The sequence below is a fragment of the Neofelis nebulosa genome, chromosome 1, assembly GCF_028018385.1.
Source record: "Neofelis nebulosa isolate mNeoNeb1 chromosome 1, mNeoNeb1.pri, whole genome shotgun sequence".
Lineage (NCBI taxonomy): Eukaryota > Metazoa > Chordata > Mammalia > Carnivora > Felidae > Neofelis > Neofelis nebulosa.
In genome coordinates, this window is record NC_080782.1 from 1,159,590 (window position 1) to 1,228,022 (window position 68,433).

Sequence of the window (68,433 nt, forward strand, 5' to 3'; positions counted from 1 at the left end):
CCAGCTGGCACATTCCAGAGGCTCCGGTGACCCGGGGGATGACAGGCGCCACCCCGCCCCTCCCGGAGGCCGTCCCTCCCTCTGAGAGCAGGAGAGCCGGGCCGAGCTGGCCTGGAACATTCATTCATCAGCCGGACCGGCTGGATCTTGGAAAAGCCTAACGTTTTCCCCGCATGCCTGTCAACGAGGGGCAGGAATGTGAGGCGGGCGGCCGGCCTGTCTGGGCCTGCTGGCCTCCGCCTCCTTCGCACCTGGCTCACGTGCCTCTGGGGACCTCTTGGGGCCCCACCGGCCTCAGAACTCAACCCCCCACAGCCTGCCCTCGGCCCTGACGTGCGCCCTGGAGCGCGGGCGAGCAGGCGACGGCTGGGACCGGCCGGGAAGGCTCGGCAGGAAGCTGCCTCAAAGCGCCGGGAGGCCTCGCCTCTGCCGGGCGTCCAGGACTCTCACTGCCCGAGTCCCGTGTTTCTTAGCTTTTCATGCAACACACATACTTCTTAGTAACCTTAGCGAAACAACAGAAACTCTGAAATACGATGAAAAATAATTTTAAGGTAGCTTCATTGCAGGAAGAATGAAATGATGGGTTTCATCAGGGGACTCCCTTACCACACTCTTGATTTCTTATTGTTTTTATTAATTCACAACTATTTTTTTCACAGCAGTTTTAGGTTCACAGGAACCCGAAGGGAAGTACGTCGCTCCACGTCCTGCCCCTCCCGGTCTCCCCTCCCGCTGACGTGCCACGCTGGCTGGGCGCACCTGTGCCCCAGGTGAGCCAGGTGAGACACCGTGATCCAGTCCCTCCCGTCTACATGGGTGGCTCTTGGTGCTGCACCTTTGCGAGTCTGGACAGACGTACCCTGGCGGGCGCCCCCCGTTCCGGTGTCACCCGGGAGCGTCTCACTGCCCCAAACCTCCTCTGTGCTCCACCTGTTCGTCCCGCCCTCCCCACTGGCACCCCTGGAGACCATTCAACTTCCTGCCGCCTCCACCGTGTCCTTGACGCGTGCTGTGCACAGCCTTCAGCCTGGGTTCATCACTTAGCAGGTGCGCACTGGCAAGTCCTCCACGTCGGCTGTTTTCGTCCCCCACTGCGCGGCCTTCTCACAGGAGACACGGTTCCGTCCGAAGCCTGCCCACGGGGCTCCAAGCTTCCTCTGCAGCGTGTGCCCACGGCGGGTCCCACATCTCCTTCGCCTGGCGGTTCAGGGTGGCCTCTTCCGCGGCGTCTAGCCGAGGCCTCGTGGGGTCCCTGCACCTGGGTCACCGCGGGGCCGGGAAACGAGCTGTGCAGTTAGGAACCAGCGCAGGTGAGCCTGGGGCTGGCCTATCACCTGTCTCCCATCTCCTCCCTTCCTCCCCTGGCCGGCAGGAGGCTCCTTCCAGAATCATCCACCCCTGTCGCCTCACAGGTAAGTTGGGAGTCGCGAGGACCCTAGCCTTGGCGCACTGCGAAAATGGGTGCACCGACCGTGGGGGTGACTTTTCTGTTGTGTTCTTGGTGGGAGCCAGGTGGCCAGTCCTCATGGGGGGCTTTGGCGCCCACATGGCTGTGGGTCTTGTGGGGCCATTTGTCCCCGAACCCACGGCCGCTTTAAGCTGAATTCATGCCCGGCCAGAAAGTGAGAGGTAGCTCCAGACGGCATCGTCTCACGGCTCCCAACATCCCCAAAGCCCTCTGTGTGAAACCCGCCGTACCTGGGCTCAAACAAAACCTGGCCCCTGTCCTCAAGGAGCCAGAGCCCCGCAGCAGAGGGGACCCAGCCCAGAGCCACCTGGGGGCCAGTGCGGGCAGGCATGCGAGGGTCACAGAGGAAGCCACCTCGCGGCTGCAGGGCTGGTGGGCGTGTGGGGCCCAGGCTGAGAATCAGGGTGGTCCCGGGCCGAGAATCGGGGTGGTGTCGGGACGGGGGGTGCACCTTGTCATCCATCCTGGGCCTGTGCTCCAGCTTCGATGTGGCCAGCGGGGGTGGGATGTTCACTCTCTTAGAGCTGACCTTCAACCTGCATCCCCAGCACCCACTGGGCAGAGACAGGAGAAGGAGAGTGATGGGCAGTTTGTGGGGACCACGGGGCCTCTGGAGGAGGTGGGGGGGGTCCGGGATGGGGCTGTAGCCAAAGTGCCCGATAGCCCAGCAAAGAGCAGCTGGGGAGCCTTTTTCCACCCCTACACCGTGGACGGGATGACACCAGGCGGGGGTCGTGGGAACGCACACGCCGTGAAGAGCTGCCCGAGGCCGTGTCGACCAGGGTGACAACGGCCTGGGCCTGGGGCCTGACTCTGCGGGGCGGTCAGCTCTGCCGTGTAACAAGCACCCCTGAATCTCAGGGCGCTTCCGCCTTGGCCGTGGGCTGGCGCCTCTCTGCGCCTCTCTTCACCCTGGCCATGAGGCCATGAGGAGTGAGCAGCCCCACTGGGACGTGGCTTCCTCACGGCGGCCGCAGAAACTGGAGGCCGGGTGGGAGCTCTTCGCGGCCCTCCGACCTCCAGTCTCACGTGGCTCACGGGGCACCTGCCCGAATCCAGTTGGCTGAGGTGGGTCACACGGCAGGGCCCCGAGTCTGGAAGGCAGAGATTCACGTCCCCCCACAGATGACTGAGGGGAACGTCACGGTTGGCTGTGCTCTCCTACAGTACGGTCGCGGTGTTCCTGCAGATTCACGTGAGGGCTCGGTGGGGCCACGTGCATGTTACGCCCAGTAGTGTGGCCGCAGTGGACAGGTGGCCGTGTGAAGGCAGCTCCACGTGGCACCTTCAGAGGCCGAAGAGTCCCACTTATATATTCTCTTCAATAAAGAATGTGATTTAAGGGCACCTGGGTGGCCCGACTTCGGCTCGGGTCATGATCTCCTGGTTCGTGAGTTCGAGCCCCGTGTCAGGCTCTGTGCCGACAGCTCGGAGCCTGGAACCTGCTTCGGATTCTGTGTCTCCCTCTCTCTCTGCCCCTCCCCTGTTCACACTCTGTCTCTCTCTCTCTCTCTCTCTCTCTCTCTCTCAAAAGTAAGCAAACTTAAAAAAAATTTAAAACAAAATGTGATTTAAATGTGGAGTAGACACCACGCTTGTTCACTAGACTAATAGCAAATCTTTTTTAATAGGCACTTGGCTGGCAGTAACTTGCAGTGAGTTTCAATGGGTGGATTTAAAAAGGCAGGCGGTGTGCGTTCAGCGTTGACCAAATACTTTACGTTGCATGATTAGCTCTAAGTGGATTTCAGAGCTCAGCTGGTGGGGGTGACGGGGTGGGGGTGGCCCCACAGCCTGAGTGGGCGAGGCCAGGCTCGGACCGCACCCGGCCTCCTGCCAGCCAGGACACAGAGCCAGAACCTTCCGCTCGGGCCTTGCCCGCTGCAGCTCCGTCCCTAGCGGCCTTGGAGACACCCGCTTGCGCTGAGGGATCCGGAAAGCGCTCCTTCAGAAACACACTACCGGGGTGTTTCGTCTGTGAAGTGAGCCTTTACGGGAGGGGTGGTGGCATCACAGTCACCCTCCAGAACGGGGTTGAGGTTTTCTGCACTGAGGCGCAGCCTGGGCTCCTGGTTCTGCTCGGTGGGGCCCGGAGGCGCTCACCGGTGGGCCCATTACGCTTTCCTCCTGGAGATTCTTAGCTGTCTTTCTTGTTCCGCGTGGAGGGAGAGGCCCCAGGCTGTGGCACGGACAGGGGGCATGCTCAACGCCCTACCCGTGGAGACTCCCCCACGTCTGCGGGCTGACCTGACCCTCGGGCTGTGGCCCTGCCGTGGTGTCCGGCCCTCGGCATCCACGGAGGCAGAGGCTGAGCACACGCGTGCGTCTCGTCTGCAGCTGTGGCACTGGCTGTGTCCCGTGGATGCGGTGGACTGTCACCCTGGGGACAGACTGGCTTTCCGGTCATCTCGCTAATCCTGTGCTGCCCAGCTCTGTGGTTCTGTGACTTCACTTCCGGACGTAAGTTGTCCGGTCCCTCATTTATTCGAGTTGACCTGAGACCCGCGTCCATTCGCGGGTGCGGGAGACTCTCCAGTCCACCCGCCAGAGCACCGTCCCTCAGCTGCTCCCACCTCTGCTGTTTCCACCATTTTCTTGCCCGGTTTCCTCCGCCTCTGTTCATTCTCGCCTCACAGCGGTGACCCTCAGGGAGAGGACCGTGTCAGGAACCTTCAGGAGCGATCACGATGTGCACATTCCCTGCACAGGAGACAACCGCATCAGGAACCTTCTGGAGCCATGGGGATGTGCACACTCCCTGCACAGGAGAGGACTGCGTCAGGAACCTTCTGGAGCCATTGGGATGTGCACACTCCCTGCACAGGAGACGACTGCATCAGGGACCTTCTGGAGCCAGTGGGATGTGCACATTCCCTGCACAGGAGAGGACCGCGTCAGGAGCCTTCTGGAGCCATCAGGACGTGCACCAGGAGGCCTGCACCAGGAGGCCTCCTCAGAAGGGGCCACGGACAGCTGGAGGGACAGGGCACCCTGCTGACCATCCCCTGGTCACACCCTTCGGGAGGGGCAGGGTGATTACCAGCTGAAGCTTGTTGGGGACCCGTGGCTTTAGGATGTTTCTGGAGAGAAGATGTGCACCGTCCTGCTGGGACCCTCCTCAGGGCAGCAGCACCAGGCCCCCCATCTGTGTGGCCACGTGCAGGGCATGCCCAGACCCCAGGGCGTGAGGCCACCTGCCGCCGGCACCCTAGTCACGGAGCCTGTAAATCGCCGCTCCGAGAGCCCTGCCTCCCCGGACGTGCAGCCACCATGTAGCTAAACGGCGCTGACTATTATTGCAGAGCAAATAAATGGCTATTTCACTTTGCAGATCACCTGTAATTGTGCGTGCACTGTGTCAACCTCAGGTTTAATTGGTGTGTAGGCTGCGAGGCATGAATTACGGCATGTGTAATTTATTTATGCAATAAAATTTACCGTTAACTGAGAGGAAAAATAAAGAGAAAAATCATATGTTTCACACTATAATTACACAATAAAGTTTGAATTAGAAATGTGGTGTGGGCCGCACACTTGCTCTGGACCCGGAAAGGCTGGAGCACAGCCGTTGCTTCCTTCCTGCCGAGACGTACAGGAGGCCGCGGTTCTGAGGCCGAGAGCCCGTTTTAAGACGGAACCATCTGGAAGGCTGAGGCCGCAGGGAGCCGGACCGCTCTGAGATGGGGAGGGGCGCCCAGCCCAGGCTGGCAGAAGGGAGATGGAGAATGGGAAGACTACTTTCCCATGTAACAAGGAATCTTTGTGAAAATGGCTTCTTAGGGGCATCAGGGCTTCCACTCAGAAACGGGAAGGAAAGACCGACCAGTGGAGCAGTGTCTTCTGCGTTCGTTCTGAAGGTCTGCCGTTACACCAGAATTGACAATAATCCTCACGCTAAGTGCCGAACGACACGAGTCTGGCTTCCACCAGACATTTCCAGCAAAGAGAAGCTGTCCGTGGTCACTCCTAATCTGTAGGAGTCCTTAAAGGACTAACACCCAGAGCGCTGCTCCTGGGGCCCAGGTGTGGGGGCGACAGCAGCTCCAGGGACCCCCCGGGCCCTCCTGGCTCTGCCAGGACCCCGTCCTGTGGAAGCCTGTCCTGTGGCTCTTCCCGATCCCTTAATAATGGAGAAGGAGGCTGTTCATGGAAGGACACACTGGCACTGGAAGTCGAAAGGGACATTTTGAGGTGTACTGTCTAGGGGTTGATGGCCAGGGAGGCGGCCACGGGCTACGGGGAGACAAGGTGGGCGAGGCTCTGGGGACGAGGCCCCTGCTGGGGGGTGCCCAGAGCGGCCCAGGACTCCAGGGATGCCAGCTTGGCGGGCTCGCTGGCTCACAGCCCAGGTCAAGGTCCTCCCACTGGCTGGACACCATCGTCCTCAGTGTCGTGGGCACCACTGTGAGGGTACTTGGGACAGCAGTGCCCAGGGCCCTGAGAAGGGCAGGACGGTGGGGCCTGGGCCCCCACACGGGGAGAAGAATCTAGATCCCCGAGGAGGACAGCCTATGGGGAAGTCCAACGCCTACTGTGGTCCTGTGGCCCCAGGAGGTCTCTGAGAATTTGCCTTGGAGCTGCCCGGCCCTGACCGGGGTGGGAGGATGGCTTGGTTTTATTCTTCCTGGTTTTAAGCTGCCTGGACCTGTTAAGATCTGCTCCTTTCTCCTCTGCGTGGCCTTGATCTTCCCCGGCTGAACCTAGCTTCCCTGAGCAGACCTAACCACCACCTTGACCTTTACAGGGACGCATCTGTCCCAGGGAAACAACAGCAAGCATGAACTACATCAGAGTAGGAAGCTTTTGCACAGCAAAGGAAACAGTCAACAAAACGACAAGGCAACCTAGTGAAGGTATTTGCAAATCATGTACCTGATAGAGGATCAATGTCCACGGTACGTAAAGAACTTACGCACCATAAAACAAATAATCCAATGAAAATATTGGCAGAGGACCTGAAAAGACGTTTCCCAAAGACGTGCAGATGATAACAGACCCATGAAGAGATGCTCACCATCATCATCATCAGGGAGATGCAAATCTAAACCACGATGAGACACCGGCTCGTACCGTCCAAGTGGCTAAAATCAAAACACAAGAAACAGCGGGTGTTGGCGAGGATGTGGAGAAAAGGGGCCCCTCGTGCACTGTTGGTGAGAGTGAAAACTGGCGCAGCCACTCCGGAGAACAGTGTGGAGGGTCCTCAGAAAGTCGAAAATAGAACCGCCCTACGGCCCAGCCCTTGCACTACTGGGTACTTACCTGAAGAAAATGAAAACCCGGATGTGAAAAGACACCTGCCCCCTGACGTCTGCGGCAGCGTTACCTGCGACGGCCACGGTAGGGTGGCAGCCTGTGTCCTTCGACTGATGGATGGACGAGGAAGGGGCGGTGTGCACACACGGCGGAATATCACTCAGCCGTGAAAAAGAACGAGATCTTGCCATTTGCAAGGACACGAAAGGAGCCAGAGAGTACTATGCTGAGCAAAACAGTCAGAGGACAAATACCGCACGACGTCCCTCCTGCGTGGAATCTATGAAACACGTGAAGAAACACCCAAAAAGCAGAAACGGACCTGTCAATGCAGAGCACAAACTGATGGCTGCCAGAGGGGACAGGGGTTCCGCAAGATGGGCGCAGGGGAGGGGGAGGTACGGGCCTCCGGTTCCGGAAGGAGTAAGTCACGGCGACGAAGGGCCCGGTGGCCGGAGCGGTCGTGCGGATGGGGGCAGGTGCCAACACACCCGTGAGCCCCGTGCAGCACAGAGAGCTGGGTGGCGTTGCCAGTGTGGCGTCAGCTGTGTTTCCATTTAAACAATAAAATACTGCAGTGACAAAATTTTGCAGAGACTTAAATACAGATTTATCTATGTCGACGTTAACACGCCTACGTTAGAGTAAGGCAAAAACACACGAACACAAAGCAAGGATCGTCCGTCCCGCACGTCCCTAGGGCTCCTCGTCCTCTCCGGCGGGAAAGGTGGCCCAGACATCCTTCCAGGTCAGCTCACGCCCCAGACACAGGCCCTGCAGGGTCCAGGGCTGTGGAACGACCCCTTACTTCCCGCAGTCTGCCTTGTTCCAGAACACCTGAGGCCCAGGGGTGCGCTCCGTGCAGGGTGCTGACTGCCCGTGGGCGCCTGCCCTCAAGGAGCCCAGACCCCTCAGAGATGGCAGGCGGGCAGCGGGCGAGGGGCACTGATGGTGTCAGGATTCACCCTGGGCTCCGTGGTAGATGCTTGGAAGCCCACTGGTGGCCCTGCCTCTGTGGCTTGGCAACCACTCGAAGGTGTTGTCGGGAAGCTCTGTCGGTGGCTGGCTCGGGCAGACTGGCCACTGAGACGCCCGTGTGCCCAGCAGCCCCCGCCGGTCTCCCGCGGCCCCGGCACCGAAAGGTGCCTCGCGTGGTCTGGACCCGAGGGGTAAGGCCCCGTGGTGCCCCGCTGGGCCCCCGGGAGCGGCGGGGTGAGGCCAGCGGCGACCGCCGCCCCCGTGCGATGCTTCACCCTCTCCACCCAGACTCTGGAAAGATCTACTTCAAAAGGCATCATGAGTTCCGTGCTCCTGGTAAAGGTCCGTGGCCAGCTGTTTCCCTGGGGCCAATTACCTGAAAAGACTTGTCAGTGTCATTGGCGCAGTAATTGCAGAGATGTGCGTACAGACAGCAACTGGAAAAAATTCATCAACATTACGTACGCTCCGAGTGAGGGCGTCACACGTGACTTATTTTTCCTCAAACTCCTTTGTGTTTTCCAAATTTTCTGTTCCAGCGTCTATAGCAACAATCAGAAGAACGGTCTGAGCAAAGGGCAGGAATTGCAGCCCCCCCAAGGACATGGGACTCAGCGTGCATTGACTGTTGGACATTTGTCACAACTGGGCCTGTGGATGCTTCCCCTACAGCGAGAAACCCGGAGAAACACAGGGAAACGGCGGGGCGGGAGGCGAGGGCGATTTATGCGCCATTTCTCTGCAACACGGAAGAGTAATGCGGAGGTCATGTGGGCAAGGTCAAAGGACAATTTGACTTTTGCAGGATGACCCGGGGCCATCTGTCCTTCGTGCAGTTGATGAGCTGTCAGTGCGGGGCGAAGGGAGGAAGGGGGGCCGCCTTACTGAGGAGAGCGCCCCGCCCCCCCGGACGGGACAGCGCTGCCGCTCCCGCGCCCGCCAGGAGGTGCGGGGGAGCAGGGCCCTGGAAGGGGTCCACCCTGGGGACCAGCCTCAGAGGGAGGAAGGCCCCTCTGCCTGCCTGCGGAACCAGGGCAAAGCCCCAGTGCCCACTCCTCCTGTCGCTGGAGGCCGTTCGCGGATGGCTGTCGTTCCAAAGACACTTCCTCCACCAGAACCCTGTTTCCCTCCCTCGCAGGTTTCTGGGACCTCGGAGACCCCACCCTGGGTTCTCTGACCCCCAACCTCTGCTTTGCTCTGGTGGGACAGTGATGTGCCCTGGACCAGAGCTGCGGGGGCCGCTGGCCCTGACCGAGGGACTTCCTAGCCCCGTGGTCTCCTGTCCACGGGTCACAGTCACCTCCTGCCATAGTAACCCTCCTGCCTGTGACCTGTCCTCATTGTCCCGTGTCACCACCTGACATCTTCCCAGTGTTTTTTCTGGAACCAGAGATTTGCTGGCCCCTCTGGGTTTGGTTCAGATAACTTAGAAGCCAGGGGTTCTGTGTGCCCAGCCGCCCGGCAGGGAGGTCCCTCGCCCTGTGTGTCTGTGGTTCTGCGGTCCCTGGCGAGGCAGAGCCTCCTGACAGGACAGCCCCAGCAAGATGGGCTGAGGGACTCAGGAGCACCCGCTTTCTTTCTGGTAGACGGCTTTGACCGTGCACAGACTTGTGACCCGTCCACGGTCCTGCAGACATGGGCTGGGCTACTTGGGGCCTCAGCTGCTGTAGAGAGAAGATGCCGTGCCCGTGCAGCCCCCGCCCTTTCTGTGTCCTGCAAGGACACCGCCCCGGGTGTGGGGAGTGCCAGGAAAGGGGACCGAGCCCGAGGCCCCTGGGGACGCACAGGCATCGCTGGTCCAGCTCGTGCCGCAGAGGCGGTTCAGCACAGGCCCGCTCTGCCCGACTGCCCGCACTGTTCTCTCCCGGTTGTTTCATTTACGAGGGTGTCACTGGGCAGTAACATGTGCGTCGGGGATGCTGCCCCCTACCCCGAGGCCCCGTGAGTGCAGATGGGTTCGAGTGGAGCAGGCAAGACCGCCGGAAGCGGGGCTTTAAACCATGCGGGTCCAGGTGACACCAACAGCCACAGCGTGCGGTGACGTGAGAGGTGCTGTCTCTGTGCCAGGACGGCCCCGGAGATCCCGTCGCGATGCCACAGGGCGCGGGCCTCGCGAAGCTCGCGGGACGCGGTCTCGCTGCGGGGTCCACCATCGAACCTGCAATGAAAAGCCCGTTGTCGTCTCGCGAAAGTCGAGGTCTCTGCCCGCGTACCGAGGGCGCATCGCTCTTCGCAGAAACCCAGCAGACACGCGCGCAAACGGGATATCCCCACTTGGGAGCATTCGCAAAGCTCGGGGCCGTGTTAGCGGAAGCCCGCAGCAAATCCAAAGGTCTGCACAAGATGCCTGACCACTTGCTAACAGGAAAGGCTGCGGGCCCGGCGTTTCACAGGTTTTGAGCCAGGCTGTCAGCCTCGACTCTGCCCGCGTCTGGGCGTCCAGCTTCTCCCACCGCCCCCCGTCAGTGCCCGGGGGCTGCTGGGGCGACGGCCGTACCTAGACCCGGTGACTTCGAGCAAGGGAAGCCTGCCGGTGGGAAGCCCGAGGGCCGGGTGGACAGGCTGCTCTCTCCTCGGCCCGTGGACGGGCACCTCCCCCTGTGTCTGTGTCCTGATCTCCCTTCCTCAGGACACCGGTCGGATTGGATTAGGGCCCACGCTAGTGACCTCACTTTATTTGATCACCTCTTTGAAGACTCTGTCTCCAATCAAAAAGATGTCCCCTCCCTCGTGTCAGATTACAGCAACTTTTCTTTACCCACAGGACGGGAGTATCTGAAAAGCCCAGAGAACCTTCTGGATTGCAGGCATTCTCCTCCCTGCCCCCGTGTGGAGTGGTGACCACTCTCCGTTTTGTGATCAAGGCCACTCACTCAGCGTGCCCGGTCACGCCCAGGGGCCAGGGAGCACAGTGGGGCTTCAGGGAACACAGTGGGGCTTTAGCACAGCCTTCTTTGCGGGTGAAACCGTATGTGTGGTGGTGTTTACTGACCGCCATAGAGAAAAATGCGCTCGCACATCGTTAGCCACTCGTTGGTGAGAAGGGACGCGTTGATCTTTTCCCACTAAAGAAGCCACGTTTGGAGAGTCAGCCCCAGCGGGGGTCACCACCCTCCTGAGTTTATGGTGATTCGATGACGTCCTACGAGGTCCAGCTGTCCCCTGTATAGGTCACGGGGAGGTCGGTGGGTGTCTGACTGTTGTCACCACCCCCGAATCTCTCAAGGTTTTGAGCCCCAGCTCCATGCACCTGCCTGCATGGGTTCCTGTCCTGACTGTGGCCACTGCGGCCCTCCTGATTTCCAGAAATTAGTGTCCATCCTGAGCCACTGTGCAGAAATCCCCGGGATGTGTCCCTCACACGGCACACGGTCACGCTGGCCCTCTCGGGAAGGTCAGGAAGGAGACTTGCACACGCACCTCTGGTGGTGCAGAGGTGTCAGCCCAGGGGACACGGCCTCCCTTCCGCACGGGGCCTCGGAACCGGCGCAAGCTGGGCGTTGGTCAGCAGGCCATGGTTCAGGTCGAATCTTGTCCGCCAGGCTTGGAGGTTTGACCCGGTTTTTGCTCGTTTCCAGGCTTTTTGTCTTTGTCTCCCTTATTGTACAAGTCAAGTAGGATTTGAGCGGGCTGACTACTGGGGTTCATGAATGGGGTCCCGCGCCCACCTTGTCTCTGGCGGTCGAGACCTAGCCGTTGGCCCTGGCGCTCTGGGACGCCATTCCCGTGAAATCGGGGTCTCTCGTGTTCAGCCCACAGGGAAGAGCCTCGCAGGGCCTTCGAGAATGTAGGCTCTCTCTTCGACCGCTTCCTTCCCGGGGCCGGGGGAGGGGATGCGCTGGGGCCTGTGGCAGGAATGGGTGGGGCTGGGCGGGGCAGGCATGGTGAGCCCACCTGATGCCACAGTCCTGTCTCCCGAGATTTGGTGTCCTCCCCTTCAGATTTAATTCCACGTGGCGGCGAGAGAGCCCACATCTCCATCAGCCACTGAAACACTGGGGGCCCCTCTCGGCCGCCCCAGCCAATGCCACGGAGCCAGAGCGCAGGGTGGGGGATGCCACGCCCTCCAGCCTGGCCTGTTGCCCTCGGGGCCACTGCCCTCCAGACTCCCTGTGGTTCTGTCCATAAAAATTGTACAATCTTCTTGCGTGCACGGCCCGTCCTCCTGGTCAGTTTGTAGCTGAGCCCTGGACCCCCGGGATTTCAGGTGGGTTTCGGGTTTTGAAGCACCGAGGGGTGATGGGGATCCAGGTGCTCCCGGACAAGGAGAGGGTGGCTGGGGGCAGGGCAGCGAGAAGTGCCCAGACTAGGCAGGGGCTCACACCCTCCCCTTGCTGGACTCCGTCCCTGTCCTCTCATGGTGCCGCCCCGGTCACTGGCTCAGGCCCTCCAGGGCTGGGACCCCAGGTGCCCTGCCAGGCGGCCCGAGAATCCGGTTTCCAGCCTGTGACCCTCAGGCTACCGGAGAGAAGGGCTTCCTTTAGGACAGCCCCGTAGCTCTCTGGTCCTGACGGGTCCAGGATGGGGATTCCGAGCCCTGGGGTTCTTCATGCCTGGGCCCTCGCTCTGCAAGTTTCTACCCTGGTGCACGTGGTGGCCGCCTGGTCACCAGAGCCTCCTGTGAACAGGCGGCTGTCTGGAGCCGGCCACAGGTGATGGCTTGCGTCATGGTTCTGTGGCTGTAGGTGCTTCAGACCACGGGCAGCACGGATGCCTCTGGATCCCATCCGACCAGCAAACTCCATCTAGATTTCTATCCTGAGGTTCTGTTTCCCGGAAGTGCACCTGCACTCAAGGCTTGGTCAGTGGAGAGACGGCCCTGTGTGGATGATTAAGGGGATGCAGGGAGTGGGGAGGCTGGGGTAAGGGTCTTCTGGAAGGAAACGCCGGGTGTCAGCCTGTGGTCCCAGGTGGGCAGGACAGCCCCCAGTGCAGATCCTCGAATGCCAGCCCAGGCGTGGCTCATCCGGACGTCCTGCGGCCTGTCCGCTCTGTCCCTGTCTCTCCTGGACAGCGAGGCTCCCTTGTTTCCGATCCCCCAGCGTCTCACGAGCCGCTCGTGATAGCACAATTACTAACCCTGTGGGGGCCGGAGGGCGGGTGGTGGCGCGGGAGCCCCGGGCCCGGGCAGACGACATGGCTGCTGCAGCCTGGTTCCCGTCCCCCGGTGACGTGCGAGCGGCGGACCGTCGCATCCGACTGCCGCCCCGCGCGTGGTCTGGACGGAGCCGTGTCCTGCGAGCGCGCACCATCCTGAACAACCCAGCCAGCGCGGCACCCCCGGAGCCCGGCCCCCTGTGCTGGGGGAGGTGGGTGTTACTCAGCTGGGTGCTCAGCGGCCCCGGGTGGCCATCACCGTGCCCCTTCCTCTGTTGAGCATAACGATCCCTGAGCGGGGATCACCTGGTCCTGTAAACCGCTGCTGTCCCTTTGCAGCAAGTGCCTGAATTACGTCCGTTTTCTGGGTGAACTCGAGGAGAGGGGTCAGCGCAGGCCGGAGAGGGGCACAGAGACACTGCAGGATCAGGCACCAGCACTGCTGGGCCGAGCAGGGACCCGCGAGGGCCCCACGTGCTTCAGGGCCACAGTCTCATTCTCCGAACCGCGTGAGAAGTCAGGTGATTGTGTGAAACAAAAGCAAAGCCGTGATGAAAACCCTAAACTTGATCTTCAAGGAACCACCTAGAAAAGGCAGGAGACACTGCCTCTCCCGCATCTAACGTGTCCCTTGTGTGCACGTGTCACGTTGCTTTTTAAGTCTGTGCATGTATCTGTGTCTCCCCCTTCCCTGCGATGCGATCCCACAGCCCTGTAACTTCTCCACACAAGGGGTGCCCTTGGTTTCGAGAGCCCAAAGCAGGCCGGGGTCTTGGGGCGTTCCCCCCGCGAACCCACGCCTGCCAAGGGCGGGTGGCGGCCCGCGAGACGCGGCCTGGGACTTCGGTGACCCAGGCTCGGACGACGCAGTCAATGTTCACCGCAGGGACAGCGCTGTTACGGCAGGTGAGGACCAGGGAGGCCGCCTGGTCGCCGATCTCCCCGGGGGGGTGGAACCGGGCACGTCTGGAAAAGACGTCCGAGAGGGGTGCTGCGGCAGTGCGGGCCCAGCAGCTCAGTGCGCCACGTGATCTAGTCTGTACTCGAACCGGAGGAATAAAAAGTGACCTCTGGTTTCCAGAAGCTTGGGAACAAAACCAAAATAACAATGTGGTTTGTGTCTGTAGGGGGGTTGCCGGGGGCTCTGGAACCCACCATCTGGGGTCCAGAGGGCCCTTCCACTGCTTCCTGGGGGGACTTCCCTGCAGCCCCAGCCCGCTGAGCTGGAAATGGGTGAAAAGTTGCAAATGCGCTGAAAATTCACCCTAATGAGCCGCGTGTGCTGCACCATGGGGGAAGCTGGGGTTCTGGAATGAAATCTAGAGGAGGGCAACCAACCAGGCTGTCGGGGCGGGCGGGGAGGCACGAAGGTGCCTGAGCGCTGGCTGCTTCGTCCCCAGGGCTCTGGGGCCCCTTCCTGCGGGACACCCTCGGCCAACTGTGTGGTCCCTGCACCTGTGTCTTCCCCAAGGGGCTCCTTGCCCTCCTGCGGTGGAACGTTCTAGGCTACTCTGTTACTGAAGACACAGGCGAGGTGGAGAAGGAGTGTGAGCCTTTTCTAAAGCGCTGTCTCCTCCATTCCCACCATGTGCGCCTCACCCCTGCAGCGCCCGAGTTAGAAGTGAGCTCTGTACGGGGTGGCCGGATCCCGCAGGCCCCGGGTCTCCCCTGGGGTCAGCGGTGCCCCTTGGTGAGGCCACACTCACCGGATTTTCCTCCCGCCTCGCTTCCAGCGCCCCACCCCCGGCGAGGCATCGAGCTGAGCTGGGGAGGGAAGGGGAGGAGGAAAGCGGGGCGGGGGCGCCCCTCCCCGCCAGGCCTGCCGCTGCCTTTCTGAACCCTGGGTGCCTCCCCTGCACGGCAGGCGTGTGTGCCCCTGCGGCTCCCCTCCCCCCCGGAACTGCTGTGGGACGCCCTCCCCCCACGCCGGCCCAGCCTGGAGCATCCTCGGGGTGCTGCCCCCACCCCCGCAGCCCCCAGGATCCCACACAGGTAGCCACAACCACGCACGTGACCGGTTTTCACTACTGAAGTGCCAGCGGGAAAGGCCAGCTGTGGCCCCTAAATCCTGGGGTTCTCCGGCCTCAGTGCCCCACCCCCCGTCAGGGCCGCCCCGTCCACAGAGATGGGGCCACCTTGGAAAACCTTCATCCTGTTCTCACGGACACACAGGGGCATCCGTCACATACCCACAGACCAGCGGAAGCAGGGCCGCGTGCAATGGGCTCTGATGACCCCGAGAGGTGCCCATGACAGCCTGTGTGTGCGCCGTGCCACAGAAGGGTCTGTCCCCAGCTCCTGGACGGTCCTGTGCCTGGAGGTGAGCCCCCTGCCCGGAAGCCGCGCGCCCACCCACTTGCCGGACGTAAATTATGTTCCTGCCCCCGGCGAGTGTTGTTGCGAAGCTGGAGTTTGTGTTCAGGCTGATTATCTTGAACTTGGGCTAATGTTCCATGAAAAGAGTCTCTATCATCAAATTCATTAATTAAGGTCCCATTTGCAGGCTGATTGTGAATGGGCGTCACTTGTGTGATGGGGCAGACCCTGTTCCTGGCTGGTGAGGCTGCTGTGGGCATGTGAGTCAGTCTCTGAGGGGCGGGGACACGCTCCCCGATTCCAGGTCAGCCTGGGGGTGGGGTGGGGCGGGGCTGCACTTCGAGCTCAGGCTGGGGCCCGGGGTGGGGGTCCTGTGACCAGTGGCGCCAGTGGGCCGTCGCTTCCCCGCAGGACCGCGTGCCCAGTGCATTGCCCTCTGGTGCGCAGGAGGGGTCGTGGGGCGGGTCCTCCCCGGCCTGTGAGGGAGCGGGGCTCCTGGGGGCCTGGGGCTGCTTGCCCTCTGGCCCGTGACACTGGGTCCTGCCCCCCTGCTCCATTCCCTCACCCCTGCGCAGAGGGTGAGCTCCCCCTCCTCCTCCAGCCGACTCAGCGAGGTCTCTCCTTCGGCGTCCCCCCACCCCCAAACCCTCCGTAGGTGCAGGCGGGCTTGCTCACCTCATTCTAGGCAGGCTCTCTCAGTGGCAGCTCCTCAGCCAAAGGTGCTGGCACCCTTCCCTCTCCCTGCCCTGCCCCTGCACTGGGGAGGCCACAGCTGGACCAAGCTATACGTCTGCCAGGCGTTTCCGATGGAGCGGCCTCACCTGACCCTGCGGGTCCCCCAGGGCAGGTGCCCTTGGTAAGGCCAGGATGCCCACGAGGCGCCAGTCAAAGCCCGGCAGGGACGTGGCCATGCCGCTGTGCGGCTGTTCTCCTGGCCCGTGGCACCCGCATGCTTACACGCACCCATCAGTTTCCTGCTGTCCCCAGAGATGCCCCTAATCTTACTAGGCCACTAGCAAATGTCAGAGCGTCACACGGAAACCACATTTCCTTTGTCCTGGGGTTTGTCTCTGCTGACTGCACTCTGGTCGATGATTGGGTGGTTTTCTTCTGTCCTTGGCCGCCCCATGTCAGGTGAGCCGGACACACTTTGGTGAACAGCCCCCACCTGCCTACACCCACCTGACTACGCCCACCTGTCTACACCCACCTCTCTCCACCCGCCTGCCTACACCGACCTGCCTACACCCACCTGTCTACACCCGCCTGTCTACACTCACCTGCCTACACTGGCCTGCCTACACCCGCCTGTCTACACCTAGCCACTGCATCCCAGCCCTGCCCTGGGAACTGGGTGACTTCCTGCCCCTAGGGGGCTGTGGCAGGTGACCTGAAGCTACCCCCCTGCTCACTGTCCCACCTACACTTTCCTCAGTCCGGCTGCACTGGTGTTGCTGTCCCTGTCTCCCCTACACTCACCCGTGTGAGTCCTGTCACTTCCGGTGCCCTGGCCTCTGGACTGGCCCCTCCCCCCCCCCGTGAATGCTCTCCCTCCTCCTGCTCCGTCTGTCACAAAGGCCCTCTCCAGGCCAGCTGTGGGCCCTCCCAGCTCACCACGGCCGGCCCGGGGCATCATCCCAGCAGGACAGGTGCAAGCAGCGACGACATACACACGTATGCCCGACCTGCTGAATAGCTTCTGGGGCCTGGCGTGGGCCCCTCCTGCTCTCCCAGCCTCTCCTGGCCAGGCCTGCTTGCACCTGCTGGGGCCGGGCAGGCCGACACTCAGTGCCTCTCCCTCAGCACGGCATCTGCAGACCCCGGGCCGGTGGAAATGGGGTTCACACAAGTGTTGTGCACCTGACCCCATCAGCTCCTTCCACCGGCTCGATCGGACGAACGTAAGGGTTATGCCTTTAAGATAGCACAGTGTCTGGAGAAGCAAAGGCAGGGAGGACCAGGCTGGTGCACCCCCCACATTGATGCCCCCATTAGTTCTACTCCCATCATGACTGTTTCCCGGCCAGATGACAGAGTCCCTAAGCACACAGGCGGCCCCGCTCAGTCTCGTCTGCATCGACACCAGAAATGGAGGTCGGATGCTGCTACAGACATTCAGCTCCTTTTCTGGGAGCTCCTCCCTGGAGTGACCACACCACTGTAACGGACACAGAATTCTGGTTGGATTGCTGAAAGGGAGGCATCAGCCACCCCGAGTGGGCCAGGGTTCACGCCAAGCCTGCATGAGCCCCTTCTCACTCTAATTCCCGCTTTGGGCGCTCATTCGGTGGGCTTAGTTCAAGACATTAAGGCTCTTAGTGGGTGGGGCTTCTGGCTCCTGAACTCCACCCTTCGTGTTTAGATCTCCTTGGAAGTGGCAATGAGCCCCGGGGTGGGGAGGGGGCCTGGGGCCAGGGAAGACCCCCCCCCCCCCCCCCCGCCCAGGCCGGTGAGACGGGTGCCTCGCCTCGTACAGTCCTGCCCCAGTGCCTTCCGGGCGGCGTCGGCCCCCTGCACCCCAGCAGCCACTGCACCCCAGCAGCAAAGTGGGGGCGCTGCCCGCTCAGGGATCCCCCAGTGTGCAGGGGCCTGACTGGTCCCGGGGCTTCAGTAAACCCCTCTTCACCCCAGGGCCAGAGTCCTCCGGGGAAAAGGCAGTTTCTTCACAATTTTATGAAGTTGATGCCAGACATGCTGGAAGGCAGTCCTCCCTCCTTCTTCCTGCCCCCCTCCTCCCTGAAGGCCCCCCCCCCGCCTTCTCTTCCTCCAGGACCCCACTGTTCCAGACAGGGTCAGATGGAAAGGTCACGGTGTTTCCTTCCCAGGGCTTCACTGCCTTCCCACGCCGTGATCCTGGCCGAGGGGCTTTCCAGGTTCTCCCGCTTAGTGGCACCAATGGGGCAAATACCCTGGCCAGTGTCACCGTCACTGTGAGGGAGGGAACGGCATCTTCCTGGTGCCCTGGCGCAGAGGACAGCAGCTCTGGGCAGGGGACTCCCTCTGCCTCAATTGTACCAGCTGGAAGGAGGCACTTCAGAGCGCTCCCCTGGTACCAAGTGCCACCCGCCCCAACCTGGGTTGTCCCTTCACCAGACGGCCTGCCCGCTGTGAGCAAGGCTGACCTCACGGCCTGCAGCCTGGGCGCCCACACCCCACTGGAGAGGCCTCGTCTGGGCCCCGGGGCACCGGGGACACCACGTGGCCAGCTGGATGTCCGCAGGGGGAGCCAGGCTCAGTGTCCCTCAACCCGCTACTATGTGCCTTAGGAGACAGGCGGTCCCAAGAATCCTCCCACTGGGGAGGACTGGAGCACGGAAAGATCTTTTCTCTGTCTCTTGTTTTATGCGAGAGAAAGACACAGACAGAATGGAGAGGGGAACACACGGCGGCGGGTAGGCCAGGGAGAGGGAGAGGGAGAGAGGGAGGGGCGGGCAGGCCGTGTGCAGCCACCGGCAGGCAGGCCGGCAGGCCCGGGGAGAGGTGGTGGGGCATGAATCGGGCAGTCTCAGGAGACCATCACTTTAAATCTTAATTGGTTGCCTTTTAAATATCATTTAAGGGCCGGTGTCCCTGCCTCTCTCTCTAGTTAAGAAGGTGTCGTGTCAAACTCTATTACCTCGCTGGACGAGTCTCCCTTAAGTTAAAAAAAAAAAAAGTGTGGGGGGGGGGGGTAGAAAGAGAAAAAAAAAAGAAATGGAGGCATCAGCGGCTGTTTGAGGGTCGATAAAGCTCTTAGATTTGGAGACGTTTTCCGGGAGCCCATTTCCCGCGGCTAAGAGTTGTTAATGGAGCTTAAGGAATTATCTTAGACCGGGCCGGCCGCCGCCGTATATTTCCCTGTCGGGTCTGGATATGCTGCTGTCAGACTCGCTTAATGAAAAGTAACGCGCGGCTGATTACAGTTTTATTTGGGCGCTATGTAAAGAGCGCCGTTAATTTAGCAGCCCTTCCTTGGTGTGTCTGAATTGGCCACGCCTGAGTGGCTGAGAGCGCGGTCCCCAGCGCCGCTGCCCTGACAGCCTCCCGGGAGGGAAGCGGGGCCCCGCCCCCCACCACGACCTTTCTCCCCAGCACCACAGACCCTTAAAATACACGTCTCCACGCTCCCCACCCCGGCAGCGTCCCGTCCCCTCCCCCTCACTGAGGGGATCCGCCTCCTGACCCCCACCCCGGGGCACACGGGCCACTTGGGGGTAAGGGTGCCTACGGCCAGTCTTCCAGAGCATTCCCCCCAAAGGTAGGGGGAGGTCCAAAGGACAGCCCCTGGTGGGGGGGGGGGGAAGGGTGCGCGGCTGACTCCCCGCCCCCACCTGATGTCTTTATCCCCACAATTTTGCAGATTAATCAAACAAGTCTCTTCCAGTCGGCGCCACCAAGGTCTGGGGGCTCCTGCGGTGCGGGATTCTGACCTCCAGTCTGCGGGGACCGGCCGGGCTTCCTGCCCCACAGACCCTGCCCAGAGTGTGAGGTCTCCAGGGCCAAGGCGTGGTCGGCAGCGGGAGCCCTCTGGGCAACCCCCCGCCCCCGGACTGGCTGCGGGGGGTCGGGAGGGGGGGGGCGGGGGTCCAGACCCGGCCGCGGCCCCCACAGCCCCTGCCACCCGCACCGGGGCCCGGGCCGCGGCCCCCACAGCCCCTACCCCGCCCGCCGCGCCGCCTGCGTCAGCGAAGCCTCATTTTTGCTGAAAATGTCTGGCTTTGTCTGGGGCTGGGGTGGGGGCGCGGGGGCAGCCGCCCTCGGCCGCATTAAAATTCCTGGCGCCCCAGCCGCGGCCGCAACGCGTCTCCCCCGAGACTCCACTTTCGCTATTACTGTCAAGTACCCTTGACTCTTTATTTTTGCCCTTTTATCTATTACAACTAATTCGAGTTCTTTTGCCCTTTTCAGTCTAAGACGTGGGCTTTCTGCAAAGCCTCCCCCTGCCAGCGAGCTCTCGGAGCGCGGAGCCTTTAGAAATTGAGGGGTTTACTGTCAAAATGAAAATTTCACTTCAAATTATCTTGGCTGATGCTCGCTCGCCGGGCCGGGGGCCCCCGCCCAGCCTTTGACAGGCGCATCAGCGGCGAGCCTCCGAGTCCCGATGATATCATCCACGGGAGCGAAAGTCAATACGGTGACAGCGCGCGGATACAATCCAATTACCGCGCGGCCCGGACAGGCCTGGGGCGCGGCGCCCGCCCGGCCACCGGGGTCCGGGACCGCCCCCTTCTCTCAGGCGCCGGGGGTCGAGGTCCGGTCGCTCTGGGGCGCGCACCCCGACACCGGCCTCTGGCCACCAGCGCTCGAGGCCCGCCCCGGAGCGGCTCCCCGGCGGCCCGGGACCCCCGCGGGGGCGGGCCCCTGTCCAGTCCCAACCCTCGCAGGGAGGGACCCCGCCTCGCGGGCGCCTCCAAGGCCCCCCGCCCCCCGGCAGGTTCGCCGACTTGCCGATCCGTCCTTCCTCGGGACGCCTGGGACTGCGACGAGGCCCCCGCAGCCGAGCGCTGGCCGGCGAGGGGACCCCGAGTGCAGAGCGCAGCGCTCCCCGCCGCCCTCCAGGGGCCCGCGCCACCGGAGAGAGCGCCCCGAGAGCTTCCTGGGCTCGGAGGTGCGGGCCGGGCTCCGCGGGGGTGGGGGTGGGGGCCGGAGGGAAGCGGGAACCCAGGGCTGGAAGCGCGCGGGAACAGGGGCCAAGCGGGGCTCGCCCCCGCCCCCGCCCCGGGGCCTCCACTCCCAGCCCCGCCTTCTATCCGCAGCCGACTAAGCGCTCGCCCACCCCCCCACCCCCGGGGCGTGGCCCCGGGCTTTCGGAGCGCGGGCGGGGCGGCCGGTCCCGGGAGGGAGGGGAGGCGGGGCCAGGGGCGGGAAGGCCGCGCCACTTCGGCTCAGGGCGGTCGGAACGCAGTCCACGCCACCACCCCCTCCTCCCCGCCCCCCCCCCCCCCCCCCCCCGTTCCAGGGAATTTAGCAAGTTTAAAAGTTACTCTAATCTTGCAAGGGAAACCCCCACTTTCTCAGCATTGTGGAGTGTGGTAACGGGGGAGAGTTTGAAGTTTAGGGCCTGTGCACTTCTCTCACAGACTCCAAAATTCCTGGAAGTTCCTGTAACCGTTGCTACAAACGGGGCTTTGAAGCAGGACGTCTGGGCTCCGCGGGTTAACTTCGCCACTCGGGCAGGCCGCCGCCCCCTCCTCCCCTGGGCGATTAGCACCTTTCCTGGGCAAGACCTCAACCCCCTGGGTGTGAAGCGTGTTCATTTTGCAATGCAAACACCATCACTCGGTTTATTGGTTTGTTATATCAGCCTCTGAAGCAGGCAATTATTGGTGTGAACATACACGTAAAAAAACGTAATTTTATCGAGTTACGAGTGTGCAACAGTGTAAACAGGTGGGAGTTTGGTTGCTGGAAGATGTGCTGAGGACAACGCGGGTCAGCAGGCTGAGGGGTCTTCGGAAGGAGCAAGGATGCCTCAAACCCGGGAGGAGGCAGCAAAACTAAGCCTCAGAGCTGAAATGTCTGGTCCGTGTAAACTTTGGGACGTAAACTTTAGGCTCCGGGGCGGCTCCCTTCTGCTCTGGGAGCGTCCCTACCCGGCTGGGGCCCGGGGCGGAGGTCGGAAATGGCCCGGACCAATGCTTGTCCAGGCGGGGTCTGTGGCCGGGAGGGCCGAGTTCGGCCGGTCCCCCCACGGCGGGTGGGCTGCCTGCACTTGGACGCGCTCCCGTCCTGCTTTGGAAACTCCGTAGAAACAGAGTCTGCGACGCGCAGCAGGCGGGCTCCCCGTTTGCTCCTCCTCCGCGCGGGGCGGGGCCCGTTAGGCGCAAAAGGGCTTGCCCCCGGCCTTGGGCGCCGCCAGCAGCTCCTTGGCTGAGCCTGCGGTCGGGGCGTCGTGGGGCGCGGCGGGCGGGAAAGCGCGCGCCAGGGGCGTCGTCAGCACGTTGGCACCTGCCCCCAGAGAGCGTCCCAGCGGTCCTGGGTCCAGGAGGGCGCCCTTGGCGGTGGCCCAGGCCTGGTTCAAAGTGCTGTGCCTGAGGATAGGGTCGTGAAAGACCCCATCCACCCAGTTTCTGAGACTGGTTACCGGGGAGTCCTGGTGCCTGTCCAGGGCACCAGTGGGGGCCGGGGCCGCAGGCGAGGACGACGCAGGAGCCAAGGAAGCGGCCGCAGGGGCAGCGGAGCCTTGGCGCTTCAGCATGCACGAGGGGAACTCAGTCTGGCTCAGGGCTGTGGCGGCCGCGGTAGCCGTGTGAGCCAGCGACCAGATGCGCGGCTTGGCCTCGAGGCCCGCCGTCGCCCCAGCCGGCGCAAAGCCCAGCTTGGCCTCGCACGCCTGCGAGCCGCCCCCAGAGCCAGGCTGCTGCTCGGGCGCAGCGGCCGCGCTCCGGAGGCAGCTTCTGGCCCTCTCCAGGTCCTGGTCCAGGGCGGCCGCGGGCATCCGGAGGGTGCCGGAAGCCTCCTTTCCCGGGGCGCTTGGACCGTCAGGCGCCGCGGGGATGCGCTCCAGACCGCCGTCCAGGGGCTGGAAGGGCGGTTTCAGCTCGCACTCAGGGGGCTCCGCCTCCAGCGGGTCGAAATCCTCCAAGTCTGTGAGTTCTAGATCCTTCTCCCCTTTGCCCACCGTCTCTGCGCGGGGTAGAAAGAGGGGCCGGTGCAGGAAGAGAGGAAGGCGCTAATCTGGACCTCACTCTTCCTTCCTAGCTCTGCGCACATGGTTATGGGCCCGCCCCCCCCCCCCGCCCCCAAGCTAGGAGAAGCACCTGTACCTCCCACATGCTCCAGAACCCCAAGTGGTAACAAAGAAGCCTAGCGATTTCCTGCTCAAATCAATGGGGTGGGGGCAGGGGGCGGAGGGGGAGTGTGTCTATTGTTTTAAGCGTTATTTTGGAATTCTTTAAGCCTGTTCCCAGTTACTCCCGCAGGCCCCCTGGTCAGGGCCCCCATGGGTCAGCTCATTCATTTGTTGCCCGTGCCCTGACAGTTTGCTCTTACTACCCCAGGTTCAATGTCTTCAGAGGTCCCAGAACCCAAGAAGAAGGCACAGGGAGTCCCGGCCTCGGTGCCCCAGCCTTAGCATTGCAGGTCCCACCCACCTTCATTCTTGGTGCTCTTGAGGGGCTCCTCCCTGGCTTCCTCTTCGCCCCCTTCTTCCTCCTCGCCCTCCGCGTAGGCTCGCTTCTCATCCGCGCATTTGTTCCTCGGGGGCCACGTCATCTTGTTCTCCTTCTTGAGGCGCCGGCGCGCGTTGGCGAACCAGGTGGACACCTGCGTGAGGGTCATCTTGGTGATGATGGCCAGCATGATCTTCTCGCCCTTGGTGGGGTACGGGTTCTTGCGGTGCTCCTGCAGCCAGGCCTTGAGCGTGCTGGTGGTCTCGCGCGTGGCGTTCTTCCGCCGCGTGCCGCTGTCCATGGTCCCGTACCTGGAGACAGGCTGGGCAATGGGGCGCTGGGCCGAGACCCTTGCGTCGCGGGCGGCGGGCCAAGGCCCAGGCAGGCTTTCAGTCCCCGTCGTGTGGGAGTGTTTTTATGGTGGTAAGACCTGGGTCAAACCCAGGCCCCTGGTTCCTCGCCACGGCCCACAGGCACAGCCTTTTGTGGCCCAAGATGTTTATATTTGATTCAACTTACAGGGAGCCTGGGCTCCTTCCTAGCCGGAGTGGAATGTGGGCTCAAGGCCTGGCCAGGTCTCTGTCACCCTACATAGACATCTATTTCTTCAGGTTACTTTATGGGGCCCCTCGCCTACCCTTTTGATCCCCGAACCACACAAATGTGAACCCGACTATATAACAGCCGTGGGCAGGGGTGGTCATTAGTGTCCGTGGGGAGAAAGCGTCCAGACGGCTTATGTGGACTTCCTGCAGTTAAATTTATAATTGTCACCCTCCTCCCCCCCAAGATGGGCCACGCGTCTCTGGATGAGCAGACTGGACTCCCCCTTCTGGTTCCCACCAAAGGGAAAGGTGGGCTGGGCTCTTGGGCAGAGGGAGGCGTCTGAAGCCTGGGCAGGGAGACTTGACAGCCGCCCAGAACCACAGTGCAGCGAGGGCTGTGAGGGTCCAGACAGCGAAGGGAGCGAGAGGGAGAGGCTGGGGACGCATTTGCCCAGTGGGGCAAGGCTTGCCAAGGGGGCGGGGCTCGGGAGTAACGCAAGGTCAGCTGAAACCTGACCCGAAATCCCTCCCCTAGCCGCCCAAACATTCACAGGGGGCGTGGGGCTGGTGGTGCGGAGTTTGACGACTGAATGGAGCGCAGGGGCCCGGGCGGGGGCAGTGAGGAGGGATTCTGTCCGCCGGTCCCTCACCTGTCGTAGGGGTACTGGCCCAGCGCCGGCTCGTAGGGGTAGTAGGCGGCGGCCGCAGCAGGCGCGAGGCCCGCATGCGCAGATCCCGGCGCGTCCTTGGAGTCGAAGCCATTCTGTAGGATCCCACGCGCCTGGGGTCGCAGCTTCCGGGAGGCGACCCAGCTCAACCCCAGCTCCCCAGGCCCCTTGGCTCTTGCACGCTTTGCACAGACCCCTGGGCAGCCTCATAAGCCACCCCCACCCCCGGACTCTCTCTTGGGCCCAGGGAGCAAAGAAGCCTCAAGATGGGGAGAGAGGACGCACAGAATTGGGGGGGGGGAGGGTGGTCGGGGAGTAGGAGAGAGAAGAATGAGGTTGGAGGGAGAGGGGGGCAGAGGAGACAGGTGGGGGTTGGGAGACAGCAGGAGGGAGGACCCGGACCCAAGAAGAGGACCGACCGACCGCCCGCAGGGAGGAAGGAGGAGCGAGGGGGGAGACGAGCTGGGGGAGGAGGGGGAAGGGAGCAGGGGAGGGCCAAGCGGTGGGGCACTGGGAGGGAGGAGGAGGGAGACCGGGAGGAGTGAAGGTAGGGAGCTCAGAGGAGGAAAGCGCGGGACAAGGGGCGGGCGCCGAGCTCGAGCTCTGGGGGCGGGCGGTGCTGGGAGGAACCCGGCCAGGAGGCTCCCCCTGCAGCGTGGGGTCCTGGGCACTTGCGCCCGCGCCTCGGGCTCCCTGGGAGGTGGGCTGGGCAAATCGGGGGCAGGGGCGTGGCGTGGCGGAGGAAGGCTTCAGACAATCCCCTCCCCTTACCAGCGAGTAGAAGGCGGACGCCTCGGAGCCGTAGGTCACGTAGTTGCCGTAGCCCTGCGAGCCGCCGTACGGGCCCCCGTACACCCCAAGCGCCGCGGCCGAGTTGAGCTCGTGGCGCGCGGTGGCCAGCAGCCGGCTCTCGTAGACCGGGCAGTAGACGGGCGCCTGGGCCGAGGCGGCGGGCCCCGAGTCGGCCAGCGTGCGGCCGCCGGACTCGCAGCACGTGCTCAGGGAGTTGGTGGTCATCAGGAACTGGGGGAGAGAGGGGCCGCGAGGAAGCGCCGGCGCCCGCGGGTGAGGGGGGCGCGCCGCCCAGGGGACCCTGCCCCACTGCCCGGGGCGTACTGCCGTCCACGCCGCGCGTTCCCTCCTGCCGCGAGTGCGCTCGGCCCGGCCTCCACCAGCCACTGAGGGACCAGCCCTACCAGGCCCCGGAGTTTTCACACGCACCCCGGGAGTGTGGGTGTGTGTGTGTGGGGGGTCCCAAGGCCGCGCACGCCCTCCTGTGCCACGACGTCTCTCCTGGGGTGATGGTGAGGGTCAAAGAAAGCGGGAGACAAGGGGGGCCCGCACGTCAGAGTCTCTCGGTGCCCCTGCCCTCCCCGGGGCTGGGTGCAAGGAGCGCCTGGCACAGGCCCCGCTCTCTGGGAAGCGACCCGGGTCGCTGGACAGCCTGCCAGCCGGCGTGTCCGGCCGCGTTCCCCGCACCCTCGCGGGGCCCCCTTACCTGGGGTGCGGAGGAATACGGGTATCCAAACTGCGGGTAGGACATGGCGGGGCCGGCGGGGTCCTGCGCGTGGTCGCCCGCGTGGCGCGGCCACTGCTCCGGGGCCGCCGGCTCCTAGGCGCTGGGAGGGCGAAGCGGAAGAGCGGGTTAATTCATCCACGCGCCCCGCAAACTTTTCTAACCCGGTGGGAAAGTGAGCCGCGGCGGCCGCACCGAGCCTTTTAGCCTCACGTTCCCGAGCCTCGAGGGGGCTCTGGGACCAGCCCGCCTCGCAGCGGCGACACAAATACATATTTTGCAAAAATGGGGAAAAAAAAAAACCAACACTGAGTTGCGCGAACCCGTCAAGTCAAATGTGCTTGGCTTTCAGCGGCTGGGGCGCTGACGTCAGCCCACGCCGCGCAGCTCGGCCGGGCCGCAGACGTGCGGGTCACTGGTGGCGGCCGGGCTGCGGGGCTGCGGGGCTGCGGGGCTGCGGGGCTGCGGGGCTGCGGGGCTGCGGGGCTGCGGGGCGGGGGCGCCGCGCGGGGCGAAGAGGCCACAACAGGCTCTGACAAATGAATGCCGTCCGTGGAGTCAATATCGCCCCCACGAATGCCGTTTCTCCTTAGTCACCGAGGATGGGAAGCACTTTTAATTAGAAATTAATTAATGAGCACCTGCGCCTGCCCGCCCCACTGTAATCATTAGTCTCAATTACAAATGAGACATGTGAAGGGACACACGAGCGAGTCTCCACCGAAGATGTAATCAACAGTTAAAATTAGCCGGGCGCTGGCGCAGGCGGCCGGGCCTCCGCGCCCCGCTCGGCGGCAGGTGCAGGAGGGCCGCTCCGCAGGCCCGCGCGCGACCCCGACTATTGTTTAACTGGCTCTCTGCTCGGCCTCCCGCCGGTTCGAACCCTGCTCCGGGGCGGGGAGTTCCAGAACCAGATGCGGCTGCCAGTGTGCGCGTCCGAAGGGCAACCTGCTCTCAGGTGTGTGGGTCCCGCGTCCTCCCCAGAGCCATCCACTCCGGGCCTCGGTGGTCCAATTGCCGTGGGGCTCTGCGTCTGCCCGCCAGCCTGTCCCCCGGGAACGCCCCCCCCCCCCGCCCCCGCGCGTCCCACCCCCGCGCGTCCCACCCCCGGTCCTGTGAGTTCCCGCACAGCGAGCGGCCCTCCCTTTCCTCCTCCACCCCCTTCCGCGGCCGCCCTCCCAGCCTCCCCCTGCCCCTCGCGGCTGAACCCGGGGCCGCCAGACAGCCCTGCGCGGTGTGCTTGCTCCGCCCGGCGCCCCTCCGGGTTAGGTGCAGGGGAGGGAGCGCCGGGACGCCTTCCCCTGCCCGTTTTGCATAGCTCTGGGCCCGGGGCGTTCGGGGCAGTCTGGGGGCTGGGGGACAGCCGCGCGCCCTCTCCAGGACTTTCCATCGGGTCCCGGTCCTGGGACCCAGCTCGAATGCAAAGCGGAGGCCAGCACGCAGGCTGCAAATGGGCGCCCGGGCACCCCGAACTCGCTCCCCGCCTTTTATGCAGCCGCCCTCCGGGGACCTCCCGGCTCGCCCCTGCCGCTCTGCCCCGCTCGGCCTCCCGCGGTCGGCCGGCCGGGAGGGGAGCTGTGCGCGGCGGCGCTGTGCAGACTTGCTCGGAAAGATTCCTGGGTTCAGACCTGTGAATCGCCCCAGGGTCACCCTCTAATTAATGATGACGTTCTCGCCCTCTCCCCAGCTGCAAACCTGCCTCCCAGAAACGAAATCTGCCCGCTCTGACAGCTCGGTTGAAGGTGATTGATGACTGTCTGGAGACCACAGTACGCATCATATAATATCTGCTGCGTAATTGCTTTAATTTACAGATGAAAATACGAGCTCTCCGATCGCGCTGAACCACAGCCGGCCACGTCCGAGCTGCTTGCGAAGGAAAATCATCGGAAATAATGAATAGCCGCCCCATGCAAATTATTCAGACAGTTTAAGCGTCTGTAGCCGGGAGAGATATATAAAGAACACGAGTCAAATGACATTAATAATTGTTTCTGAATTCTGTATTGATCTCGTGGCGGCCGTGTTTATTTCTTTCTCACCTGAATTGCTAATATCACCTTCCTGTAAATAATAAGAAACTAGCCACCGGGGCTTCTGGGGCAGAAATGAATCTCTCAGTCGCTCTCCCTCTTCCTCCTCTGCTCCTCCCCTCCCCCACCCCGCCTCCTCCCAACTCCTTCCAGTTTTCCCGGCTTCTGCTGTGGCTTTTCTGAACATCCTCCTACTTTCCATTATTTATTGTTTACAAACAGCTCTCTCTCTCCTGGTAATGAGGTGTGGGCCACGGAGGGGCCCGAGCCACGGGTGGCCGAGGGGGCTCCGGGAGCAGCAATCCGGGGCAAAGATGCCTTCAGCCCCTTGTCCTCACCCCACTCCCAAGGCCCAACCCCAGCGATCGTGAGCGCTCGGCTGGCAGGGGGAGGGCAGCCACCGCCCAGGTCCCAGCGGCACCGAGCCACCTCGCTCTGGCTTGCCGGGCAGCACACCCAGGCCTGCGCCCTGCCCTTCCTCACCCCGGCCACAGCTCGCGGGGAACGCCGCCCCCTGAACACGCCAACATTCATCTTGTGAGCAGCCTTCGGAGCCTGGAGCCCTGGAGGGCACAGCCCGTCAGTGGAGGCCTCAGGGGGGTCAAGGGCTTCCTTTGACCATCACTGCAACGTTTCCCTTTCCAGCCTGGGTCGTAAAAAGACGCCCCCAGTCCCCACCCGCTGGGCCGGTTCTCCCAGGCAACCTGGACTTCTAATCCAGAAATCAAGCTCACCGACTACTTTCCAAGGCCTCCGCTTCCCGCCGGCTCCAGGCCTGCCGCACCCTGGCGGCCACCCTGTCTGGGGAAGCTCGGTGCTGTTGTGAGGAGCCTGGCGACCTTGTCCCGGCTCACCCAGGCCCCGCGACCCGATCCTGGATGCAGGGCTGGCCAGGCCTGTCTCCAGACTGGCGCACACCCCGGCATCTCGCTGACACCCTGCGCCGGGCTGAGGCCGGCCTCCTGCAACCGAGATACTTTCTGGGTTATCTTTGTCCCGTAGCAAATGCCGGAATAACTCTCCAAGTGCTCTTTCCCAAAAGGCTGAGCCTTGAGCTGAGGCCCCGGGGTTTTCCTCCCAGAGCGGGCAGAACGGGAGGGTCGGCATCTCAGGTACCATCAGCTAAATGCTCCTGCATAGACGCGCGTGCTGAACCCAAGTCCCTCCAGGGACCCTCGGTTCTAAATACACCCCCCAGAGGCTCCCCGGGGACCGAGCAGCAGCTCAGCTCTGGCGAGGTGCCCCCACCAGCCTGTTGAGTGCTGAAGGAGCCCAGGGCCAGGGGGCCCGAGGATGGTTAGCGCCCAACGTTAGAGGCCTATGGGTCGCTCTCTTCGCCCCGGGGGGTGCTGTAGGCCGCTGAGGGCCTCTGGGAGGTAGGCCGCGCCCTAACGTTCCACGCCGCCCCGCTCCCCGTGGGGCTTCGCTCCCGAGCCCCGCCGAGGCCAGGCGCTCCCCGCGGTTCCCCGAGTCGTCCCCCGGGGCCACCCCGTCCTCCGCACCGAGAGCCTCCCGGGGCTCGCTCCAGCCCGACGAAGTTGACCTCAGGCAGAGGGCGGAGGCTGGAGCGCGCGGAGCCGGGCGAGGGCCAGCCCTCGGGGCGCCGGTGCCCGCCCACTGCTTGCGGACACCCGGGCGGGGTGTGGCGCTGAAAGGCGTTCTGGATGTCGCTGGCGCCGAGGTCGGCGGGTCACTCCTTCGCGGCCGGTCCTCCGGGTCTCACGCGAAGTGAGGCGGGCGAGCTGCAGGCAGGCGCGCGGAATCCTGCTTCCGAACCGCCTGCACCCCCTCCCCCCGCCCCCCACCGTTTGGCTCCGGTTCTCCCGCCGCGCCCCCGCCGCCCGCCCGCAGGGCGCCGCCCGAGCGGGGGAGGCGCGCGGTCGGGGCGTCCCGGGGCAGGCCCGGCTGCCCCGCGTCGGCCCCCAGCGCCCCGCGCCTCCCCCGCACCCCGTTTCCGCAACTTGCAGCGAACGCGGCCGCCTCTGGAGACCCCAGCGGCAGGCGGCAAACTTTGTGCCCTCCGGCGCAGGAGCGATCCCCGCAAAGTTTGTGCGGCCGAGCCCACTCCCTACCTGCGCTGGGGACGCGCCCGCCCGCGCCGCTCGGGCGCCGGGGCCGCGGGGAGCAGCGCGCAGCCCGGGACGCACCGGGGAGTCGCCGCAGTCGCCGCCGCCCGCGCCCCTCGGCGGCCGCGCGGAGCCTCCGCCTCCCCGGAAGGGGGGAGGGGTCTCGGAGCCCCGGGGCGGGGGCGGGCGGCGGGGACCTCGCCTACCTGCGGTGGCGCCCGGCCACTACCGGCCGCCCGCGAGGGCTCTGCGCGGCCGCTCGGCGCGCGCGCTCCGGCGGGGAGCAGGCGACAACTAATGGAGACATTTCCAGGCGGAGCACCTGGCGAGCGGAGCGCGCCGGCGTCCCCAGGCGCCGCGGTCGTCAGCCGAGCCCGCACCGGCGTGACGTGGGCGAGCGAGCGCGCTGCTCCCACCCGGCCGCCCATTAACGCTTTCCCCCGCGGGCGCCGCGCGCTCGCCAACTTTCCCCTCCGCCTGGCCCGCGCCCCGGGTGCGTGGGGCGTAGGGGCAGGCACGGGGGGCGCCCTGGGGCGGGGGCAGGGACGCCGGGCTCAGAGAAGACGGCGCCGCCACAACGGGGCGGCAGGAAGGCAGGCCGCCTCCGTCCGGCCAGACCCTTCGGGGGGGGGGGGCTGTTAGGCCGCCCTCCCCCGCGCCCCGCTGTCTTGGGCCAGAGGAACGGCGCCCGAGACCGCCTCGCTGGTTCTTGGCCCCAGTTCTCCTGAGTCGCCCGTTGGCCACGCTACCCCGCGCTCCGAGGAGCTGGCAGAGGGCTCGGCTGTCCGCAGGCCTCCTGAGAGTAGGCTGGGCGAGCAGCTCCGGGCCCGGGCTTCCTTCCCCGCACTCCCAGCCCCGCAGCATCGCCCCTTGGCGCGGAGGGAGCCCAGCTCCCACGGCTACTGTCCGGCGCGAGTCCACTCGGGCTGTCCGGGCAGCGGGGACTGCCTTGGTGTGGGCAGGTGGGGGTGGCTGTACAAAGGTGACAATCTGCCCAGGACTGGGTGGCGGGAGTGGGAGCTTGCTAAGGGCTGACGGACGGCAGTGCTGCTGGGCTGGGTGTCCGGCCTGGGGCCACCCCTCCGCCTGGACAGCCAGTGGCTCCTGAGACCTGAGTCCAGGAGGGAAGTCGGTCTGGGTGGGTCCTAGGTCACTCAGCCAGAGGAACCTTGCCCTGAGGCCCCCCCCCCCGCCCCCTCCCCATCATTTCAAGGAAGGGTGGAGTTGTTCTCCTCATGATCTGTGGCCTTATAACGACGTCTGAGATTTGTTGACCCGGATTGTGTCTGAAAAAGTTACTTGCTGTCCACCCTGTTTTTTCCCTTCAAAGCTCCGGCAACCGCTGGGGCACAGTGCTCATTTATTTGCCTGCTCTGACAACGGCACGCTGGGTGGTGTTTGTCTCCGGGCCTCCCGTGTGCCTCTGTTTCCTCCACGGAGCAGAAGGAGAGCCAGCAGTCCTGGCTTCCCGGCCCTGCTGCTGAGCCCAGAGCTTCTGCTGGCTTCTCTGGGAAGGACACAGCTTTGCGGTCTGGGTTCGCTCTGGAAGCACAAAGCTGGGCCTCGGGCGGGCTACGGGCCTGCAGACACCCTTTCCGACCCTGGGCTGATTGGAGGGGGTTGTGAGAGGGGTGCCTGTATGTCGGGGCGTCTGGAAACGTCCTCCAGAGTGAGGCAGGGAGCTTGCTCGATTCTAGCCGGAAGGAAGTGGACTCAGGGCTCCGAGGGAGGGATGACCGCTGTTCCTGCCCTGCTGGCAGCTTCCTCCTCCCTCTTCTCGCCACAGGATGGTTTTGGCAGGGCCTCGGGGCCAACGGGGACAAACACGCCAGTCCCTCCCCGCAGAGCCTACCTGGGACTTAGATTCTTTTCATAGCTGACGATAAGCAAGGCATGTTTGTGTTCACAGCCCTGATGGGGAGATAGGCGCATTCTGCCTGCCTTCGCTCATTCAAGACAGCCGTGGCCGTGGAGGCGGGCGTCTGAGAAGCACCAGGGCCCACGTGGAGCTCAGGGCAGCCGGCGGCCTCCGAAGTCTCCACAGCCGGAACAGCACCCAGGCCCCTGGAAACGGCACCTCCCCAGAAGGTGCGCTGAGCGGCCCGTCGCCCTTCCTTGGGGGGCAGGGCCTCCCTTCACTCCGCTCCCTGGAAGCCAATCTTCGTGTCCCATCAGTTGGACGCTGCCGGGCCTGACCTTACCCGGCTCCCTGGCTAAGTGGCCAGAAGCGTCGATGGCCCTCCTCCGCCCCTGCCTCTCGGGCAGGAGGCTAGCGCGGCTCTCCCGCTGCGCTGAGAGGGCTTCCTGGGCCCGTGCTCTGGGGAAAGGATGGCAATACCCCAGGTCTTGCCCAGGGAGCCTGGCAGGGAAAGTCCCTCTTTGTCCCGGGACTGAGTGATCTGTCCAGGGAGCCATTGTGCAGCCGGCCACCTCCGAAGGGCAGCGGTCCCCCCAGGCCGACGGAGGGCGCCCCTGGCACTCCCTGCACAGGAACGAGGCCAGGGGCTGCGCCCACCCCTGCGCCCCCACCTCTGGTCCCTGTGGTCGGAGGTGCTCCCTGGTGGATCCATTGTCTGTCGATTGTCTTTTGTTTCTGCTGCTGGCAGAGCGGCCCGGGTGCGATCTGAAACAAAGTCTCCGTGCCCCCGGGGCCTGGCCCCGCTGCGGCGTTCCCCCCCCCCCCGCCCCCCCAGCCTGGCCGTTGCAGCAACATGCAGAGGCATCAGGTGGGGAACGAGGAGCTGGCCCGATGCTGTCTGCTGCCTGCCGTCACCCAGGGACCCGCACCCCGGTCCCCCTCCCTTGGGGACCCACGAGAGGCTCCGGCTGCAGTGGGGGAGGGGGGAGGGGAGGCCACAGGAACCGAGTGAGGATGGCCTCAGAGGGACCGCCTGGCAGCACTGGGCCTGGGGTCCCGAAGATGCCCTTGGGCTTGGAAGGGCCCAGCCTTCTAACGGCTCCGTGGCCAGACTTAGCCGCAGAGCAGCGTGGGGCCCAGATCCTGGGGCTGGACAGTGGAGAGCGACATGGCTCGTCTCTGGCAAGTGCCCCCGGGAGCTGAGGACTGGGGCCGCAGCAGGGCTGTAGGAGGGCTCTGTCCCGGCCCAGCGCCAACCTGAATTACTTAAAGCAGAAGGTCTGAGTGGCTTCTCTTTCAAAGCAGCCTGGTGCTGGGGTCAGGGTCAGGGACAGGGACGCGCCCCTGGCCCTGGGTCAGAGGTGCTGGGGCCGCGGCCCAGGGTGATCGGAGGGGCCTGAGGGCTGCCCCCCACTCCCGCCCGGTCACCGCCTCCCTTCCTGTTTTCCCACCGTCGTGGGCTTGGAAAGAGGCCAGGGAGCAGGAGTTGGGAAGTTTTTCTTTCTCCTCATTTCAGAAACACGATGTCATGTCTGTGATGCTGAAACGCATGGGCAGATTTTAGGGAGGTTTCCGTTATTAAAAGCGAGAGGCTATCAATTCAGACACTGTCTGCAGTCTGTGTGGTCCAGCTTGAAACGTTTACCTGCCGCAGCCTGGACTCACCGGCATCCACACCAGAGGGAGGTACCGTGAAGCGTCGAAGAGACAACAGCACACACACCGCCTGGAGTTTGACTGTCGCGTCGGAGTCCTTGACGGAAGGGTTGGGAGACAACGTCTTGCGGGTGGGGACAGGAAGTGTAAGGGTGGGTCCCGAGTGTGCGAGCTTGTGGGGGGCCTCCCGTAGGAGCCCCGTGGGGCGTGCTCCCCGGAACTCGCGGCCCAAAAGCCCATTTTCCCACGGCGGTGGCAGCGAAGGCGCGGTCGGCCCGCCTCGTTCACGCGCACTGCTCCGCAATCACACGCCAACAGCCCTGTGGCGGGTGGAAGGTGACCAGGTACCAAATGGCACTTGCCCAGGCCAGGCAGCAGGTGAGGGAGACAGAGGGGTGGAGTGCAGGGCACAGGGGGCTGTGCTGCCATCGGGGCTGGGCTGCTGGCCTCTCCTGCACCCCTCCCAGCCCGGGTTCGGGGAGGCCTGTGTGCACCCCTCCCAGCAGCGCCCCAGACGGAGCCGTGCCGTCAGGGACCTTTGCTGACGTGGGCGGGTCAGCGCTGCGGGTCTGTCGTTGGGGCACCGATCTGCCTTGCACGTCGTTGTCCTGGGGACTCTGGTGTGTCCCTTTCAAGGGTGGCTGGGGACAGTTGCCGGCCACCTAAAAAAACCGAGTGTCCCCCTGCCTCCCCGGCGGTAAACTCAGTGCAGCTGGTGATGCTCCGACGGTGACCGGTGTCACACACAGGCTTTTAATTACTGTGGCAGCGAATCATACAGGAATGTCCTCCAGGAGGTGGCTGATTTTTATATAAAAAAAAGCCATTTCAGAGTATTTTTGAAATTCAATTAATTGAAGGCCCAGATAAAAGGAACACATTCTTAATGGCTATAAAATAACCCCGAGGGAGGAGAGGGAGCCTCCGAGCCCGACTTCAAAGTGTGACAGAAATACTTACTGTTTTACTTTAAAAGTATCCAGATCAATGACTCAGTCAAAATTACTTATACATTTAGCAACCTTTTCATTTTCTGTGTACGAACGGCGGAAGAGGCATTCTTCTTGCCTGTGACAAGAAGCTCCTGACAAGGGACTGTGGTCACCAGGCTCGGTCAGAAGCACACCTGCCCCTCGGGGGGCCTGACCCCCAGCTCAGGGCTCAGGGGAGCCCCTCCGCGGGGGCCTGACAAAGAGCCACAACCCAAGGGTCTCTCTCAGCTCTGGAGGGGACAAGTCCGAGGCCAAGCCGTGGGCAGGGCTGGCCCCCCGAGGCTGTGAGGCGGAGTCTGTCCCAGGCGTCTGTCCGGCCTCTGGAGGCTGCTGGCGGTCTGGGGGCTCCTGACCCCCGCTCGCATCTCTGTCTTCAGGCTCACACGGCAGTCGCCCTGGGCGTGTCCGGTGCCTGTGTCCAAAGTTCCTGTTTCTGTAGGGACACCGTCATATTGGATTAGGGCCGCTCACTCCAGCACAATCACATCCTGACCGATCGCAGCTGCGATGACCTTGTTTCCAAATGAGGGTGCGACCTGGGTGCTGGGGGTTAAAGCTGCAAGGTATGAATTTTGAGGGGACACAGTTCAAGCTGTAACAGAGGAGGAGTCTGGGAAGGCCTGGGTTTGTGTCTTTAGAGCGACCCCACCATCACCACTGGCAGGTCCACGGAGGGGGTCCCCACGTGTGTCCATCGGGAAGGATGGCGTCTCACACACCCTTTTTCCCTAACTTCTCGAGGCCTCTCGGGTCCCCGCCCCAAGTCTGGTGCGGCTGTGTGGGCGGTGAGCCCCAATATGCTCCCGTTTTGTTCCTGTGTTTTATTGCCGTCGGGCACATTGTGTCCTTGCCTTATTTCTTTGCCCTCATTTCCTCCCTCCTACGCTAGAATCAATGCTTCAGGAGGGTTGGGGACTTATTGTAATAGTAGGTGCACATTAAACGCACAGTAGGGGCTTAACGAGTGTTGAATGAATGAGGACATATGGGTGGCATTCTTCGTAGAAGGCGAGCTGCGCAGAGAAGAGACATCAGGAGCGTTCTTGCATGCGGGAGGCTGAAACTGTTCATGTGGGACGTACTGACAGAGCACCTTCCGTGTCCCAGGCGCTCTCCTGGGGCTTTGGGGTGCACCAGTGGACAGAAGAAAGAAAGGCATCTGCCCGGGGGAGCGTGCATGTCCTCAGAGAGAGGCAGATAAGCAATCAGCAGACCGAATGACCGCGTAGACCAAGGCGCTCACTAAATGCACGAATGCACACCTGCGTTGCCGATCTGTTGCTGTGCCTTCGCAGACTCAGCTGCGGGTACTGTTTCCTGCCCTCGCTTTTGGGGGCCAACCACCTTCTCTCGCTGTGTTCTCTCCCAGCGCAGCGGGCCTTCCGTGGGCCCCCCGGGGAGTCACTCCCGCTCAGCTGACTGGGAAACCACAGACCCCTGTGACTGCATTCTCTGACCTTTGTCTTTCCTGAGGTTTCAGCGAAGGCTGTGCAGTCGCGGGAGGCACGGTGGGCTCCAGGCACGATTTCCCCGGTCCTCCTGGTTCCCAGCCTGCTCCCTCTTGCTTCTGGCCAGGGGCTGCGGTGAGGTGGTGACGCGTGGTGGGGAGCCGGCCCTGGGGGCCTCCTGGTGCCGCCCCTGGGGGGGAGCGCCCTCGCCCACCGCCCGAGGGCTCAGGACCCTGTGACTGTCTTTGGCTTGCACTTCACCCCCCTCCCTTCCACCTGCTGTGGCAGACGGTGGCACCTTAGCTGGTGGAGGCTCGGCCAGGCTCCGTGGATGGGGCGGCGTGCTGACCTGGGTGGACACACTGTGAGAGCCAGAATCAGCCCCGATTTTAAGCCACTGCGTGTCGGGATTGTTGTTACGGCAGCTCGACCGGCCCTATCTGACTGCTACAGTTTCTTCTTTTAATACTATTATAATATAATTGTATATTATCATGTGATTATGCTATAATTATAAGTCACATAATTCCAAATTCAAATTGTGTGTTATTACATAATTATACATTACAATATAACTTTCGATACGGATAAAATACCTAGAAAGAAACACTAACTTTTTTTTTATGTTTATTTATTGTTTTTGAGAGAGAGAGAGAGAGAGAGAGACAGACAGAGCAGGGGAGGGGCAGAGAGAGAGAGGGAGACACAGAATCCGAAGCAGGCTCCAGGCTCTGAGCTGTCAGCACCGAGACCCATGCGGGGCTCGAACCCACAAACTGGGAGATCATGACCCGAGCTGAAGTTGGGCTCTCAACTGAGCCTCCCAGGCGCCCCAGAAAGAAGCACTATCTTAAATCTAACGTAAGGGCAAGATTATACAAGGACACTAAAGGCTGAAATTAGATTACATGCCCTTTCATTGCTGCCATGGTCAGGAAAAAATAATATCTTCAAGAAACTTTCTTAACTTACCCATGAATATTTTCTATTTATGAACGTTTCTAGCACCCGCTGGCCTCACTTCCTTGTCCTGGAACTCTCTGTAGGACTCAGTGTCCACACGTTGTGGTACCTGGTTGCTCAGACAAGGGTGTCTGTCGGACTGGGACTCTGGGACACTAACTGACCACCGCACTGGCCACTGGTGACAAGGACCATGAAGATCATCGGGGAGAGAGGACTGTTTCGACAGGCCTGGAGGACTTAGAGAAAAATAATGCTGTAATAGTATTTTACAGTTTTAAACTAGCAGCCCAAAGAACAGAGAACCAGGATGGCCCTAAAAAAAATCAAAATCTTCTTTCTTATAGTTTAGGAAGATAAGAATATTTAATATTATAATATTAGCAAATAATAATATTAAATAATATGTATTGGTATTTTACCTAGTTTTAGTGATTCAGTATTAGATAATAACATTTCATGTTGTTGAGGGTATATTGGACTTCGCAGAAATATTTTATTCTGTGAAATAAAACTGTGTGCTGGGGAGGGGAGCCACTCATACACGGGGCCCAAGGCAGGGGTGGCTCAGAAAACCTGTTGGTTTTCCGTGCATTAGAAAAGAATAAGAAACTTGTAGACGTGGCCGAACGTAGTCCGTCGTCAGGTTTTTCCGAGCAGATTCCGTTTGTGTTTTCTTTAACCACTGACAGAGTGAGCTTGCGTGGTTAAAAGTCAGTCCTTCTGGAAGAGACGTTCCTTCTCCCTGTGCTTCCCTTCTGGCATTTCCCTTGCCCCTGGTGGTGGTTGTGCCCCACAGACGTCCACGGTGGCTGTCCCCTGACCCGCTCTGGATGCGTGGCTGGCATGGGCGTGTGCAGGGGCGGCTTGCTGGGCGCACAAGTGCTCACCCCGGAACCACACGCAGGGGCCGGCCCTGGGGTGCGGGACTTGCGTGCCAGTGGGGTCGCCTTGCTGAACACACACCTGCTCCTTCAGAGCCTCGGCCCCACGGCCTGGCGTCCTGAGAACGTGCTGTCTTCCCTCGGAGGGGAGGCGCACGGGCCTGTGGGGCGAGCCGCCCCAGGAGCTCCTGACTGCCCGAGCCCAGACGCCACCAGGGTTTGCACCCTGTTTCGGTCCCCACTCCACCGAAGGTGTCGCCACCGTGTCTGAGGGCCTGTGCACATAGGTGCTGTCTTCTGACGTTGCTCCTGGAGCCCGGGGTGGGGGACCCCGGGGGCTGGATGGGTCGCTCCACTCCCCAGTCAGGGACAAGTTCAGCTGTAGACCTGCCTCTCTGCTCGGCGTGCCTGTCAGGGCTGGAGCCGCGTCCGGTGCCCTGGGACCCCATCTTAGGCAAGACGCTCAGCTCAGACCGTCTCCCGGTAGGGCTGTCCTGCTGGCTGGCTGGTGTCTCGTCTGCGGGACGTTCCGTTACAAGGAGAAGGCTAGAAATGAAGTCATTGGAGGTTTTGCTCTCCCTTCTACCTCGCATTCTGTGAGGAGGCACAGGTTCTCTGAATTTCCGGAATCCTGATGGGGTCCCGGCCTCCGGAGCAGGAGGCTCAAAGCCGGGTTGGACCCCAGCTCACACCCTTGGGCGTGGTGCAGACTTGAGTTGGTGCCCACGGGGCCCCAGTCACTCCCGTCTCCCCTGTCCCCGGGGCACGATGGGTCTTGGCACCCTTGTTAAGCCTCGTTCTGGGCAGGGAGAGAAGGGCTGGTCATCATTTTGGTCAGAACAGCAGCCTCGCAAACGCCAGGAGCCTCTGTCCATCGGCACCGGCCCCCAGCCAGACGAGGTGGGATCTCAGTTGGGGTCTTCCGATCCTCACAGTTTAGGTGAGCGTCTCCCACAATGTGGAGAAAAGGTTGCTGGTTTTCTCTTTGATTCCTCGTGTTTTGGGGGGAGTGGGGTATGGGGCTGAAAGATCACGAGCTCCCAGAAATTTTCTACGGGCTGAGACTTTCAAAGCACATTGAGCTGGCACTTTGAAAGTGTGCCTTTGCCAGATCTCTCTTTGGAGCCACCGTAAGACAGAGAAACACACGGGGGACCCGCAACCATCCACCGCCGTCTGCGGCCAGAGGTCCGGGAAAGCAGCAGGGCAAACCGTACGGAGGCATTGTTTTCATAAGAAGGCCGGAAATAGCAGGCCCGTTTCAACCCAGTGACGGTTTTCAGTGTTTCCCTGTGAACCCCGGGAGCCTGGTTCGATACGGCGAGTTCTGGAAGGCAGGCAGGGCTCAGTGCTGTCAGGGAGCGGAGGGAGCTGTCTTCATCGGCCGGTGCTCCGGGCACGCACTCAGCAGGGAATCAATACACATCTTCCTGGCCTCACTGCCCCTCGAGCCCCTTTTCCAGTTTTGTGTGTTTGCCTCTGATTGGCCTGCTTAGGTCTGATATTGCCGTCATGTGGCTTTTTCCAATGAGTCACTGTCTTCTGGGGCCCCGGTGGCCAGGCCACACGCTGAGATGGCGGGAGTGCTCGGCTGCTCCGGACGGTGGGCTGCAGTCACCTTCCGCTGCCCCGGGCTACAGCTCGTCTTGTGCACAACAGGCTGACGTCACGGAAGCCTCTTGGCCGTGGCATCAGAGGCAGGGAAGCCTGGCGGGCAGCCTTGGGAAGGCCTGGCTGGCGGGGCTCTGGGGGGCCCGTCCCTGCCCTCCGAGTGTGCCCAGCCTGGCTCCGAGAGGGCTGAGGACGGGCACGGCCACGCTGGACCCTCTCCTGCTTCCACGGGCCCCGGGGACCTGTCACTGACACGCACGGGCTCTCCAACAGCTGGCCTGGACAGGCGACCGGGCTGCGGGGGACGTGGCGGGCAGAGGCGCACACGCAGGGGCGGACGTGGACTGATGGCACACAGGACTCTTCGCCTGTCACTTGCACACTTAATCTAGAGAATCAGCACGCAGGGCACGGACACCTGCTCCTGTTCCAAACTCCACATTTTAAACGATTCCTCACGGGAAATTCCAGGCATTCACAAAACTAGAGTAGAACAGGCTCACGTAACTCGGGGCCAATCCCACCCGTTTCCCCAACCTGTTTGCTGTGGGGCAAACTCAGGACACCAGACGTGAATGTTTCGGCGCTTGTGTCTAAAAGACGGAGACATATAAAAATGTCTCCGAGGCAAATATCAGACCTAAAACAGTCAGTCATTCTCTGATGGCCCCAAATACACAGTCAGTATTCCTGCTTCCTCATTTTCACCCAGTTTGGGTTTTTTTCAATTTTCTTTTCTTTTCTTTTTTTAAAATTTTATCTTGTTTTATTTTTTATTTTCTTAAATTTACATCCAAATTAGTTAGCATAGAGTGCAACAGTGATTTCAGGAGGAGATTCCTTAGTGCTCTTCCCCATTTAGCCCATCCCCCCTCCCACAACCCCTCCCGTAACCCTCAGTCTGTTCTCCATATTTATGAGTCTCTTCTGTTTTGTCCCCCTCCCTGTTTTTATATTATTTTCCTTCCCTTCCCTATGTGTATCTGTTCTGGGTTTTAAAGTCCTCCTATGAGTGAAGTTCTAGGATATTTGTGTGTCTCTGAGTGACTAATTTCACTTAGCCTAATACCCTCCAGTTCCATCCACGTAGTTACAAATGGCAAGATTTCATTCTTTTTGATTGCTGAGTAATATTCCATTGTATATATGCCACATCTTCTTTATCCGTTCACCCATCGATGGACATTTGGGCTCTTTCCATACTTTGGCTCTTGTCGATAGTGCTGCTATAAACATTGGGGTGCATGTGTCCCTTCGAAACAGCACACCTATATCCCATGGATAAATGCCTAGTAGTGCCATTGCTGGGTCGTAGGGTAGTTCTATTTCTAGTTTTTGGAGGAACCTCCATACTGTTTTCCAGAGTGGCTGCACCAGCTTGCATCCCCACCAACAATGCAAAGGAGATCCTCTCTCTCCGCATCCCCGCCAACATCTGTTGTTGCCTGAGTTGTTAACATGAGCCATTCTGACAGGTGTAAGGTGGTGTCTCAGTGTAGTTTTGATTTGTATTTGCCTGATGATGAGTGATGTTGAACATCTTGTCATGTGTCTGTTGGCCATCTGGGTGTCTTCTTTGGAGAAGTGTCTGTTCATGTCTTTTGCCCATTTCTTCAGTGGATTATTTGTTTTTCGGGTGTTGAGTTTGATAAATTCTCTATAGATTTTGGATACTAACCCTTTATCTGGTATGTCACCTGCAGATATCTTCTCCCATTCTGTCGGTTGCCTTTTACTTTTACGGATTGTTTCCTTCGTTGTGCAGAAGATTTTATTTTGATGAGGTCCCAATAGTTCATTTTTGCTTTTGTTTCCCTTGCCTCCGGAGACGTGTTGAGTAAGAAGTTGCTGCAGCCAAGATCAAAGAGGTTTTTGCCTGCTTTCTCCTCGAGGATTTTGATGGCTTCCTGTCTTACATTGAGGTCTTTCATCCATTTTGAGTTTATTTTTGTGTGTTCACCCAGTTTGTTTTAACCTCAGCATGTGGCGAAGTTCACGCCCGGGGCTCAGATGACATGTTAGTGACATCTTGTGAGGTCTTTCTGGTCCTTTCTGTCCCTCCTCCTTCATCTGACTTTTTGTTGCTGAAGAAGAAACTGGGCTTTTGCCCTAAGAGTTTCCCATGTTTCTGTTTCTGCCGACCCTGCCCTCGCAGCACCAGTGACCGCGCTCCTCTGTCTCCGCACATCACGGCCACTGGCGGCCGGTGCAGAGGCTGCTCAGGTCGGGCTGTGTGTCCTGGGCTGCGTATGTCTCTACGAGGCCGTGTTGGGGCCGCCGGCGGTGGTTCCGGGCTCGGGAAACGGCGCTGTTGGGGCCCTGTCGTCTTCCCTCACCTGTGAGCTGGGGCAGCACACTCATGGCCCCTCGGAGACACGGCAGAGACGGAGTGAACGTGATCTGATGGCCCAGGAGCCTCCCAAGGAGAGACATGAGAGCTGTGCCTTCTGAGCATCAGGACCACCCCTTGGGTTGGAACATGCTCCCTGTGTTTTGACCCATTGCAGCTACTGGGGCTTAAAGTGTCCCCCTTTGGCCCCTGGGAGCCTCCCCAGTCCCTCCGACGGCCCTGCTTTTCTGGCACAGCGACACGTTCTGGGCCCGTGCGCCCGTCTCCCATCCCTGCCCTGGTCTCCTGCGGGTCCCGGCTGCTTCCGGGGTCAGTGGTACTTACAGGCCGCGGCCAGGGCGCCGTGTCACTACACGTTTAAGACGCACAAGATGGGAAGTGAGCGGCTTATTTACGGGGCGCCGTCAGTCCCCGTGCCGTCCGGTCTCTGCTGGGACGCGGGGTCCACAGCGGCCGCCAGACATCCCCGCGCGAGGCCACCGCCCGATGGAGGACCTAACCGCGGCCATGCGTTTGCTTGTCACACTTATTCTGAGATAACGTTTTGCTGCATAACAAGAAATGTTGCTTTGTGTCACGGGATGACATTCTGTTCTCAGGACCCCTTCCCCAGGACCGTGCACAGCACCCCCGGACGTCACCTGAAGGACACACGCAGGGCGTCGCGATGTGCGTCGCCCGTTTTGTCAGCTGTTGTGCTGCGGGGAGGAAGCAGGAGCAGGCGGACAGCCGGGCCGCGGGCTCCTGTCCCCCGAAGTGGCGTGAGAAGCGGGATTTGGAGAAACACAGATGCACACCCCGTGCTGTCAGAGCACTGAGCCCCCTGACCGGGCGCCTGTCGGGAGGGGCTGTGGGGTCCGCGGTCAGGGCAGGCCCAGCTGGCGGCCGCGGCCGACCCTTCCTCCCGAGAACTCTCGGTGCTCCCGCCTCTGTCCTCTCGGGCTGGTCTTCCCCGGGGCGCCTGCCAGGACCAGCACGTTTCCAGCGGGCGACCCCGCGAGGCCGGCCTGTCGCAGTGGGAGGAGGTGGGGCACAGGAGCTGTCTGGGTGGCGGATGAAGAGCCATCTTTTCCGGAAGGCCCCATGCACGGCACCCGGGCCCTTATCTCTCCTTTCAGACCCCGCAGGAAACAGCCACGGGAATGAGAGGAACCCGCTGGGCTCGGGTTGAAACCCCCCGACGCACCCATGCGCCCTGGCTGGGATAAAGCGACCTGAAGGTCGGGGCCGAGAGCGCCCTTTGTGGGCCTGGCCCTTCCTCCTTTTGCTTCTTCCTTGTGTCTCTGATTTTGTAGCGAAGTTTCCTGGAACGAGGGCTTTCTCTTCTACACTCAATTGATTTTATGGTACTCAGAACTGTTTTTCATAAGCACCTCACTGGAAAAATATTCTTCAGTAGTGCCTGCCAGCATGTTGACATAAAAAAAAAGAATTGAACTCACTCGACCACTTTCCCATGGTTTAATCCGTTGCCCCACTTCTGAGAATTCAGGAGGGTCCAGCCAATAACCAGAATCATATTGTGGAAAAGACCCCAATCACAGCGGCACGGGGCCCGGGCGAGAAACACACTAGGGTCTTGCCTGCCGAGAAGCCGGAACCACGGTCCGACCCCTAGGCCCAGAGCACAGGCCCCCGGGGCGCGTGACGCTCGCTCCCCAGCCAGCCCAGGCCCAGGACAGAAGCAGGCTCTCGGCAAGAGTGTCTCCAAGGAGCGGTGACGAAATCCGCCCCCGTCTGCCTGTCCCGGCGTCCCCGTGTGGGGACCGACCCCAATACCACCTCTCCCTGTCGCATGGTTGCTCAAGGGCCGCATCAGTTATCAACTGCCCGAACAAATCGCCCTGAGACTTAGCTCAGACTTTCCGTGGGTCGTGGATCCGGACGAAGCTCACGTGGGGCCTGGGCATCAGGGTCTCCTGCGAGGCCACGAGCCGGCAGCCGGGGCTGCGGGGTCATCTGAAGGAGCCCTCGGGGAGACACCTGCTCCCGAGGGGCTTCCGCGGCTGAGGTCGGGCGGGAGTCGGTCCCGCGAGCAGGTGGGGACTCACGGCCTCGGCTCCTGTTGTGGAACAAGCCGTGTGCGGCCTGACCTGAGAGGCGACAAACCAGGTCGCTTACTGTGTTCGGTTCGTCGCCGTGAGTGGCCAGGCCCGGCTTGCGCTCAGGACGGGACGTGCACCCGGGGGAAGGGTGTGTACCTGGCACGCACAGCTGGCCGCTGAGACACGCAGGGAAGTCGGCCTGGGGTTCTGGAAAGATTTCTTTGTGACGGAAAGAAATGGCAAGAAAGGGCCTCTCCTTCCACCGGACGCGGCCGTACCTGGAAGTGACCCCTGGAACGAGCGGTACCAGTGCCCCCCCGGGGCTGGGGCCCGGGGCCGGCAGGGAGGTGGACGTCCCGTGGTGGGTGAGTTGTGTTGTGTGGCCCCAGGAGTCCCGGCTCCCATCCCCCGCGGCCACGCTCCTGAGCCTGCTTGCTCAGTGCCCGACTTGGGTGGCTCAGTGCGCCCCGTTCACCAGCTAGGCCTTCTGGCCTCTCGCGGAGGAGAGCCGCCCGGTTCTTGGGCGGGTTTCGTTATCGCCACCAAACCAAGTCTGTCAAGAATGGGTTAAAATAACTCTTCTTACCTTAAAGGATCAGCTCTCGGGCTCAATCTCGTCTGTCAAGTTAGTTGGCTGTCTTCCGAGAGCTGGCTGTGTAGGTTGCTGGAAAGCGTGGGGAGAGTCCACGGGGCAGCCGTGGTTTTGTCCAAGGGCAGGGGGAGGCCGGTCACCGTCAGTCCCCACGGAAGCGTGCGGCAGGAGGCCCGACAGCGCAGACGAACCCTGTGCACCTTGGGGGCCCCCGGGCGAGGGGAGAGCAGGGCGCCGACAGACCACGGGCCTTGCCGTTACCGGAGAAGATGCCAGAGGGCTCGGTCAGAATCCCCGGCTAAGAGGCCACGGGGCTGGAGGGGGATCGGGTGGGGGGACTCAGCCCCTGGCGCAGCGGCGTGTTCCCGCCAGCGTGCTCTCCTGGCGGGCAGGGACCGGCAGGAGGCAGGTTGGCCAGAACCCAAGCCCTCCGCGGCCTTTGCAGGTGCCCGAGCCCTGTCTGCCCGTACGCATTTCTCTTCTGTAGAGTGAGAGCTGAGCCTAAAAGCAAAGCTAGAAATCAGTCCGTGAAGTTAGTCACGTGGTTTAACAGAAACCACTTCACGAGCTGTGTTCCAGACTGCGGCACCCATGACGGCAGTCCCCGCCGAACGCTCAGCGCTGTAGACGTTTGTGTGGACACCTCTGTGCCCGGCCCGTGGGCTCCTGGCCACCCTCGAGCCGGACACAGTCGGGACGAGTGGCCGCGCAGGGCGTGGCCCGCCAGCCCCTGCCCTGTGTATCTGGAAGTGACCCCTGGAACGCGGGTCCCTCCTGCTCTGCCCAGGCCCTCTTGAACCCCGGGTGGCGGCGGGTGTAACTCCCCGTGCCCCCTGCCCGGTGGACGGTGGGAGCTCATGCACGAGAGCCCATCACACCGGTGACAGGCTCAGGGATGGCCTCAGATTGCCTTCTGTCCTCGTCCTTGGCTTTTCCCAGGCCCCACGCCTGCTTCCCCCAAAGAGCCACGCGCACCCACCGTTTCTGGGTGAAGACTCAGGTAAGACGTCTCATGCGGGCACAGAGGCAACTCCTGGAGGGCCACCGATGGTAGAGGCAGGGATTCTAATGAGCGGGGGGGAGCGCCTGGACGGTGGAAATCCCACCCTTTGGCCCCGGCAGAGCTGGTGCCTGAGCTACGTGCTGCTGTGTCCCGTGGTGCAGACTAAGCACGTTTAGGATATTACAGGAGGAGAGAAGAGCCGTCTCGGCAGGGGCTCCCCCAGTGCCACCGTCCCCTGGAAACTCCTCTCTTGCGCGTGGGCCACTGTCCCCTGGAAACTCCTCTCTTGCGCGTGGGCCACCGTCCCCTGGAAACTCCTCTCGTGTGCGTGGGCCACGTGGCCACTGCGGGGTGGAGATTCGGTCTGCTTTCTGCATGTAGTGAGCTGGCGTCTCCCACACCGTCCAGAATGGAGGAGGACTGGAACACATCCTTCCTGAATAAATGAATTGGTGAAATTAAGTAAATGAACGGCTGCCATTTGTGGAGTTTTTACTGTAAATAGGGACCATCAGAAACAGTGGAAGTTAGGACAAAAATCAAAGGTTTTATGCTGGAATATTCCGCAGTCACCGAGAACATCACACATCCATGAAGATTAAGTGGAGACATTCCCTTGATGAGCCAAAGCTAAGCAAACCTGGGAGGGAACAGAACGTTACAGCATTCTCCCAGTTTCCTTAGGAATCTGTCGGGTAGGACAAAAATAATTTGCAAACGTGTTACGAGTTTTATGACGCACGTAGACGGATGTGAGATGAACGCACGCGGATCCGGAAGGGAGGGCCGCGTGGTGTGTGGGGTGCGGCCGTGTCCGCTCAGGGCAGACTGTGCGTCAGGTGCCAGGGTGACGGCCAGCGGGGCCGCTAACACGCACGGCCAGGCAGCACAGCTGGGAAGTCAGTGCGTGTCTGGTGAAGCGAACCGACATTCACGAGGTCCCACGAGAGCAGTTTCCTGTGTGTGAGAACAGAACGTGTCGGAACCTGCCGGAAGCAGCTGAAGCCGTCTTCTTCGGGAGTCTGCGGCCTTCGATAGACGTATTCTAAAAAGTTGGAAATCAATGATGGTTCCTGCTTGAGAGTTTAGAAAGAGGGAGGGGAAATGAACGTGAAGAAAAAGGAAGCAAATAACAAAAGTAAGAGGAAAAAAATCAATACACTATAAGCCAGAGAGCCCATAGAAAAAAACAAGGCCTAAAGTCGGTTCTTTGGGGAGTTAATAAAAATTGGCACGTCCCAGAGACCCATCAAGAAGACGTCAGGAAGCACAAATTGCCAATATCAGGAGGCAAACAGGGAGCGTCCCTGTAAATCCTGCCGACGTGAACAGAAGGGCCAGCAGGTGACGCGTCCAGCTTCGCGCGCAGACAGGCAAACCCAGCGTGCCCCGACCCAGGAGGTGCCCCTCACCTCCTCCCCGTCAGTCCCACCCCGACTCGGTGTTTCGGTCTTCTCTGCCCCCTCTCCTGTGCCCGCGTGCGCGCGTGTTTATTTACGCGTGTATGCGCTCGAACTCAAACAAATGTCTGAATAGCGGCCCGGGTGCCGTGGCCGGGGCACCACAGAACCCGGACGCGGCTGTGAGCTTCGCAGATTTGGGCATCACACGCACCTCACACTGCACAGCACGAAGGGGGCCGCGTGCACCCCGTGGCACTCTCACCTCCTCCTGTGAGAAGTGGAGGCTGGCTCTCCCTGAAGGAGCCGTGGCCGGCGTGGGGACGTCGGCAAGGGCTGGAAACGTGCCCGCACGTGGGGCCTCCCTCCCCGGCTGGGGGGCCCTGGCCACCGTGCGGGTGTCCCCCATGGCCCAGCCGACAGCTGGCCCCACCGCTCTCTGGGAGCAAAGCCGTCCTGGACGGCCCCCTGGCCGATGCGGCACCCTGGCTTGTCCTCCGCCGAGGACGGACACGGGCACACCACCGTGGGTGGCTCCGAGCGTGGCTTTGTCCGAAGCTACTTGAGTCATTCCGTGGGTGCTTAAGGCGTACCTCCCCTGGGCCAGGGTCCACGGGCTCCTCGGCCGTCCGACCCCGTTCCGCTGGCTCCTCCACCTCCTGGTGTGGGGGCAGGGCGGGCCGGGTGCGCGTGGGGGCTCGCGAAGCAGGAGCCGGGGGGTCCAGCGTGGCCCCGGGGGTTTCTGGTCCCGGCTCTCGCTGCCCTGGGCGGGGGGGCTGTGTTCCTGGCTGCACCGTGGGCTTGCACGTCGTGGGCAGCGGGCCCAGGGCAGCGTCTGGATGTGCTGTCCCCTGTGCACAGGAAGGGCACGACGTGTGGTCAAAGCGGGTGCCACGGGCCCAGCGTGCGTGGAAGCCGTGGGCAGGGTCCACCCCGGGGGTCCCCCTGACTCCAGCCCTGCTGCCTCGGAGCGGAGCGCCTGCCGCTGCCTCTGGCCTCCACCACCGCGGAGAATCCGCGCCTTCGGGGGGCCCGGGGGGCGTTTCTCCCACACCTGGAGCCGCGCCCTGGGGAGGGGGCTCCCCTTGGTCTGGACGGGCGATCGCGGACAACGCGGGCCGGCCGCACGTGCTCGGGGTCTCCCAGCTCCAGAGAGGAGCTCTTTCCTCGTCTCTGTTGTTTTCTTTGTTATGACCTCATGTTTCAGGAGACCCATTTGAGTGGAGCCTGGAGACGCGTTATGAAACTGTTAGTTTCCTTCAGGAAAAGGGGTTTACGGCAGACAGGAGGCCTGTGACTTTAGGAGCGCGTCTCCCTCAGTCCCAAGTGTTTAAATCATGCACCGGAATATTCAATGCTGCCGTGTGTAGTTCGGGTGCAGGCGGAGCTGCCCGGGGCGCGGGACGCGGGGAGACATCTCCGGGCGCCGCGCCCGCGTGGGGACCTGGGTGCCGCAGACACTGCGCTCGTTCCCCGCTGCGCTCCAGGGATGTTTTAAAGCTGAGACTTCTCCACGGTCACCCCGGAGCATAAAGATGATCTACGCGCAGCATAGACGGTTCTCATTAAGTATGCGCTTACTCCATAAAGAAGAAAATCGGACGGACTTCCCGAGGAGGATTATTTACAGCGGACTTTTTCTCCCCCTCCCTTCTGTTCCTCCAAAGGCAATGAAAAGCAATTCTGAGAGCACAGCAGAAAATCAGTTTTTAATCAAGGAAAACGTGTGGGAAGGAGCGATGTGCGGCTCACCTCAGAGACGATCCAGCGGCCGCCGGCACGCAGGGCTCCGCGGGGCCTCGGGGACCAGGAGGGCGGGTGAGCTGGCGGGCCCCCGCCGCCTCGAGGGCTTCTGTCCCCGACGGGCAGCCCGAGGCTTGTGCCACCAGCCCGGGACGAGGACACCGTGGCCGTGCGGACGGCCTCACAGGCGCTGCTCGGCGGACGTGACTTCTCTGTGGGCTTGTTTCCAGACAGGTGCAGAAGCCGGACGGCGGCCCTGCCGGGACCCCGGACGCCAGGCCTCCGGGCCCCGGCCTCTCGGAAGCCCGTCGGCCCCGGCGTGGCGGGTCTGGATCCCCCGACGCGCCCACACTGTCAGGAGGGCCCAAACAGCCATGGGGGGCACTCAGTTTGGGGTGTTTTGTCACACGATACACAGGAAGGGGACGGTGTCCAGGCAGGTCAGCCCTTCCCATCTCCCGTCTCTGTCCCGTGGGCATCCACAGCTGAGTGGGCAGAGCTGGCAGGACACCCAAACCCTCGGCCCTCAGGAGGCCCCCCGGGGCCCGCTGCCTGCTCTGCTCAGCCCGGCGAGCGGGTGTCACAGCCGGAGGCCAGCGTGGGCACCTCAGCTGTGCCCTGCCCCTCCCGGGAATCCCAGCACTCACTTCCTCCTGGGACTACTGGAAGCGGCCTCCCTGCCCTACCGACACCTTCCCCGGTGGCCCCGGGGACCCCGCCTCTCATGGGCAGCTCACCTGGCCCCCCGGGCGCTCACTGGCTGAGTCTGGGTGCTGCTGCTTGCGGGCAGATTCTGGCTGACCGGCCAGTCCCCCCTCCTCCCTCCTGGAGTGGGTCTTCCGAGGGGGGCCGGCTCACCACACGCGCTCCTGACGGTCCAGGGGCTTCGCAGCCCCGAGGGGGCCCCACACGCGAGGCTGCTCAGCAGGGATGGGCTCGGTCTAGTCTGCGAGTGAGGGCCAGGCCTCGTGGGCACTGGGGTCTCAGTGAGCACGGCCGTGGGTCCGGGACTGGACGGGGGCGAGTCCTGACCTGTGCCCGGTGCGTCCCGGAGCAGAGCCTTGAAGTGACCGAGGGGCCAGTGGGAGGAAGTTGGGAGATGGGGACATTCAGATGCCGCGGGGGTCGGGGTGATGGCTGGTTGGGGCGTCTAAGGGAGCCCAGCCCAGGCGGGATGTGCCGTCTTTCACAGAGAGGGAGGTCTGTTCCCAGCTTTGTGCGCGGCCATCGCCGGTGGGGGCCAGGAGCTCTGAGACCTTAATGACCAGCCTCACGGTGTCACCTCTGCTCTCCTGTGTTTTCCCGAAATAAGTGCAAATATTTTCATTTCGTCCTAAAGGAACTAGAGTTGACTTTGAGAAAAATGTGTCATTTTTCCTGGGAAGGGGAGCCTGGCAGGACGGAGAAGTAACGTGCTCCCTGGACACCACACTGGGACTGACGTGGTGACCCGTGTCAGCGGAGCCACTGGACATCGCTCGGACTCCAGGGGCAAAGTCCGCACGTGTGTCCCCTGCAGCTCGTCCCCAGCCAGCCCCTGCCAGAACCCCCTCCGCGACACTGCCACTCCCACCAGCCCTCCTCCGACCTGGTGCTTCAGACCCGCTGTGCCCTCGAGGTGGCCGCACACCCCAGGCTCCCTGGTCACTGTGAACGCAAAGCCCGGTGCCCTTGACCCCCAACATGTGCCCCGGACAAAGTCAGCATCCACCCTGCCGCTTGGCCCCCTGCATGCAGAGAGGGGAGGGTGAGTGGCTCTGTGCCTGCGCTGGCAGGACCTCTAGGAACACAGCGTCCCCACGAGGGACCTCTAGGAACACCGTGTCCCCACGAGGGACTTCTAGGAACACCAGCTACCCCACGAGGGACCCCTAGGAACACCAGCGTCCCCATGAGGGACCTCTAGGAACACCAGCGTCCCCACGAGGGACCTCTAGGAAGACCAGCATCCCCACGAGGGACCTCTAGGAACACCGCGTCCCCACGAGAGACCTCTAGGAACACAGCGTTCCCACGAGGGACCTCTAGGAAGACCAGCATCCCCACGAGGGACCTCTAGGAACACCGCGTCCCCACGAGAGACCTCTAGGAACACAGCGTTCCCACAAGGGACCTCTAGGAAGACCAGCGTCCCCACGAAGGACCTCTTGGAACACCAGCGTCCCCACGAGGGACCTCTAGGAACACCAGCGTCCCCACGAGGGACCTCTAGGAACACCACGTCCCCACGAGAGACCTCTAGGAACACAGCATCCCCATGAGGGACCTCTAGGAACATCAGCTTCCCCACAAGGGACCCTTAGGAACACCGTGTCCCCACGAAGGACCTCTTGGAACACCAGCGTCCCCACGAGGGACCTCTAGGAACACTGTGTCCCCACGAGGGACCTCTAGGAACACCAGCTACCCCACGAGGGACCCCTAGGAACACGAGCGTCCCCACGAGGGACCCCTAGGAACACCAGCATCCCCACGAGGGACCTCTAGGAAGACCAGCATCCCCACGAGGGACCTCTAGGAACACCAGCGTCCTCACGAGAGACCTCTAGGAACACAGCGTTCCCACGAGGGACCTCTAGGAAGACCAGCATCCCCACGAGGGACCTCTAGGAACACCAGCGTCCCCACGAGGGACCTCTAGGAACACCGTGTCCCCACGAGGGACCTCTAGGAACACCAGCGTCCCCACGAGGGACCTCTAGGAACACCGTGTCCCCATGAGGGACCTCTAGGAACACCAGCTACCCCACGAGGGACCCCTAGGAACACCAGCGTCCCCACGAGGGACCTCTAGGAACACCGCGTCCCCACGAGAGACCTCTAGGAACACAGCGTTCCCACGAGGGACCTCTAGGAAGACCAGCATCCCCACGAGGGACCTCTAGGAACACCACGTCCCCACGAGAGACCTCTAGGAACACAGCATCCCCATGAGGGAACTCTAGGAACATCAGCGTCCCCATGAGGGACCCCTAGGAACACCGTGTCCCCACGAAGGACCTCTTGGAACACCAGCGTCCCCACGAGGGACCTCTAGGAACACCAGCTACCCCACGAGGGACCTCTAGGAACACCAGCGTCCCCACGAGGGACCCCTAGGAACACCAGCGTCCCCACGAGGGACCCCTAGGAACACAGCGTCCTCACGAGAGACCTCTAGGAACACCAGCGTCCCCACGAGGGACCTCTAGGAACACCGTGTCCCCACGAGGGACCTCTAGGAACACAGCATCCCCACGAGGGACCTCTAGGAACACTGTGTCCCCACGAAGGACCTCTTGGAACACCAGTGTCCCCACGAGGGACCTCTAGGAACACCAGCTACCCCACGAGGGACCTCTAGGAACACAGCGTTCCCACGAGGGACCTCTAGGAAGACCAGCATCCCCACGAGGGACCCCTAGGAACACCGTGTCCCCACGAAGGACCTCTTGGAACACCAGCGTCCCCACGAGGGACCTCTAGGAACACAGCGTCCCCACGAGGGACCTCCCCACAAGGGACCTCTAGGAACACAGCGTCCTCACAAGAAACCTCTAGGAACACAGCGTTCCCACGAGGGACCTCTAGGAACACCAGCATCCCCACGAGGGACCTCTAGGAACACCAGCATCCCCACGAGGGACCTCTAGGAACACAGCATCCCCATGAGGGAACTCTAGGAACACCAGTGTCCCCACGAGGGACCTCTAGGAACACAGCATCCCCATGAGGGAACTCTAGGAACACCAGTGTCCCCACGAGGGACCTCTAGGAACACCGCGTCCCCATGAGGGACCTCTAGGAACACCGCGTCTCCACGAGGGACCCCTAGGAACACAAGCATCCCCACGAGGGACCCCTAGGAACACAGCGTCCCCACGGAGCCTTCCAAGAGCCTGGGACGCTGGCTGCCTCCCACCTCCCTCTGCTGGCCCCGGGATCGGGCTCTCGAGATGTGTCTTTATTATCGTCCCTCCCCCCTCCCTCCCATTACCAGCTCTCCTTACTGCCTCGCCTGAGCTCCCGCCCTCCGAGTGGCTTGGTTTAACGACATGACAGCTTTTACCAAAACATGTGTTTTGAGGGCGCCTGGGGGCTCAGTAGGTTAAGCGTCCAACTCTTGATTTCAGCGCAGGTCATGATCTCACAGTTCGTGAGCTCGAGCCCCATGTCGGGCTCTGTGCTGACAACATGGAGCCTGCTTGGGTTTCTCTCTCTCTTTCTCTCTCTCTGTGCCCCTCCTCTGCTTGCTGTCTTTGTCTCTCTCAAAATAAATAAGTAAAATTCAAAAAAATGTAAAAAAAGTTTTGTTTTTTTTTTTGGGTAACAGTTACAATATTCATTCTAGAAAGTTTGGAAAATGCAGAAAAGATTAAAGAAGAAACTAAAACTGACAGAAAGTTTGGAGAATGCAGAAGAGATGAAAGGAGGAACTAATTCATTCTAGAAAGTTTGGAAAATGCAGAAGAGACGAAAGGAGGAACTAAAACTGACAGGTAGTTACAGCCCTCAGAGACGACCACCGAGCAGGACTTCCGCGCAACGCTGGTAACTCGAGGCTGCCCCCCACCCCCCATCCTGTGGTGCACCACGTGCGGCCCCTGGTCTGTCGCGGGGTCCACAGGCTCTTCCGGCCAAGGGCCGGAAGGTAAGCTCTTTGGCCTGCGGGGCCGCGTGGCCTCTGTCACCACCACTCAGCGCTGTGTCACGGAGAAGCGCCTGGAGATGCGTGGATGGGCGGGCTGCGTGCTTGTAAAACCTCATCCACAAAATCAGGTGGCGGCCAGGTACCCATCGCAGGCTGGGAAAGTCTCCAAATAAAATCCCTGGAATCGAAGTGTGTTCAATTAGGAGAACACAGTTTCAAGGACTGTTTCCATCCTTCCCACGTTCTTGTCCGCGTGCATGCTTCGTGAAATATCAGAACGCCACTTTCTTCCCCCGGGCCCTGTTCCCAGCGAGGGAGACGCGACCTTTCCCAAGATCTCCGTGCCCCGCGGGCTGGGGGTCAGGCAGCGGTAATGTTCCCCCAGCCGGATCTTCATCTCCAGAAGGTGAACTGGTTTGAAACTCATTACTTTTCATGAGAAAAATAATGAGCCACGGAAACGTGAGCCTAGCGGGCACCTGTGTTTGGGGAAAGGGCATCAGACGGGGCCACGCAGGGAAGCCGCTCAGCCAGGCCTGCTCCTGGCGGGGGGCTTCCAGGGGGGCGGGTGTCGGGAGTTCTCCAGGTGGGGTCACCCTAGCCTACGGCCCCTGGCGGTGGACGCTTGGAGGGGCCCGACCCCAGCTGAGGCCTGCCCGCCCCACCCTTCGCCTCTGGGCACAGACGCAGGCAAATGTTTGACTCCCAGGTCGGGTACGGGGAGGCGGCCTCGGGGGAGTGGGGGGGGGCGTGTGGAGGTCCTGGCGGTACGGGGGTGTCCTGAACATGTCACAGGCTGGGGGCTGAGAGAACGGGTGCATCAGTGTCCTGAGGCCATGACGAACGCCACAGACGGGTGGCCCAGGACCACGGGACTCGACGTCCTCACAGTTCCGGAGGTACACGTCGGAGTCCACGGGGCTGTGTTCTGAGGGAGGCTCCTTCCTGCCCCTTCCTGCTGTTGGAGACTCCAGTGAATCTTCCTTCGAACTAATTTTTGTTCTTTCCACAGTTTTGGCATTAAAATATACTTTCAAAATGGTGTGTGTGGGGGGGTAGATTGTAGTGGTTTGTTTTGTTCAACGCCCTTGCTTTTCAGCATGGTTTTATTATTTCAAAAATTAGTATGAGCAATGTTCAAAATCAAACAATACTGAAAGGCTTGTACAAAAGTACAATGCAGCCCCTGCCCATCTCCACTCTCCTTCCTCAGAGCACCTCCCCTTCCTGTGACCCATTTCAACTATTTGCCTCTATTTACGGATAATACTGTCATCCTACTGTGTACTGATTTCTGCCCTTCCCTATGTCTCTTTTCCAGCGTGCCTCTCTCTTCCTAACACACTTTTATCACGAGTTTTGGATAAATCGCTTTCACATCCTGCGAGGTCAAGTTATGCCCTGCGATTTTTCCTTTGCTGTGTGACTTTGCATTTTTCCTGGAGTTAATGTTTGCATGATTGTTTTCGCGGCCTAATTTTCTATGCGACCAGTATTGCATTTCCCACACGCTCTCATCCTCTGCCAGATGCCTGGTAATGATGTTTCTAGATGTCCGAACACATCAAGTAATGTACTAGCCCCCCAGCCCCCCGCTCCTGCCCCAGTACCAGGCAACTGCTGGTCTGCTTCTGTAGTTTTCTGTCTGTGTGTGTTCTTTCCTTTTCTAGAAATTTCACATAAATGCTCAACTCAATACCTGCTCTCATAGGTCTCGTGTTTTCAGCACCACATTTTAATTTTTTTAGCAAGGTTTTGAGGTGCGTCCCTGTGGAGCATGAATCAGTGGTTTGTTCTTTTTTATTGCCAGTCTGATTCTGTGGGTGGCTATTGATGCATTTTGTGGACAAATTCACTGGCCGATGGCCATTTGGTTTGTTTCCAGTTTTTGTCTGCTATGAGCGGGGGGGGGGGGGGGGGGCCCTGGAGTCTGTGTTGACGTTTTCATTGACTCACGCACCCTCATGGGGTTCAAAATGGTTTGTGTGTGTATCATTTTAAGAAACCTCAAAATTTCTAAAGAAAAGATGAATCCTCACAGAAGGGCCTTCGGGGCCTCTCTGTCCCCTAGCCTTCTTGAGGATTTACTTTATGGGAGTCCGGGGGGTGACTCCCTGCCCCTGAGCCAGGTTACCCCAGCCAGAGGTGAGAAGCCTCTGCAGGGAGCCTTGTGCCGTGTCTTGAAAATGAAGCAACAGTCAGCTGGAAAATACGCTGCTTCCTCTCCTTTTTTTTTAAGAAAAGACTTAAAGTTGGATCCAAAGACGTTCTCCTAAGAATAGCGGACAAAAGCAGCCAGCAAGTCTCCCACCTAAAGGGACTTGGGCTCACGTGACCCTCCATTAGTGCACCTGGACCGCCACTCAGGTGATAAAATCGTGTCGCTTCCGTCTGAGTGGACGCCGGCCGTGGCCTCCGGAGGACCCGTGGCTGCTACTCGGGGACGCTCTTCCCTTCCTGGAAGCGGTTAGCGGGGTCTCAGCAGACCCGCTGCCATTACGGCGGCCTCCAGCTTTCCAGCCACTGCACTTCCAGATTTCCTCCCCGGAGCCGGTGGGAATTCAGCAAACGGCGAGGAGGTGGCTTGAGCGGCCGGGCGTCAGGACGCTCCTTCTCCTTCCACTTGGCGGGGCACGGCCCCCCCCAGGGTCCAGGTCCCAGGCCTCCGCCTCTCCTTCCTCTGGGCCTTCCCGCCTCCTGCCTGCAGAGGCCAGGGCGGGGGGGCTTCTGTCTGTGGCCTGTGTGGAGATGTAGCCTGACTCGGGTCCTCATTGTAATGGAGTGACTTTGAAGGTTTTCCTTCGGCTGGGAGTTCAGGGCGAGGGCTTCTGGTTCATTTCCTCCCTTCGGAGAATAACCTCTCTGCATGTTTGCGACACGTTTCCCAGCGTGACCGAGGGAGGCCCCCTGTGCCACGTGTGCGTCACAACAGAAGAGCTCCTGATTCACGTCTACCCCTTCTTCACTCTTCCTGGCGGTTTGAGGCTTTGTCTGTTTTTTTTTTTTAGAGATGGAGAGAGAGAGAGAGAGAGAGAGAGCAAGGAGGACTGGGGCAGAGATAGAGGGGGAGAGAGAGTCCCAAGCAGGATCCACGCTGCTGGCACAGAGCCTGATGTGGGGCTCCATCCCACGAACTGTGACATCGTGACCTGAGTGAAACCAGGAGTCAGACGCTTGACCGACTGAGCCCCCCAGGCACCCCGACAGCTTTGTCCTTGCACTGAAAGTCAGGAGAATCTAGCCAGTGTGACCTGCCCGACAGGCACCGAGCTTTCCGCCGGCAGCGTCTGGGGCCCGTCACACTGGGGTCCCGCAGGGCAGGACCCCGTCCTCCCCGCCGACCCTCTGCCCGGGGCCCTGCTCGGTGCCTGGCAGGTCACGGCTTGCGATAGGTACTTTCTGGCCAATCGGACAAATTCATGAATGATCTGAGTTAATGAGTGAGAAGCGTAAGTGTAGCCACTTGGCTTGATGTTAACGGGACCACATCCTAGCGTGGCTGTCACTGCCATCGCCGTTTTTGTGAGAATGTTAGAAATTTGGCTGCGATGTTTGGAGTGGTTTTGAACGCGCAGAGTGGCAGTCGCGGCCTCGCTTTGCCATCCGGCCGTCCCTCCCCGCCTACGTCAGAATGTGTCCGGACAAGGTGGTGGGAACTGAGGCTGTGCACACGCCAAGCCCCATTCTGCCTCCAGGACTCTGAAGGGCACAGCGGCCTGGGGAACGCAGGCCAGCCGCACCGTCACACGGCCCGTGATGCTGATCAAGCTGGAAGCGAGGGAGGAGACCTAGAGTGCGGAATGCACGTTGTTAAGACCTCAGCTAAGCTCCCCCAAACTTACCGGGTGGACAGTCACTGAGAGCGGCGAGTCTGGTGTCTGGAAGGAGGGGGAGTCTGGCCAACGTCGGGTGGGGGGAGGGACGCTCAGCGACCAGATTGGCGGGATTCTTGCCACAAGTGCGCTGGCGGCCGGAGGTCGGCCCGGCATCAGGGGCTCGGGGGACCCGAGCTGACGTTCCGTCCAGGAGGTGCCCTTGACGGGTGCCCACCGTCCCAGGACGCGTTCTCCAGGACCCACACTGGCTCCGTTACTCTAAAGACCCACCTGCCTGGTCACTGTCCACGCCGGTAAGTCCCCGCCCACCGGTGCGTCCGGAGTTAGGTCCCTGACTGTCCCCATCGCAATGGTCTTGGGTGACATCTTGTTTTCTTTTTCTTTTTCTTTTTTTTAATTAGACTTTCCTTCTCTCTCTCTCTCTCTCTCTCTCTCTCTCTCTCTCTCTCTTTTCTTAATGTTTACTTATCCATGAGACAGAGACAGAGCACAAACAAGGGAGGGGCACAGAGAGAGGGAGACACAGAATCCGAAGCAGGCTCCAGGGTCTGAGCCGTCAGCACAGAGCCTGATGCGGGGCTCGAACCCATGAACTGTGAGATCATGACCTGAGCCAAAGTCAGATGCTCAACCGACTGAGCCACCCAGGCGCCCCCAACGTCTTGTTTTCAGCAGGTGTCTGAGGCATTGTCTTCCACACCTGGGGGCACCGAGGACTGCATAACGAAGGTCAGGGGGACGGGTCACAGGGGTCTCTGTCTCACCGCAGGTGAGACCTTCAGGGCCGGCCCGGGACCCCTGCCGCCCTGCTTAGCCGGGCTGCCGAGAGCAGCCAGCTTGTTGAGGAAGCCATGGTGGTCACGGGGACTTGGGGGCTGTTCCCTCCCTTGTCCACTCACTGCAGGTGGACAATCGGCGTGTTCTGCCACCATTTTCACTCAAAACTGCAGAGCTTCACTTTCTAAAGCACCAACCACAAAACGAGCAGATCTGCATCGGTTTCTAGCATGAACTTCATTGGTGCCTAGCACACTATTTGCCTCAAAAGTTCTTACAGGCTATTTTCTCTTTGCAAAAGGGGCATCGCGAGTGTATGGAGAAGCAAATAATAGTAATAATAATAATAATGAAACTCACTTCAAATCCCAATACCCGGAGATTGCCAGTGGCACAGCTCGGCGTATGTGTGTCGTCTCCAGTTTACAGACAAATTATTTGCACAGCAATCCCCCTTTCTCCTCCTGTCCCCGTAGACAGCTGCTGCTTACGTAGGGGAGGGGAGAGGTCCAGTCGGAAAGAGGCTTTGTCTCCGTCCAGCCTGGATCCGTCCACGCCTCGAGGCAAAGGCTGCGGGTGGATGCGATGGTGCCACAGACTTTTCGGGACGCAGGGACGAGGCATCGTCAGACCTGCACTGAATCCCTGGGTCTCGGGCCGAGTTAACAACACACACCTGCTGCCCCGTCACTTCCGAGTGTTTCCTCACATGCGCTCAGCGCGGCCTCTGTCCCTGAAGCCTCGGGCACTTGTGGGGACACGGGGACTGTCATGAGGCAGGCTTCAGGGTTTTTATGGTTTTATGGTCATTTACGGATTAAAAAAAAAGTTTCCTGCTTTCAAGGTCCTTTTAGCCTCAAGGGAAGGGCTGTGTGTCTGGGGGCGGTTTCTGTCTCTAAGGCAACAGTGTGTGTGAGCCACGGGCTCACCAGTGGGTCCAAAGCCCCCGCCACGGTTTTTTCGTGGCATTAATTTCCGTCATCATAAACCCAGTTAATACGAAAAGGTTTTGATTCCCAGTATTTGAGTGTTTTCTCCGCGGAGGCTTATCCCTTCCCTCGAGGGATGTCTGGGGCACGTAGCCGATGTCAACGGCCGCGGTCACTCTCAGAGTCAGGTCGCGTGAGGGAGCAAAGCACGTGCACGAGTGTGAAAGGCACAGCGTAAGCACCACACTTGTCTCATCTTTGTGAGAAAATAATGCCAGGTCCTTACCTTTGGTTTTACAGCCAATCGTCCATCTTGAATTTGTGATCGAGAAGTACAGAATGAACACCAGGTGATTTAATTTAAATATAGAGTGTCTCTAAAATTTGTAGCATCATCTGGTGAGTTCAGCCGTGGCACCACAGCAATTCCTGTCCAGTGTGAACGTGACCGGCTCGGTGGCTGGCCGACCTGTGGTGCTTCTGCCCCTGCCGGGCGTGACCGCCGGTCAGAGCTGCTGTCCTCTGGGTGGCCTTCGGTGTTTTGACCTTTCCACTCGGGCAGGTAAATAATTGAACAGCGAGGTTTGGGCGTCAGGTTCTTGAGCTGGGAAACTGTCCAAGGACCAAGTCATTGCTTAAACTCATTCAACAAATAATGTCCCTCAACGGGACTTACGGACGGACGCCTGCGGTCAGGATGCTCGATACTCGGAGCGAGCAGGGAAATGGGTCCTTCTCGTGCCCAGGAAATAATCCCTCACTCACACGGCACCACGTTGCGAGTGCGTGGCCCACGAGGGAGCACCGTGGGGCTCGGGGCCGTGGGGTTTGACGGTCAGCTTCCCGCGCAGACTGGCTCTGGGGCCCCAGCGCCCCCAGCGCCTCCCACGTGGCCTGGCGGGAACGTGGACCGCGGGCTGCCAGAGGCCTCCCGGTGCCAGGCAGTTATGGTGACAAGTGTTTACCAAGCCCCATCCACGGGCCTCAGCGGGCATCGTTCAGGTGTCAGAGGGGAATGGATCACGCCATCCAGCGGTGGAGACTTCCAGAAGGTTGAGCCCCAAGTGTTGCCGCCTTTTGGCAGATAGACAGCTTCCCGGGTTCAGCCTGTCCTGGATCCCCCAGACCTCCGGCTCCTGGGCCAGGGAGCGGTTCCCAAATCGGGGTCCCAGACCCGTCAGGCAGAGGCCCACACAACAGGAGCCTCCACGCGGAGCTCGCGGCTCCCACTGGGGCGCGGAGCCCTTCCCGGGGGGCTCGCACACGGGGGTCTGTCTCGCTCCCTAGCACCTCCGGCTCTCGGCACAGGGCGGGCGCCGTGAGAAGGTTAATGCGCAGGCTGTGCCTTGACACGCGGGCGGGGGCTCTGACCGTCCTGGCGACCCGACCCGCGGACCCGCCAGCCCTCCTCGCCCCTCGCCAGTCACCCTCCGGCCCCGAGGCCGGCCTCCACGCCCCCCTACCCAAGTGGGGGTACCCCCACCCTACCCAAGCCGCCTCTCTCAGCCCCTGAAAGGCAGCTCCTCTGGGGCTCCCTCGCCCCTGCCCCGTCCGACAGCCAGGCCCCGGCTCGACATCTCCCGCCCGCGAAGTGGGGGCTCCACGTCCCCGTAGGCCGCCTCCTGCCCCGACTGTGCACTTCCCTGCGTCCACTCCGTGTGCCCCCAGCTGTGGTCAGGGTGCCCCCTGAAATGCATACCCCGCACAGGTCGTTCCCAGCCCAGGACCCTCGCCGGCATCGTGTCACTTGGGGGAAACGTAACTTCCGTCTTCCGGGGCGTGGGGCAGACCTCACGGCCGTCAAGTTCCACTGCCACGTGCTTTTGACTGTGTGCCTCAGGGTCTCCTGATCTTCCCCACCACCCATCGCCCGCGCTGCGTCACTGCCCCGCCGGCATGGGAGGCGTTTGCCGTGGGGCCGTCCCGCCGCTGTCCTGCGACTCGGGGCACAGACGTCAGAGGCTCAGGGTCTACGCTGAGGGTCCTAGACCGTTATCAGCTCCTGCCGAGGGGCCGGCGCCATCACAGGGATCCTCCCACCGGCACAGGACCTGTGGTCTTCACGGTCTCCCAGGAACCCCGTGTCAGCCTCTCCCGTCCAGAGGCCTCGAGGGTGGATGCAGGGGGACCAGCTGCGGGGGCAGCGGAAGGGACACCCACACGCCAGGTTCCCGTCCTACAGGGCGGCCGGTGGAGCGTGCAGCCCGGGGAGGGCGCCAGGCCGCGAGTGGGCTGGCCAAGGTCTCAACGCTCGGGAGGGACAGCAGAGTTTCTGTGATGTCAATGGCAAGGAGAGAAAACAAGAAAATTTCTTTTAAATGCCTCAAATCTCCTGGGTTGTGTTGTACGATGAAATGAATACATGATTCGCACCGAAAATACATCTTTCAATCTCTCAGAACTGCTGTTTACTGAGAATGCAGCTCTAATCAACTGGGATTTTAGAACTTTAGCTGCTCGAATGAACTAAAACGGAAGATATTTTTCAAATTTTCAAATCGTGCAAACAAAAGTCAAAGAAATTCAAAATGTGCAATACTGTTTCCTAAGTAATTTTATGGTTGTGGGTTCCATACGCCACATGGGAAATATTACTGCTTTATTCCAAAATTTTTGTGTCATTCAATAAATAAATCCATGTTTTCGCGGCACGCTTTTCTGATTTATTAAATGGCAATGTACTCGTGCGGTGCCATTTTTGGGCAAGGGGCAGAAATCACACTCAGGTTTCCATCAGCTAATGTTCGAACAGCCGCCCCTCCTTGGTGTTTGAGACGCAGACGTTACGGCGAGAAGGTGCGCGTCCCCCTCACCGCCGGTCCTGGGACTCGTCGCGGACCCGTCGGGGGAGCGTGCTGGTGGGAGGGTGGCAGGTACAGATAACGATGCAGAACAGCAGAGTTTTTCCGCCCTTCTGGTTGGTGCCATTGTTGGCCGCAGCTGAGGACTGGCCTGTGGGTGTTTATCACGTGATCAGCGAGGGACGTTCGAATACTCGTTGTCTCACCTCTTGAAGTACAGCTGTTTTTAAGTTTCTTTCTTTATTTCGAGGGAGAGAGATCAGAGGAGGGGCACAGAGAGGGAGGGAGAGAGAGTCCCAAGCAGGCTCCGTGTGTCAGCGCGGAGCCCGATTCGGGGCCTGAGCTCATGGACGTGTGAGATCATGACCTGAGCCGAAATCAAGAGTCGGACGCTTAACTGACTGGGCCCCCCAGGTGCCCCGAAATACTGTGTTTTATAGGCCTTTTGTTGTAAGACCTTAGGAAGGGTAGTGGGAGGCTTTCTGACGTTCGCCAGAAACCTCTCCTCACTTCTTGGCTTTGGTTCGTTACCGGAGGCTCCAGTCGCTGGACCCGCCGGGCACGGTAGCGCTCTATGTTTGCGGACAGTGACCTCACCCGACTTCCGGCGGAACTTCTGTGAGCACAAGGAGCTTGGCTGTAGCCCAGGAGTCGTTCTCTTTGCAGGAAGGGACTCAGCGCAGTGGCCTCCCGCCCCCGGCCCCTGCACATTTTCTAACCGGAACAAGGACATTTGCATGATAAGAGTAGGCTCTGGGAATGACAAATGTCACAGAAAATCAGGGCTTGGGCCAGCGGGGAGCCAACTGAAGCCTCTGTCTTTGCACAAGGCTGCAGCCGCCCCATCTTGGACACGGCTCCTGGCCGGCAACGTGATGAGACGGGGTGGGGGGGGGGTTACTACAGAAGATATGCCTGCTCAAAGGGGGGTGAGGGGTGGCAGACGCACTCGCTGGCTCCCAGCAGCCATGTCGTCCCACGAGGCACATGCTGCCGGCTGCTCTGTCAGGGCCCCCTGCTCCCGGGACTCCTGGTTCTGCCCTCTGAGACACCTTCCTGCTCCATGAGAAATGGCAAATGTTTGCAGACCAGAAGGCTTGTCTGCATGCTTTACGCACCCAAGAAAGGTTGGGGCGAGTCCAAGAGCTGTATTTTTACCATCTTGACCTCTTTCGGTCCTCGCTGATACCTGTTCCTTAAAAACCTCATGGGCTTCCTGTTGGGGGGCAGTGCCCCCCTTCCCCAGGCGAGACCCAGGGGTCGGCCCGTGTCCTGTCCGCTGACGGAGATCCACCTGTTCTCTTGTCGTTTGATGGCTGGTATGTTCCATCTGAGTTCCGCCATTTAATTTTTTTGACGTTAACTTTATCAACATTTTATGAAACTTAAAAATATGTGGCAAAATAGAAAGAATTTTGTAATTTCATAATAAATACTGTAGGACCCCCATCTTGGCTCGCTCAGTACCCTTTCCTGCACTGGCCTTATGACACGTTCTCACATCTGCCACGTCGAAGTAGAGGGGGACGGGCACGCACTGTCTCTCCAGACGTCAGCAGCGTCATTACCTGGAACTTGGGACTTTCTCAGTTGCTTTTCTTTGGAGAAAAGTATTATAAATATTAGCAAGTATAAATAAAATGTCTAAATCTCCATGAACCTTCTCTGTGTTTTGACAAATGCGAACACCCGTGAAGCCCAAACCTCTGAAAAGTCAGAGCACTTCCTGGGGCGCCTGGGGGCTCAGTCGGTTAAGCATCGGACTCTTGATTCGGCTCAGGTCCTGGTCTCACGGTTTCTGGGTTCGAGCCCCACGTCGGGCTCTGCGCTGACAGCAAGGAGCCTGCTTGGGATTCTCTCTCTCTGTCTCTGTCTCTCTCTCTCCCCCTGCCACCCCCCTCTGGTCGTGCTCTCTCTGTCTGTCTCAAAATAAATGAACTCAAGAAACAAAGTCAGAGTGTTGTCCACCAGGACCCCTTGGCCCCAGAGCCAGGCTCTGTTTCCCGTCTGCTCTATTTTTCCGTCATGGTTGGTGCTGCCTCATCCAGAACTCCACGTGTGGTGGAGTCACGGTGCAGGGGCCACGGCGTGACACTCCTTTCCGAGACTGGTCCGCGTGAGGTCCTCCGCTGCGGGCGGGAAGGGGTGGCCGTGCAGGGGAGGGCCGGGCGGGCTCCGTGCTACACCTGGCACGTGTGGATCAGGAGGAACGGAACGTTCCCACCAAAGAGCTGAATAGGACGATGTGCGTTTCCGGCGCCGGGGCGGGCGGTGCCCTCTGCGTGACGGACGGTGGCCGGGGCTGAAGGGCGGGTGCGCGCGTGCCTCCGTTTGTTAGGCGTCCCCGAGTGCGCCCGCCGAATACTTAGGAACATGGTTTCGACGCTTTGTTGCAAGTACGTTGCACGTGGGGTGATTCTCCCTGGTTGCGGACGAGGGACCGAAAGTCTCGGGGAGGCCGACTTGGGCTTCTCCCCCCAGGGGTGTGCCGCCCACACCGCTTGACACTAAACGTCGGGGGGGATGTCGTCTCCTGCCCCCTCCCGTGGCGGCCGCGGGACTGGCGGAGGGGCCGTGGTGCCCCCCCTGGCGGGCGGAGGCCGCCGTGGCACTTGCGTGCGGCTGCAGCCCCGGCCGCCGCCTCCTTGCGGAGCTCGGGGTGGAGACACCACCGACCGCGCGGAGCGGAGCGGGAGGCCCACGGGAGGGCTCGGCGGCTTTTGAGATCAGCCGGCTGCCGGCTGGGTCCTGGGTCCTGGGTGCTCGCAGCGTGGAGACAGGGCGCCCACCGAGCTTGCTGCCCTCACCACCAGCGGGGAACGGTGTCCCGGCTGCGCTGGCTTCCTCCTGCGTTTGGGGCCGGTCGTGGGGAAGGCGTGTTTGCGGTGTGCACCGGGAGGACGGAGGCACGGGGAGACGTCTGTGCACGAGGAGGAGGGAGGATCGGGGAGGACGTATGTGCAAGAGGAGGAGGGAGGATCAGGGAGGATGTCTGTGCCCAGGGAGGATGAGGGCACGGGGAGGACGTCTGTGCACGGGGAGGAGGGAGGCGCGGGGAGGACGTCTGTGCCCGGGGAGGACGGAAACACGGGGAGGACGAAAACACGGGGAGGATGTCTGTGCCCGGGGAGGAGGGAGGATCAGGGAGGATGTCTGTGCCCAGGGAGGATGGGGGCACGGGGAGGACGTCTGTGCACGGGAGGACAGAAGATCGGGGAGGACGTCTGTGCACGTGGAGGACGGGGGCACGGGGAGGACGTTTGTGCACGGGGAGGACGTCTGTGCACGTGGAGGAGGGAGGATCAGGGAGGACGGCTGTGCATGAGGAGGAGGGAGGATCAGGGAGGATGTCTGTGCCCAAGGAGGACGGAGGCACTGGGAGGACGTCTGTGCACGGGGAGGACAGAAGATCGGGGAGGACGTCTGTGCACGGGGAGGCGGGGGGCACGGGGAGGACGTCTGTGCCCGGGGAGGACGTCGGCACGGGGAGGAGGGAGGATCGGGGAGGACGTCTGTGCACGGGGAGGAGGGAGGATCAGGGAGGATGTCTGTGCCCAGGGAGGATGAGGGCACGGGGAGGACGTCTGTGCATGGGGAGGAGGGAGGCGCGGGGAGGACGTCTGTGCCCAGGGAGGACGGAAACACGGGGAGGACAAAAACACGGGGAGGACGTCTGTGCCCGGGGAGGAGGGAGGATCAGGGAGGATGTCTGTGCATGGAAGGATGGAGGCACGGGGAGGACGTCTGTGCCCAGGGAGGAGGGAGGATCAGGGCGGACGCCTGTGCACGGGGAGGAGGGAGGATCGGGGAGGACGTCTGTGCACGGGGAGCACGGAGGCATGGGGAAGATGTCTGTGCCTGGGGAGGAGGGAGGATCGGGGAGGACTCTGTGCCCGGGGAGGACGGGGGCACGGGGAGGACGTCTGTGCCCGGGGAGGATGGGGGCACGGGGAGGACATCTGTGCATGGGGAGAAGGGAGGATTGGGGAAGACGTCTGTGCCCAGGGAGGACGGAGGCACGGGGAGGACGTCTGTGCACGTGGAGGAGGGAGGATCAGGGAGGATGTCTGTGCCCAGGGAGGATGGGGGCACGGGGAGGACGTCTGTGCACTGGGAGGACAGAGGATCGGGGAGGACGTCTGTGCACGGGGAGGAGGGAGGCGCGGGGAGGACGTCTGTGCACGAGGAGGAGGGAAGATCAGGGAGGATGTCTGTGCCCAGGGAGGACGGGGGCACGGGGAGGACGTCTGTGCACGGGGAGGACAGAAGATCGGGGAGGACGTTTGTGCACGGGGAGGAGGGAGGCGCGGGGAGGACGTCTGTGCTGGGGGAGGCGGGGGGCACGGGGAGGACGTCTGTGCCCGGGGAGGACGGAGGCACAGGGAGGACATCGGCACGGGGAGGAAGGAGGCATGGGGAGGACGTCTGTGCACGGGGAGCACGGAGGCATGGGGAAGATGTCTGTGCCTGGGGAGGAGGGAGGATCGGGGAGGACTCTGTGCCCAGGGAGGACGGGGGCACGGGGAGGACGTCTGTGCCCGGGGAGGATGGGGGCACGGGGAGGACATCTGTGCATGGGGAGAAGGGAAGATTGGGGAAGACGTCTGTGCCCAGGGAGGAGGGAGGATCAGGGAGGATGTCTGTGCATGGAAGGATGGAGGCACGGGGAGGACGTCTGTGCCCAGGGAGGAGGGAGGATCAGGGCGGACGCCTGTGCATGGGGAGGAGGGAGGATCGGGGAGGACGTCTGTGCCTGGGGAGGACGGGGGCACGGGAGGACATCTGTGCCCGGGGAGGATGGAGGCACGGGGAGGATGTTTGTGCCCGGGGAGGAGAGAGGATCAGGGAGGACGTCTGTGCCCGGGGAGGAGGGAGAATCGGGGAGGACGTCTGTGCCCGGGGAGGACGGGGGCACGGGGAGGACGTCTGTGCCCGGGGAGGATGGGGGCACGGGGAGGACATCTGTGCATGGGGAGAAGGGAGGATTGGGGAAGATGTCTGTGCCCGGGGAGGAGGGAAGCACGGGGAGGACGTCTGTGCACGGGGAGGAGGGAGGATCAGGGAGGATGTCTGTGCCCGGGGAGGACGGGGGCATACGAAGGACGTCTGTGCACGGGGAGGACGGAGGCATGGGGAAGAGGGAGGATCGGGGATGACGTCTGTGCACAGGGAGGAGGGAGGCATGGGGAGATGTCTGTGCACAGGGAAGAGGGAGGATCGGGGAGGACGTCTGTGGCCGGGGAGGACAGAAACACAGGAAGACGTCTGTGCACGGGGAGCACGGAGGCACGGGGAGGATGTCTGTGCCCGGGGAGCACGGAGGCACGGGGAGAACGTCTGTGCACGGGGAGGAGGGAGGCACGTGGCGGGAGGATGGCCGCTGTGACGGGAGCCGCAGGCCTGCTTGGGGCGGTGCGCGGGAGGGAAGCGGGAGGCTTTTGCTCATTCGGTCGGAGGATCTGTTTTTATGGCTCATCGGCTCTTTCTGGGAGCGGTTCTGGGTTTACGGGAAGACTGTACAGGAAGTACAGGGAGCCCCCCCGCCCCGTTCGCTCTCACCCACCGACAGCTTCCCGGGTCCCAACGTCCTGCATGAGTGCGGGCGCGGGACGTGCGTTGCAGTGGAGGGACCAGCACTGACACGCCGTGGCGCGCCACGGGGCAGCGTGAATTATGGCCATGTGATGAGTGACACACTGTGGTGCAGTGTGCACCATGGCCTACGTGACGTGTCCGTCGTGGTCGTGTCGTACGAGTGCCCCTGCCCGGTGAGCCCTCTGTGTTCTACCTGCTCACCCTTCCCCCACACCCCGACCCCACTGAGCTTCTCAGTGACCCCACAGTTTTCCTTTTCCAGAAGGTCCTGGACTTGGTCGTACACCGTGCGTCCTTTTCCGACTGGCTCCCGTCGTGGCGGAACACGCATTCGAGGTCCCTCTGTGTCCTTCGGAGCCGGGGCCTGGCGGGGCCGAGGGGAGGGGTGCAGCCTGTCTGCGTTTCCCTACGAAACTTCCCTGACGTGGGCTTCTCTGTGCTTTCCCTCCTCTTGGGGCCCAAAGTGATGAAGTCTATTTGAATCTTGATCCTTCGGGTGGCCCCGCGTGGCCTGCGGGGAGCTGTGGGTTTCCTCCTCACCCCCCTAGAGAGAAACTGAGGCAGAGGACCTCACTGTGGTGAGCTGCCCTGGCCACATGCCCGATGACCATCCGGGGTTGGACTCCCAGTACCTTGAGTTCCACACGACGTTTGCTTTCAGAACCGCAGGTCCCCTTAGGCCCTGAACCCCGTGGGCGGCCGGGTCGGGAGCCTGCAGCCCGAAGACACGACCGGCCGGGCTCCAGTGGTCTTTCCCGACCCGTGTCAGCTCTGGGAGGTGGGGCTCCAGGGAGGACAAAGGCCCGAAAGACACGTTGGTCTTCCTGCCAGTTCGATGGAGGGGTGCAGGGCTTTCCTGCTGCCGTTTGCCCAAATACTCCTCCGGGCGGTGCAGCCAACGTTGTGTAGATGGGAGCAAACTCCAGAGTTCAGTGACTGAGTAAAGGAGGTTATCCTGCATCATCTAGGTGGGCCTGGTCAAATCAGTTGAAAGGCCTTCAGGACAGAGCCGAGGCTCCCCCGAAGCAGAGACCCTGCCTGTGAAGGGGGCCCCTGGCCGGCCTTCCTGACACATGTCAGGCTGGTCTCGCCAGGCCTGGATCTCATAGGCGGGCGCCTGTGGTCCATCCTGCCAGCAGTTAACGTCTCAGCGTCTCACAGCTGGGTCCTCATGGACACGGGAGCTGAGGCAGCGCAGGGGGAGCAGCGAGAGGCTGGCCCTGCCACTGTGTGGGGCCAGGAGGACGAGAAACACACAGCGGCCGGCCATGGGGAGCTGGGGAG

At 61.4% G+C, this 68,433-nt stretch overlaps 1 protein-coding gene and 2 long non-coding RNA genes across 7 annotated transcripts; 2 read left to right on the forward strand and 1 right to left on the reverse strand.

The window, feature by feature from the left end:
* Positions 1–21,353: 21,353 nt before the first annotated feature.
* On the reverse strand, positions 21,354–30,328 carry IRX4 (iroquois homeobox 4). 5 transcript variants are annotated; one of them, XM_058713351.1, is made up of 8 exons: positions 30,043–30,151; positions 29,473–29,712; positions 28,705–28,932; positions 25,920–26,040; positions 25,193–25,444; positions 24,404–24,546; positions 23,191–23,519; positions 21,354–22,723 (listed from the first exon to the last, which is right to left on the reverse strand). In XM_058713351.1, exons 4-8 carry the CDS (start codon positions 25,962–25,964, stop codon positions 21,915–21,917), a joined length of 1,578 nt encoding a protein of 525 aa, XP_058569334.1. In that variant the 5' UTR covers positions 25,965–26,040; positions 28,705–28,932; positions 29,473–29,712; positions 30,043–30,151; the 3' UTR covers positions 21,354–21,914. The 5 variants fall into 5 exon arrangements, with proteins under 5 accessions (XP_058569334.1, XP_058569486.1, XP_058569409.1 ...); XM_058713503.1 differs by lacking the exons at positions 28,705–28,932; positions 29,473–29,712; positions 30,043–30,151 and adding an exon at positions 30,243–30,328; XM_058713426.1 differs by lacking the exons at positions 28,705–28,932; positions 29,473–29,712 and having other exon boundaries at positions 30,043–30,158.
* LOC131502792 (uncharacterized) lies at positions 26,719–27,916 on the forward strand. The gene is made up of 2 exons (XR_009257197.1): positions 26,719–26,895; positions 27,625–27,916. It is a non-coding gene; the product is annotated as an uncharacterized LOC131502792 (long non-coding RNA).
* Positions 30,329–31,028: 700 nt separating the features above from the next.
* LOC131502761 (uncharacterized) lies at positions 31,029–33,499 on the forward strand. The gene is made up of 2 exons (XR_009257184.1): positions 31,029–31,174; positions 31,946–33,499. It is a non-coding gene; the product is annotated as an uncharacterized LOC131502761 (long non-coding RNA).
* Positions 33,500–68,433: the final 34,934 nt, after the last annotated feature.

What these genes read in the sequence shown, in the direction of transcription:
- IRX4 (XM_058713503.1), bottom strand. Translation starts at nt 25,964, where the DNA reads ATGTCCTACCCGCAGTTTGGATACCCGTATTCCTCCGCACCCCAG. An exon ending in CGTATTCCTCCGCACCCCAG is followed by an intron (nt 25,445 to 25,919) that starts GTAAGGGGGCCC and finishes TCTCTCCCCCAG; the next exon opens with TTCCTGATGACCACCAACTC. An exon ending in CGTCCGCCTTCTACTCGCTG is followed by an intron (nt 24,547 to 25,192) that starts GTAAGGGGAGGG and finishes GCCTCCCGGAAG; the next exon opens with CTGCGACCCCAGGCGCGTGG.